The 72089-nt window shown below is 37.1% G+C and overlaps 2 protein-coding genes and 1 long non-coding RNA gene across 4 annotated transcripts; 1 reads left to right on the forward strand and 2 right to left on the reverse strand.

The window, feature by feature from the left end:
• The first annotated feature begins 30805 nt into the window (after positions 1-30805).
• On the forward strand, positions 30806-34115 carry LOC140882978 (4-diphosphocytidyl-2-C-methyl-D-erythritol kinase, chloroplastic/chromoplastic). Its single transcript, XM_073289253.1, has 11 exons — positions 30806-31176; positions 31333-31428; positions 31540-31608; positions 31729-31833; positions 31925-31981; positions 32085-32285; positions 32502-32594; positions 32675-32774; positions 33160-33259; positions 33479-33564; positions 33829-34115. The coding sequence occupies exons 1-11, from the start codon at positions 30961-30963 to the stop codon at positions 33927-33929; spliced, it is 1224 nt and encodes a 407-aa protein (XP_073145354.1). The 5' UTR covers positions 30806-30960; the 3' UTR covers positions 33930-34115.
• Positions 34116-34373: 258 nt separating this feature from the next.
• LOC140880892 (uncharacterized) lies at positions 34374-38616 on the reverse strand. Of its 2 annotated transcripts, none has more exons than XM_073285748.1 (2): positions 38463-38616; positions 34374-36489 (listed from the first exon to the last, which is right to left on the reverse strand). In XM_073285748.1, the coding sequence occupies exon 2, from the start codon at positions 36464-36466 to the stop codon at positions 34517-34519; it is 1950 nt and encodes a 649-aa protein (XP_073141849.1). In that variant the 5' UTR covers positions 36467-36489; positions 38463-38616; the 3' UTR covers positions 34374-34516. The 2 variants fall into 2 exon arrangements, with proteins under 2 accessions (XP_073141849.1, XP_073141847.1); XM_073285746.1 differs by having other exon boundaries at positions 34374-36497; positions 38463-38605.
• A 4082-nt stretch (positions 38617-42698) lies between these two features.
• Positions 42699-47965, reverse strand: LOC140877139 (uncharacterized). Its single transcript, XR_012149249.1, has 3 exons — positions 47853-47965; positions 43122-43199; positions 42699-42798 (listed from the first exon to the last, which is right to left on the reverse strand). It is a non-coding gene; the product is annotated as an uncharacterized lncRNA (long non-coding RNA).
• Positions 47966-72089: the final 24124 nt, after the last annotated feature.

Below are 72089 nucleotides of genomic sequence, written 5' to 3' on the forward strand. Positions count from 1 at the left end.
TTTGTATGTGCAGATAGAGTGGATACACACTCTTAAAATTTTAAAAAGATATTGAAATTTTTGCAAATGGTCTTTAATGGGTTAGCTAAACAAGAATTTCTCAACTCTTTTTAAAAACAATCGAACCATTGATAGTGCAGAAAAATAGTTCGAGAAGTTTTTGAGGCTTTGTACTCAATTCAAGTCTTATAACCAACAAAAATACACAAACACATAAACGAATGAATCCTTATATTCAAACTACTGAGAAACTACCTCAATGGTTAAACATGAACGGTAGAACGGTTGGCTCTATGTCCTTAATGATCTTTGATGATCTGATTGATTTTATGATAATAGTGAGCAATCTAAGCAAAATAGATGTGAAACTTTGATAGTACTATGAGAATGCAGTCTTGTGATTTTCAATGCGCAAGAGTTCTGTGTTTTGTGAAACATCACTTGACATCCTCTATTTATAGACAACTTGGCCAACGATCGATCGAATCTTTGATTTAATGCAATGATTAAAGATGTCTTAACTTACATTTAATTTTTTTTTTGTATCTCATCGTAAATTCTTAAAATGACTCTTTTCTAAAATGGATGAGAACAATTGCTGCCATAGTTAAAGTGGATGTCTCACAGGTGCTACTTTTAGTATGTTCCTTGCTAGAGCTGTCAGACGGGCCGGTACGCCCCGTCCCGCCCTGCCATTTCTCGCATCTCATTTGGCTTGGACCGTTTAGGCCCGCCTCCAAACGGGCCATAAAAAACCCCAACCCGCCCCGGCCCGCCCCGTCGCGGATTGCGGGTTAGGCAGGTCAACCCGCCAAAATTTTTAAAAAAATTAAAAATAAAAAAAACAAAAAGAGGAAATTGCATCTACTACCCCATTAATATCCCGAGTTATCTTAAATTCCCCCGTGAAAAAAGTATTACTAAACACCTCCCTGTGTTTTCTTATTCCCAGCTCACGCACCCCAACCATTATTTAGTCAAACAAAATTTTTTGTTGGCTAAAATACCCCTCTTAAATAACAAGCTCAATTATTTCATTTTCATTATGTTATAATCTGTTGTTTGCAAAAGTTTTTTCCCTAAGCTTCTCGAAACTTAGCATCGTAGCTGGTAAAGTGAATTTTGGGTTGCATGTTAACTGAATGCTCTTAGCGACCCGTGCTAGGTATTTTTTCGTATATTGTCTCAATAATTTATTGTTTCTCCTATAAAATTTGTGTTTTAATTTAAAAATTTTCACTCGATTAAGTTGGAAATGATCTTTTGCGACTGTTTATGGTAGGTCTCCTTTGTAAGCTGATATATTTTTTTTATTTTCTTTACAGTATAGAGATATCATGGATTCGACAGTTAGGATTGAGTTGTGGGATGGTGGGAGATTTGATGAGTAGAATAATAGCTCATATAGAGGTGGTAAGAACTTTGTGATTCCAAATGTTGATCTTGATAGGTTTTGCCTTGATGACTTGTTTGATATGTTAAAAGCGGCTGGAGGGCAACAAATGAATGTGGATTTTTTCTTTCGATTTCCCATAAAGGCATGTACTTATGAAATGGTGAAGATTATTGGTGATGCAAAGATTCGTATGATGTGTAATTGTTTTAGGAATCATGTTTCTATAACATTGTGGTCACAAGAGAATAATTGTGCCTCACTGAAAGATGCAATTAATGGTGTTGGATGTAATCCAAGTAATTATGCAGAGTCTGGACCACAAGTATAAAATGCAAGTGATAACAATGAAGAGTGGACAAGTGAGTCATTTGGGAGTGACCTGGTAGATGATGATTACATTAGACTTGATGATTTTTCCATTGGATATGAATAATATGATAACAAAACACCAAAATAAACTAGTCTACCCCCCATACTTATCCAATGCATTGCCCTCAATGCTCTAGAACAATGAACAAAATGAAAAACGAACAAATGCAAAACAAAAATAAACACAATGAAAACAAAATAACACTCCCCTGGTCAATCATCGTGGTGTATATCCATCTGCCACTGCTGCACCATATCTCTTAGGCCATAAATATTCCCATATATTCACCTTGCAAATCAAAAATTTTGAGGGATTAAACATGATCAACTCAATATAAAGCAACAACTAGATAAAAACTAACACTAAATAAAAAAATAAAATGAAGTAAAAATCTTGGGTTGCCTCCCAAGTAGCGCCTGATTTTTAGTCTTCGGCTCGACCCTTAGAATCACTCATCAAAGAGCGGTTGACTCCCAAAGTAAGTGTCATATGACACCACCAATGGGTCTTTGTTCCATGTGCCCTCAAGCTTGGCTAGATGTATGCAGTTTAAGCTCGCCACCTCAACAATATTCCATAGCATCTCTGTAGGTTCTCGGAGAACAAATTCTTGTGAAATTGGTGTTGGCGGTGTATATGCATATATTGTCTCCTTCAAAACTTCTTTCGGTTGAGGTTTAATGGGAAGAAAAGACTCAGACACCTCTAGATCTTCAGCATGAATTGATTCGCATTCCAAATCATGGTTCTGTAAGTCATCATCATCGAACCAAATTTGGGGGATCACTGTTTGAGTATCTTTCTTCACTTCAAGTTCTCGGTGTTCATGTAAAATTGATCTTTTCATATTCTCTATATGCTTGACAAGGTGACACCGAGAAGTGATTTGATCTTCTATAGCTGTCTTAGTCAGTGCCACGTACTTGCTCACCATATCTTCTAGTGAATGTAAGATCAATTGAGAACAACTACCTCCTCCTCTTGATGCTCAAATGGTTGGTCTATAAAATCTGGGTAATGCGTTTCTTGTGGGTATTGGTGGCTCCAAATCTGTGGTGAAAGATCCCAATACCGATGGTAGTCAAATTCTGCCATGTCATCCAACATGTGTCTCAAACTATCATCATCTTGGCAAAATAATGGACTACCGGTTGTCAATGCTCCATTGATTACCCATCTTCTTGTCACTGCATCCAAACCATTAAGAAAAAATTTAAGGAGAGAATAGTTAGAAAAATCATGATACCAGAAGGTGTTCTCTAAATTATTGAATCTCTCCCATGCTGCGTAGAATGGCTCTCCATGTTGCTAGGTAAAACTTGTGAATTCTTATCGATGGAACATCTCAAAGTATTACACAAGATGAATTCCTGCAAAAATAAAATAGAAAACGATAGATCACACAGGAATAAAATAGAATAAAGAAATAAAAATATTAACTAAAGATAACAAGAAGTAAAAATTATCAATTCAATCCCCGGCAACGGCGCCAAAAACTTGATCGGGCAAATACTAACACTGAAAATCAACTTAGATATATCTATCAATTAAGCTCGAATAAATTGCAAGTGCACGAGTCAAGTAATAATATAGTGTACATGAGTATGATTATCGTCCCACAGAGATTGATTTGTGACAAAATTACCTTAAGTATGATTCTTTAATTAATTATAACGAGAGATGGAGAATAAATTAATAAACTAAAATAAAAGGATGAAACAAAAGACAATAAAGAAAATAAGTTCATAAAATAAATAAACGATTGTTAGGATCTCGGTTCACCTACCCCTTTTCTTCTCTAATGATTGAATTTTAATTCTCAAGTCATGCTTTTGATGGAATTCCCTAATCTATCAATATACTCTCTCGAGCTATATTAATGTAATTAACGAATTGTAATAACCAAGTCTCCTTGTGCTATTTAACAACCGCAATTGCATTAACGATTTGTGGAATCCTCTAGCTTTCAACCTGGTGGGCTATGACTATCAACATGTATCCAACCTCGTATCTCTATGCAAGTTGTAGATCCATGGATTATATTACCCTATCATGTCATAAAATATCCTCTCGGTATCAATTATAACACATAAAATCAATAAAAAGTTGATCAGTCTCCAAAATTACAATAAACACAATAATATATCAAGAACGCTTAAAAACCAAATTCAATCTTCAAGAAAAAATCAAAACATAAGTTTTGAGGGTAGGATCCCCTAAATCCCAAAAAATAAAAGAAAAGAAAAAGAGAAAACTAGTTTGTGGTTCTTGAGTTTTTCAAGTTTTCTCCCTCTTTCCGTTCTTCTCCTTGATGGCGGCCCCTTTTTCCTTGCGTTTCTGATATGTGTAACCCTTAAAGCGTCGGATTTTTATCTATTTATAGTGCCCAAGAGTCCTTTCCATGTCAAACACCCGAAAAAAATAAAAATTTCCAAATCGCGAGAGCGCCCGAGCAGTAGAAAAGAGCAGCTCGGGCGCTGGAGTGCACTGCCTTGAGGTGAATTTTCAATAAAGGTGCGCCCGAGCTGCAAAATTTGGCGGCTCGGGCGCGGCTCTGTTTTTGTCTTGCGCGCAACATTTTTGCAAAATTCATAACTTGAGTTCTAACCGTCGGATCGAGCCAAAATTTGGACAACAACTTCAAAACATCTTTAAATTTAATGTGAAAGGTGAAGATCGGGTTTTAATCCTTCTAAAATTTAAAATTAATTTTTTACCAAGGCTGCTCTGTAATTCATTCTTCAAAAATCCACTTTCCTACAAAATTAACCCGGAGAGTGAAATACATGCATGAGATTAATTACAAATAAAACATATAAAAACACACATGAAACCATACGAATGCATGCCAAATAGACATAAAATAATGCACACAAAATGCACTTATCAGTTCATTAGTGAGTTGTTGGAGGACATTGGATTTGGAAGAGGGACATTCATCAGTGACAGAAAAAAGGGACTGTTAGATGCGCTTAATGAGCATGCACCAGTGTGTGAACATAGATTTTGTGCATGCCATTTGTACCAAAATTTTGCCAGAAAGCATCTTGATGTAGAATTGAAAGGAATGTTGTGGGCAACGACAAGCACATCAAACAAAAATGAGTTTTCTATGTGGATGAAAAAGAATAGAAACAGCTGATAGAAAGACTTCTTCGGATTACGAGACTGCAGCTGAATGGTTGAAAAAATCCTGTTACGCCTTAAACGCATACAAATATTGTGTTTTGAGATTAATGTTTTTAATGCATTAACATGTCCCATTTATTTTTTTGTTTTGATGACCACAAAACTAGGTTAAATATTTCTAACGATTTCAAGTGAGAAACTTGCAGGAATTAAAATTAATTTGTAGATATATTATGCAAGTCTTTGGATTTATTTTTCAAGATAAAAGAAGGAAATTAGAGTTGGCATTCTACAGCACAACGGAAGCTCCGTTGAACTGAAGAACGGAAGCACAACGAAAGCACGCAGAACGGAAGCTCCGATGCAAGAATGGAAGTTCCGATCACCTCCAAAAATTAAGTTATGTGTTCAAGATCTGTTGGCCGAAAAAATTTAATGAAGCAGCCGAACGGAATCTCCGATGCACTATCGGAATTTCCGATCGCACCTGGCACTAAGATTTTTGAATTTAAATTTGCTGAAGAATGGAAGCTCCTATAGCATATCAGAAGCTCCGATCGCAACTGAATTGCAACTATAAATAGAGGCATTCCGAGGCTATTTGAAGTATCCCATTCCATTCGAGTCTCTCATACTCTCTAAGCAATATTCAAAGCAATTCTTCAAGAATTCAAGCCTATTTCAAGTCCCACAATCTATATGGAGTTGTAATAAGTGCTTGAAAATTGTTGTTGTATTTTACTCGAGTGTAAAGCCGAGTTTGTTGTGCGATTGTTGAGGCTATCCTTGGAGCCCTTAAGACCAAGTGTATCGATTTGTATCGGCGCGGTGATCGTGTTGTTGTTGTACGGCTATCCTTGAAGCCATCAATGCCAAGACGTTTGAAGTGCTAGTGAATCCTTGGTTAATCAACCTTAACCAAGAAGGAGAGACGTAAAAGACTTATCGTCGAACTTCCATAAACATATCCTATCTCTTTTATCGCTTTATTTATTTTACGCATTTATTTACCGCATTTATTTTGATTGCTCTAAGTCTTCTGCTTGCGTACTTGCATAATCGCTTTAAATTGCTAAAGTTGCAAATAGAACCTAAATCCTCCCATTAGGTTCTAACAAGTGGTATCAAAGCCACAATTTTGAAAAAATTTCAAAAGGTTCTAATGGAAAATCTAGCAAGCGATTACGCTCAAGGGCAATCAAGAAACCGTCCTCCTCTTTTCAACGACATAAACTACGGATATTGAAAAAACCTAATGTTCCTATATATCCAATCCGTAGATTATGACATTTGAAAAGTAACAGTGAAAGGTCCCTATATACCTATGAAAGAGGTTTAAGGGGTTAACATTCCTAAGGGAATGAATGAATTTTCAAAGAAAGACATGCGATTAATTTCTCAAAATGCTAAAGCTATGAATATTTTGAATTGTTCCCTAGATATGAACGAGTACAACCAGATCTCGATGTGCTCCTCCGCAAAATAAATATGGGACAAATTGAAGATATGCCACGAGGGAACCAACCAAGTCAAAGAAACAAAGATTGACCTCCTACAACTCAAATATGAGACCTTTGAGATGGAAGCAAATGAAGACGTAGATACAATGTTTCGGAGGCTCACTCAAATTATTAATGAGCTAGCCCAACTTGAAGAACAGTATCCAACCAAGCAAGTGCGGAGGAGAGCTCTACGTGCCTTATCCAAGGAGTGGAATGCCAAGAGAACGGCCATCATAGAATCCAAAAAAGGCTACACCGCTTCCTATGATCTTGATCAACTCCATGTGACCCTAAAAACCCATGAGTTAGAAGTGTCTACAAGGAAAGAAGCAAAGAAGGAGGATGATAAGATCAAGGCAAAGGGGATTGCCTTATCCAACCAAATCGAAGAAGAAGAAGATGATGACATGACACTCTTTGCAAGGAAGTTCAAAAGATTCATGCGAGAAAAAAAATTCAAGAAAGAAAATAAGTCGGACAAAGAAGTATTGTGCTAGAAATGTCAACAGCAAGACCACTATGCAAATGAGTGTTCCTTCAAGAAGAAGGTTGACAAATCAAGAATAAAACCCTAATAGCAACATGAAGCGACAATGATGATGACGAGGAGGAAGCCAACATCTGCCTCATGGTTAGGGATGATGACATCGTCTCTGACGATGATGACGAGGTACCTTCCTACGATGAATTAATACATGCATATAAGCTTATGTTTGACATGACTAAATCACTTAGAAAAGAAAATAGAAACCTCAAAAATGAATTAGAATATAAGGAACATGAAAACCTAAGATTAAAGAATGACATAGCTCACTTAGAAAAAATCATTCGATCAATTCAATGTTAGTAGTAATAAATTGAATAATCTCATAAGCATGCAAAAATGTAGCTTCGATAAAGGTGGAATAGGGTATGGAAGGAAACCTATAGACTTTACTAGCCTTATTACTAAAGATAAAATGAGATCACCCCCTACATGCTCTTACTGTTGTAAAATAGTACATGCTAGAAATAAATGTAGATCTTTAAAATATCAATATGATAAAAAGAGCTATATGAAATGGAGACCTAAGAGTACTTAACAACTCATCAGTCGACATAATGAGAACATGATCTAAGAAAGTTCATCATAGTCTAGTTTAAACTTCCTTGACTTGCGATTGGTCTTCCCGATGAACGCTGCTTTTTCTAAAGAAATAAGTTTTTAAAGAGGCCTTAGCCCTACCAACTAATGGGAGCACTCTTAAAAAGTGTCGATGATGTCGCTATGAGAGCTGAACTCTTAGAAATCTATTTTAAATCTCTCTTTTCTAACAAGTGTGGACCCAAAAGAACTAAAGGGTACCAAAAACAATTTTGTAGGGAAATATGAAAAATTTTCTCCCTAGTATATGGTATCTAGACAGTGGATGTTCTAGACATATGACGGGGAACAAGGAGCTACTCCAATTATTCAAACCAAAGGAGAAGTGAACTGTCATTTTTGGAGACAACATCAAAGGAGTAATTGAAGGAATCAGCTCAATAGGTATATTTAAATCCTGCTTAATTGATGATGTACTCCTAGTGAAAGTACTTAAGCATAATCTATTAAGCATAAGTCAATTGTGCGATAGAGGGTATGAAGTCAAATTCACTCCCCAACACTGCACTATATCACTCACGACTGACAAATCCATAAATTTCAAAGGATATAGAAGTGAAAATGTTTACAAGGTTTCTTTAAATAATTTATCTGTGACAAATATTAAAAGCCTTGTATCCTTGAATGTTGATGACAACATTCTTTGGCATAGACGATCAAGTCATGTTGGTCTTAGTACCATAGAAATTTTTTTTAAACTTGATCTAGTTGTTGGTATGCCAAAACTCAATTTAAAATTAGATTCTGTTTGTGATGCATGTCAGCTTGGCAAACACACAAAAGAATCATTTAAAAGCAAAAATTTTGTATCAACTTCTATGACCCTTGAACTTTTCCACCTAGATCTATGTGATCTCTCGAGGAATGCTAGCCTAAGAGGAAAACTTTATGCATTTGTCATTGTGGATGATTTCTCATGTTTCACGCGGACATTGTTTTTAGCCCACAAAAATGATGCCTTTGATTATTTTAAAACTTTTTTCAAACGTGTTGAAAATGAGAAAAATCTTTCAATAAAACAGATCCGTAGTTACCACGGAACTGAATTTCAAAATGAAAATTTTACAAATTTTTGTGAAGAGAAAGACATCGGTCACAATTTTTCTTGTCCTAGGACTCCTCAACAAAACGAGGACGTTGAGAGGAAAAATAGAACTCTTGTAGAGATTGCAAAAACCATGATATGTGAGCATTCTCTACCAAAATATTTTTGGGCTGAAGCAATGAACACCGTCTGTTACATCATCAATCGTGTATCAATAAGGCCCATTCTCAAGAAAACCCCATATGAATTATGGAGAGGGAGAAAGCCTAACATTTCATATTTTTGAGCTTTTGGATCAAAATGTTGCATCCATAATAATGGTAAGGATAATCTCGATAAGTTTGATGCCAAGTTCGACAAAGACATCTTTCTCGGATATTCCACTTCATGTAAGGCTTATAGAGTATTCAATAAACACGCTTTGATTGTTGAAGAATCAATGCATGTTGTATTTGATGAATCTATGTCTATAGTTTCTCGTACTAACAATGATGACATAGATTTACTCGAAGAAGAGATGAATTTCTCAAGCTTAAATGACAAATATGACATAGTTGAGGGAACTCCACTACCAAAGGAATGAACATTTCACAAAGATCATCATATGCATTTTATCATTGAAAGTCCTTCAAAGGAAGTAACCACTCGATCTTCTCTTAATAATATTTGCAATCATCTTGCTTTTGTTTCTCATATTGAACCTAAGTGTATTGATGATGCTTTATTAGATGATGGATGGATTATTGCTATGCAAGATGAATTGAATGAGTTTAAACGTAATGATGTATGGTTTCTTGTTCCTAGGCCGCATGATGGATCGATTATTGTTACTAAATGGGTCTTTAGGAATAAAATTTATGAGCATGGTACTATTACTAGAAATAAAGCTAGACTTGCAGCAAAAGGATATAGTAAAAAAGAAGGCATAGATTATGATGAAACTTATGCGCCTGTTGCTAGATTAGAATTTAGAGTTATTTGCACCAACCACCCCTGTGAAATATTGAAAATGCACACTTCTCCCCTGTGAAATTTTAATAGGCATCTTCAACCCTAACCTTTTAAAAAATCAGCACACTCGCCCCTTCACATGAGTGCTTGTTGCGCACGCGCCCCTCATGCGACTGAGCAAAGATTTTGATACTTTTTTTTTGCACCAAATACCCCTGTTAAATATTAAAAATGCATATTTAACCCCTGTGAAAATAATTCTATTCGACCTATAATACACAATTTTTAATAAAATACAATTATAAATATTTAGAAAACATTTTTTGTTTTATTATTTATTATTTATTATTTTAAATGTATTATCATTAATTGATTATTTTCTAAAAAATATTATTAATTTATCCTGTTATCATTATTTTATTAAATTCATTTCGTATTTCTAATTTTTTCATTAAACATGCATTCATAAACAAGTATTTAAATAATTTCAAGTACCAAAATATTGAACTAAACTTATAAGTTCAAACATATTATTTTTTCGATTTAGAACTATATATTATTGAACCAAAATTTAAAATTTTCAAGAATATGCATTGCACAATTTGTAATAAATAATAAAAAAATAACATGCTAATATAATTCTAAATCGAAAAAGTAACATTCATGAACTTATCATTTGGTTCAATATTTTGGTATTTTTAGATATTTAAATCTTTATTTATGAATCATATTTAATGAAGAAGTTGAAAAAACAAAGTGATTTGATAAAATAATGATAACGAAATAAAGTAATAATTTTATTTAAAAATAAATTAATTAAAAATTAAAAATTAAAAAATAAAAATAAAAATAAATAAAATTAAAAATGTTTGATACTTATCATTCACTTATCATTTTGATTAATATTTTGGTACTTTTAGGTATTTAAATCTCGTTTATGAATGCATTTTTAATGGAGAAATTGGAAACAAAAAGAAAGTTTAATAAAATAATGATAACAAGATAAAATAATAATATTTTTTAGAAAACATTATATAATCATAATAAATTTAAATTTAAAAATAAATTAATAAAACGAAAAATTTTTGCTAAATATTTTATAATTAGATTTTAATAAAAATTATGTATTATGAGTTGAATAGATTTAAAAATTATTTTGACAGGGGTTAAATATGCATTTTTAATATTTCACAGGGGTATTTGGTGTAAAAAAAATATCAAAATCTTTGCCTAGTCGCATGAGGGGCGCGTGCGCAACAAACACTCATCTGAAGGGGCGAGTGTGCTAATTTTTTAAAAGGTTAGAGTTGAAGATGCCTATTAAAATTTCACAGGGGAGAAGTGTGCATTTTTAATATTTCATAGGGGTGGTTGGTTCAAATAACTCCTAGAACTTATTCACATATTACTTGCTTTTGCTTGCTCTAGAAATTTTAAGTTACTTAAAATGGATGTTAAAAGTGCCTTTCTTAATGGTGAATTAAAAGAAGAAGTTTATATTGAACAACCTGATGGCTTTGTTGATCTTTTATTGCCCAATCATGTTTATAGACTGAATAAAGTTTTGTATGGTTTGAAACAAGCTCCCAGAGCTTGGTATGATAAATTGTCTAATTTTCTTCTATCAAATGGTTTTTCGAGAGGAAAAGTTGATATTACTTTGTTTACCAAAAATGTTAAAGATGATCTCTTGATTGTGCAAATCTATGCCGATGATATAATTTTTGGTTTTACTAACGAAACTCTTTGTCAAGAATTCTCCAAACTTATGCAGGATCACTTTGAGATGAGCATGATGGGGGAACTTAACTATTTTCTCGGATTGCAAATGAAACCGTGCAAGGATGATTTCTTTATAAACCAAGGCAAATACATCAAAGAGATTCTAAAGAAGTTTGGAATGGAGAGCACAAAATTATCATCCACATCGATGATCACATCAATCAAACTCGAAAAAGATGAAAATGGTAAAAGAGTATATCAATCTTCTTTTCGTAGTATGATTGGCTCATTACTTTATGCAACTGCTAATAGAACAGACATTATGTTTAGTGTTTGTCTGTGTGCACGATTTCAATCATGTTCAAAGAAAACACATTTGTTCGCCTTAAAACGCATTTTTAAATATATTTCAAACACTCCAAATTTTGGCTTGTGGTATTCTAAAAATTCTTTCTTTGATTTAAAAGCTTACTGTGATGCCGAATTTGGTGGATACAAGGTGGACAGAAAGAGCACTAGTGGAACTTGTTTCTTTTTAGGAAACTGTTTAGTTTCTTGATTTTCAAAAAAATAAAATTGTGTTGCGTTGTCAACGACTGAAGCCGAATATATGGCTGCCAATAGTTGGTGTGCGCAAATTCTTTGGATGAAGCATCAATTGCTCGACTATGACGTCTCTTTTTCAAAAATCCCTATTTTCTCTGATAACACTAGCGCCATATACCTTACAAAGAATCCAATTCAGCATTCACACACCAAACATATTGACATTCGTCATCATTTTATTCATGACCACATCGAACGAAATGAATTTGAATTTCAATATGTTGACACTAAAAATTAAATTGCAGATATTTTTACAAAACCACTAGATGAAAATACTTTTATTCCTTTGCGCGGTGAACTTGGCATGATTGAGTTGTAATCATAATTAGACACAAATTAAAATTAATGTCATATTAAGGGGAAGCTTAACAATAAATTCGAGCAACTTAATTTTGGATAATATAAATTAATTATATATATTCAAAAATTATAAAGCTCACATTTTATGCGAATTATTTTTTTAGGGACTTAATTGAAATTTTTTATTTTTTAAGAGTCAAATTTTTTGCAAAATCCTCTAGAGCAGATTGGAACCTCCATTTGAGCAACGGAGCTTCTGTTATGCATTCCCGCCTTAATTTCAATTTTCCCGCCTGAGTGTGATCGGAGCTTCCGTTTATAAACGGAGCTACCAATCATATGGGAACTCAATCAAATCGCATTAATTACTGCCTCGTAAATCTCCATTCACTGCCAGAGTTCGGAGCTTCCGTTAGGTTAACGGAGCTTCCGTTAGCGCATCTTCTAACACTTGTCATCATCCTATCCGTCGGAACCAACGGAGCTTCCGATTGCCCATGTCTATAAGGACAAACAGAGCTTCTATTTTACTCGCTCATTACCTTTCTTTCTCTCTATAATTCGAAATTCTAAGCCTACCCAAATGCCTCCACGGCGTGTTAACGCTGACGAGGGTTCGAGACATCAAAATCGACGTCGTCTCGACACCGAACCTCTCGATCCCAACCTGCCCGCTATCTCTCGTCCTATCCCTTTAGACTATCACGATCGACCTATCTTACCCGGTCGCACTCTAGATATTTCTTATCTCACAACTTTCCGACTTCAATTGTTGAACTATATCAATAATCAACATTGGGGTTCCTTCTTCCAACCTTCAAACCCTGACTCCATTCTTCCCTCTCTGATATTTGAGTTCTACGCCAACCTTGAACTTGTACTGTGCAAAGATTCTTTTATCGCCACGGTAGTTCAAGATAGGCACATTCGTTTTTCTGTCTCTGATTTGTCTCAGTGGTTCGATCTACCCACGAACGGACCTAGTTTTTCTTTTCCCAGCGTTGTCCTGATGATGATGCTTCCTTTAGTCGTGAGACCATACTCACTACTATTCTTGGTCGACCTATCACTATAACCGATGACCGTCTTCACCTTAAGAGGCTTTCCCCTGATTATTAGTTAGTTCAAAATTAATCACTACCTCCATCATTCCTCGCAGTGCAGACCTCTCTACCTGAAAATATCTAGATTTATATGTTCTTTATCATATCATTTCCGGTCAACCTGTCAACCTTCCTCGTTTCATCATGCATGTTATGCATGATGTAGCGAAGTTGGCAAGAAAGGTTAGTCTTCCTTTTGCACGATTTATTAATCGTATCTTAGCTCATTTTGATATTGATTTTAGCGATGTAGAAGGTGAACCCGTCTCCACAAATCATATTTTTGATCATGCTTCTATTCTCAGGATGGATTTATCCTGGAATCCTGTTTTATCTCGTTGGGTTTCAGACCCAATTTGTATTTTCTCTAGGTTTACACCTGTCCGTGAGCCTTCTCTTCATTTCGATCAACTTCTTTTTGATGTCCAGACGAGGGGATTTCCTAATGGACCTTCTCATCAGGATGTTCCTTCCTCTTCTGATCAACCCCCTCCTACTTTTGATATGTCAGATATACCTTTCATTCCTCCTGAGGTTCCGCAAACACCTCAAAACCAATTTCCAACTGATCGTCTCCTCGAGGTTCTGCATCGCATCGAGGGCAACATTGCTGCAAACACCTCATCTTTAGATGCCTTGACTTCTCGCGTTGCGTCTTTGGGGACTCGTTTTGACTATTTCATGTCTCACTATCCTCCGCCGCAGCCGAATGACGATTCTTAGATTTTTATATTTTTGTTTTTAAATTGTAGTTTTTATTTTTGTACTATAATTTTTAGTTGTTTAATGAAATTATTATTGTCTTGTGTTCTATCTTTATTTATTTATATTTTTGATTATCGCAAAAAGGTGAAGAATTATATTGGTTAAATAATAAAAATTGGATAAATGAATGCATTAAAAACTCTTAATTGTTTAATTAAGGGGGAGTTTATTTTTTATTCATTTCTTATTTAATGCATATTTATTTATTTCATTTAACAAAGTTTTATGATCATCAAAAAGGGGGAGATTTTTATGCCTTAAACGCATACAAATCTCGTGTTTTGAGATTAATGTTTTTAATACATTAACATGTACCATTTATTTTTTTGTTTTGATGACCACAAAACTAGGTTAAATATTTCTAACGATTTCAAGTGAGAAACTTGCAGGAATTAAAATTAATTTGAAGATATATTATGCAAGTCTTTGGATTTATTTTTCAAGATAAAAGAAGGAAATTAGAGTTGGCATTCTGCAGCACAAAGGAAGCTCCGTTGTGGCAACGGAAACTCCGTTGAACTGAAGAACGGAAGCATGCATAATGAAAGCTCCGATGCGGGAACAAAAGTTCCGATCGCCTCCAAAAATTAAGGGATGTGTTCAAGATCTGTTGGCCGAAAAAAATTAATGAAGTAACCAAACAGAAGCTCCGATGCACTATCGGAAGTTCCGATCGCACCTGGCGCCAAAATTTTTGAATTTGAATTTGCTGAAGAACGGAAGCTCCTATAGCATACCAGAAGCTCCGATCGCAACCAAATTGCAACTATAAATAGAGGCATTCCGAGGCCATTTGAAGTATCCCATTCCATTCGAGTCTCTCATCCTCTCTAAGCAATATTCAAAGCAATTATTCAAGAATTCAAGCCTATTTCGAGTCCCACAATCTATATCAAGTTGTAATAAGTGGTTGAAAATTGTTGTTGTAATTTACTCGAGTGTGAAGCCAAGTTTGTTGTGCGATTGTTGAGGCTATCCTTGGAGCCCTTAAGGCCAAGTGTATCGAGTTGTATCGGCGCGGTGATCATGTTGTTGTTTTACGACTATCCTTGGGACCATCAAGACCAAGACGTTTGAAGTGCTAGTGGATCCTTGGTTAATCGACCTTAACCAAGAAGGAGAGACGTAGACGATTTATCGTCGAACTTCCATAAACATATTCTATCTTTTTTATCGCTTTATTTACTTTATGCATTTATTTACCGCATTTATTTGATTGCTTTAAGTCTTTCGCTTGCGTACTTTCATAATCGCTTTAAATTGCTAAAGTTGCCAATAGAACCTAAATCCCCCCATTAGGTTCTAACAAATCCCACCTACTCATTGGGCCAGGTCTCATTTTCTTATTTCTTAATTTTTTGATGTCATTGTTAATAACATGACTGAATCTTTTAATAGTTATATTTTAGAGGCAAAAGATATTCCCATAATCTCTATGTTAGAATGGATTAGAACAAAATTAATGTCAAGAATTCAGGTGAAGATGAAGGGTTAGAGAACTAAGCATGTGATATTTGTCCTAACATTGTGAAAATATTAAATGAGAATGAACAAATTAAAAAGGCAGAAATTGTGTTGTTGTCTACTATGAAATGATGGAGTAGCAAATTTAGACTCCAAATGGACAAAATGTTGTTGATTTAGCAAAAAAAATAATGCAGTTGTGGAAGGTTTCAACTATGTGGCTATCCATGTGCACATGTTTGTGCAACAATTAGGGAACATCGGATGCAGATTTTTTGAATTTGTTAACCAATACTACAAAATGAAGGCATATTTAAGGACATATTCTTACATGGTTCATGCAGTACCAGGTGAAGATGATTACTGTAATACAGAATATGAGCCTCTCGGGCCACCTGAGGTAAACAAAAGAGTTGGAAGGCCTAAGAAAAAAAAAGGAATAAATGAGGTACAAAAGACTTCTACAAGACAAGATTTGACACACACATGATCTAATTGCTTGGAAACAGGCCATAATAAAGCTAGTTGTACAAATCCAACACATGAAAGGTCTATGTGTAATCAGGTATAAGATTGTGCCTGTGTTTGTTGACACTTGAATAATGAATAGCTTGCTGATTTTTTCTTCATTTTTTTAAGGCTCATCAAGAATTCAAAGCAGGGGAAGAAAGAAAAATACATCCAAGCATCCCAGAAAAGTTTTTACGCAGGTATGTATATTGTAAATTACGGATTAACAAATCTCGTAACTCTCATTTTCCAAAATATTTTTAGGGCACAACTTCTACTGGGAGTCAGATAGGAGCAACTTCAACCCCAGTGTCAAGACATCAATCTCTGTCTTTAGATCCATTTCAGTCACGATCCAATTTAGTCTCACAACCACCTCCATCATCTCAACAAGAACAAGAACAGTCCTCTAGCATAGCACAACCATCGAATCATATTATTGCTCGTGCTAGTGCTAGTGCTAGTGCAAAGGAATATGAAAATTCAAGTGCAACCGCAAGTGCAAGAACACTAGGAAATGAAAGAGCAATTGCAACAGCAAGTGTAATGGGAAGTGCTAATGTGAGTGCAATGGAAAATGCATCATGTGGAGGAAACTTGCAAAATACAGCTGCAAAGAAAATAACAGTATCAAAAGTCTTGGAAAAGATAAAAAAAAGAGCAAAAGAAAGGGGTAGTGTAACGCCCCGTTTTATCTTAAATGAGTTTATTTGAGTTAATCGGAGATTTCAGAGTTCTCGAGCCGACTTGATTTTGATCAGGGTCCTTTTTGCAAAAATTGGATTTTTCAGGGACTAAAATGCAAATTGTGGATTTTATATATTATCTACACTTAGATTTTTATTTGGGAAGTCTCTTCTTCCTCCCCAAACCGTGAAGCACCATTGAAGCTTGGGGAAACGCCTTTCAAGCTTTTCCAATCTCGGTTTTCGATCGATCCGTCCGTTAGAAATTATTTCTGAAGACAGATTAGTGATCACTGCAGTGAGAGCTCCGTTATATCATAAGTTTTTCTACGATCGGATACATATAGTTTTTGGATGTTGTTAGAATCGTTCTAGATTCGAGTATGTTGTTCTAGACAGAGTTCTGATCGTTTATTATCTGACGGTTTTGAATTAGAGCGACGTTCGGATTTGTTATGATTTTTAGAAGCCATTTTCGAAAATGTGGATTTTGAGATTGATGGGTTTGCGTTGTTATTGTTGTTTTGGGCATTGATATGAGGTTATATCAGTATTGAACTGCTGTCTGCATTTTTGGTTTGTTCAGTTTATAGCCGTTATGCCGTCGGTTTGAGTTTTGGGTTTTCGAATCGTTTTTGTATTGATTGAAGCCTTGGCTTGTGAGTGATCGTGGTTGTTGATCAACTCTTGTATTCGTACAGATTCGTTGGAGTTTGTCGAGCCCTGTGTTAGCAGCATTGTTCGTCGAGAGTTGGACGAAGTACGGTAAAGAGATTTCCTTGAACCGTTGTTTGTTGTTTAGGTTGTATAGTTGTTGATACAATCTTTTGTTGTAGCTTGTCCGGAGTTGGATCTACGACGTTGAAAGGTAAAAGCAGTCATTGTAGCGGGATAGCATACTCGGGATAGTTGGTTCTCGAGTTTCCCTTAAAATCACATATTGCATTGATACTGGTTCTAGTTTATGGAACCTATATTTTGTTGATTATTTGAATGAATTATATGGCTAAGTTCCTTTTGTTTCCATATGCATTCATATTGAGCCAGCACTGTAGTGACCCTTACCCGGATCACCTACTAAACAGAACTTATGCATGCAATTAACTTAATTAAGCAGATATCAGAATAAAACTGCGGAAACCATAAACATTATACAATCCCAAGTAAAGGAATCTGTAATTTATCCAATTATATACAACCAAATCGAATAGCTGTATAAACCCAAACAACAGTAATAAAACCTAGACGAAGCTCCAGCTGGCCATCCACTGACTAGCCCCTCCTGGATCCACCCTCCTCGTCCAATCGCAAACCTGCCCCATGGAATAGGGTGTCCAGAAAATACAGAGTACGAGACGTGAGCATAAAACGCTCAGTACGAGAGTATGAGTATACATGCATGCAAAGTGAACTCCCTATAGACTCGAGGTCAAGGATCAGATAACAGAGACAGACCGGGCCCTGGTATGTAGCACGCTGTGCCATCACTTCAGGAGGTGGCTCTCATACCGAGATAACCGTGGATACGCCGGACCCAAATCGATGGAAGTCCATCCACTAACAGGATAGGGTACAACCCTACTAACAGACATCTCGAAAGAGATACAGCAAGATGCAAATGAATGCAGCATAATATCATGGCATATAAATCATGCAGTCACATAATACATGCATACTCAGTCAGGATATCTCGAACAGTACTTTCGTACCTCAAAACAGTGCAAGCTCTACCAACTCTATGTCCACGCCTATAGTCTGCTCTACACTGCCAAATGATACTTCTTATCATTAAAGTGCTCTAAAAGCCTTAACTAAGCTATTGCATACTCCTAAATATTTATAGGAAGCAAAAGCTATACCTTCGTCCGTCGTTAGCCCTTTGATGTCGATGCCTCCAGAACTTGGGCACAACTCCGCTACGACTACCGAATGCCTCGCCGACCTTCGGACCAAGCCTAAGAAGACTAGAACAGCTCTAAAAGGACTAGAATGGAAAGGAGAACTCGGAATTGGCAAATGAAAGTGAAGCCTTGGCCTTCTATTTATAGACAACGATCGGAACTTCCGATCCTTGATCGGAACGTCCGAACCTCGATCGGAACGTCCGATCCTGCCATCGGAGCTTCCGAAGATCCTGATCTGCCACGTGTCAAAATATCACTTGTTGACTCCGGATAGGGGTGATCGGAGCTTCCGGTCCTGATCGGAGCTTCCGGTCCTGATCAGAGCTTCTGATCTTGCCACACGTCATGCCTGACGTAATATCGATCGGAGCTTCCGATCCTGTTCGGAGCTTCCGAACTCTACCCAAGTAATTATGATTAATTCCTTAATTACTGATTTTGGTTACGGGCTACTACAAGCACTATTGTTTCGATGGGCAGAACAGCCTTTTGTTAGACGTTTGGGAGCTATATTCGAGTGGCCTAGGACGTAGTCGTTGCGCCTAGTGCTAGCATACTCATTATAGTTGCTCAAAGTCTATAGGAGTGGGATACGTGGCACCACCTCGATTGGGAGAGTCGGTGAGTCGTCACGTGATCTCATCCTCGGGATCCCAAAAGCACAGCAGCAATCCTTTGTTATCAGATTTGATATCCCGATTTAAAGACATGCATTTCATTACGTTGTTATTGATTTTGTTGTTGTCTTGGAAGCATGTTTATTGTTGTATTACTTGATATGTTGCTTCTACTGGGATTATCATTCTCACCGGTTATCCGGCTGTTGCTTTGTTTTGTATATGTACTTGGCAACAGGAAGGGCAGGATCAAGTCAGCATAGACCTGGTTAGCGTCCAGAGCAAGAGATAGAAGTGAGACTCGTTTAGAAGTCGAATCAGCATGTCAACCTAGTTATGTTTTGCGATCATGTTTAGTCATTCGAACTTCTCGTATTTGTTTTGTAAGCAAGAAACGATGTAGGTACTATCGAATTGAATGTTTCTCTCCCCTAAACCTTTCTTGTATTGTTATTGGCATGTCAAATACTCTTAATGCAAGTGTTTAGGTTTTGATTGAGTTTATTTCAAGTGCCTTAACTTCTCTGGGCGAGGGGACGGCGCGGGCGCGCGGCCTCTTTGCGAGGTATGGGCGCGGGCGCTCTTACTTAGAGCGCGGGCGCGCTAGTTTTTGCGCAGTATAAGCGCGAGTGCGCTTCCTTAGGCGCGGGCACGCTGGGTTTTGCGGGGCGTAGGCGCGGGCGCGCGAGCCTCCTTTTAAAAAAAAAAATATTTTGGGTTCTTGTTTACTTATCGCTAGTTGTCTGATATTAGTTGATTAGAAACGAGGTCTCACATTAAGTGGTATCAGAGCGTTAAGATTCTTGGTCGAACTAGAGTGAGCGGGTAGATCGAGTCTGCGTGTATTGACTCCTCGCATGTGTTTGAATTATTTTAACTGTGTACTTAATTCCATGCGAGCATGCTTTATTATTGAGAATTATTGAATTACATGGTTATGTGATTTAATTAATAAAGCATGATCTACTTGAGATATAACTGTTTTTGTTATCGACTGGTATCCGATATTCCAAGCGGTTGTAAGGGCACTGATTGTAGCAATTGAGATATCTCGTGTCCTAACCTTTGATTATCAGATGAGTCCTCGTCGAGTGATAAACAGAAACACACCGCCAGTTATCCCTGCGATTGAGCAAGCTAGCACTGAAGTTGATCAGTTGGATGGTTCAGCAACGCCTATGGAAACCTTGCTGAAGAGGTTTCAGTCGTTCAATCCGCCGTTATTGATGGGTTCAGAAAATCCAGTTGACTGCGAGAGTTGGTTAGATGATATTGATCAGCTACTCGATTCCATTGATTACACAGATGACCGCAGAATCAGGTTAGTCATTCATCAGCTACGTGGGGTTGCTAAGAGCTGGTGGATCATGACAAAGAAAGCAATGGAGAGTAGAGGTACGGAAGTTACTTGGACTCTTTTTAAATCTGAATTTTATAAGCGGTTTTTCCCTATCTCGTATCGTAAAGATAAGTGAGCAGAGTTTTCCAACCTGAGGCAAGGGAATCTGAACATTGAAGAGTACGTAGCTAAGTTCGATAGTCTGTTGCGTTTTGCCCCGCTAATTGCCGGAGATGAAGAAGCTAAGACAGATCAGTTCATAAATGGTTTGAACCCCGACGTATTCACGTTGGTAAACACCAACAGGCCTAACAACTTTGCGGATGCCATGAATTACGCAAAGGGAGCAGAAGCAGGCTTGTGGAGGCAAAGAGGTAACCAGGTAGCACCTCAGCAACAGAGGCAATATCAGAACCCACCATCTCAGTATCAGAATCAGCCACCGCAGCATCAGAACCAGCAGCAAAGGTATGAAGGTGGAAGCAGTGGGGGAAACAGAAAAGATCAGTACAAAGCAAGAGGTAAACAATTCAAGAGGCAGGGGAACAGTTCTTCTAGTTCCAGTGGTTCGAAGCAATTCGGTTCAGGACAGAGTTCTAGATCTTCATCCATGTACTACAGCAAGTGTGGGGGAAGACACTCACCGGATCAGTGTGTGGGAGTCTTCGGTAATTGTAACACCTGCCAGCAACCGGGACACTTCTCTAAGGTGTGCCCTCAGCGTAACAGAGATAGAGCTCAGAGTGGAAGTTTATCTCGACCTGCAGCTCAACCCAAGAGGCAGTCTTCTACAGTGCACTCTTTCCAGCCTCAGCAGCAGAACAGACAGGGAGGTAACTCTAGTGCGAACCAGCCTCCGAGACAGCAGGCACGAGTCTTTGCTTTGACAGAGGATCAGGCTCAGGAAGCACCTGACGATGTTATAGCAGGTAACTGTTCGATTTTCGGTTATTCTGCTCTTGTTTTGATAGATACAGGTGCTTCCCATTCCTTTATCTCTGAGAAATTTGTGTTATTGCATGCTTTGCCGACTAAATTGTTGCCTACAGTAGTAGCTGTTACTTCACCTTTGGGTGGAGGAATTGTTTCTGTCAGACTAGTCAGGAACTGTGAACTTTGTTTTGAGGGGAATTTGTTAGAATTCGACTGTATTGTGCTTGGGTTGTCAGATTTTGATTGTATTGTCGGTATAGATGCTTTAACCAAGTACAGGGCAACAGTCGATTGTTTTCTGAAAGTTGTCAGATTCAGACCTGAAATGGCAGACGAGTGGAAATTCTTTGGTAAGGGTTCTTGATCTAGAATTCCTTTGATTTCAGTGTTATCTATGACTCATTTGTTACAGAGAGGTGCAGAAGGATTTTTGGTTTATGCGGTTGATGTACTGAAATCTAGCCTAGCTTTGGTTGACTTACCAGTGGTTAGAGATTTTGCTGATGTGTTTCCGAAAGATGTTCCTGGATTGCCACCCATTCGAGAGGTTGAATTCAACATTGACTTAGTGCCAGGTACTCAACCTATTTCAAAAGCTCCTTATCGTATGACACTTGTTGAATTGAGAGAGTTGAAGGAGCAGCTTGAGGATTTAATTGCCAAGGGATACATCAGACCTAGTGTGTCGCCTTGGGGTGCTCCTGTGCTTTTTGTTCGGAAGAAGGATGGTTCTATGCGGCTCTGTATCGACTACTGCCAATTGAATCAAGCTACAGTTAAGAACAGGTATCCTTTACCCCGAATAGATGATCTTTTTGATCAACTGCAGGGTTCTTCTGTCTACTCTAAGATTGATCTGAGGTCAGGTTATCACCAGTTGAGAGTGCGAGAGGAAGACGTTCCTAAGACCGCATTCAGAACGAGGTATGGTCATTTTGAGTTTATAGTCATGCCGTTCGGTTTGACTAACGCTCCAGCGGTTTTTATGGGTTTGATGAACCGTATCTTTCAGCGTTATTTAGATGAGTTCGTCATTATCTTTATCGATGATATTCTTATCTACTCGAAGAACCGTACTGACCATGCAGAGCACTTGAGGACCGTACTGCAGATTTTGCGAGTTGAGCAGTTGTTTGCCAAGCTGTCTAAGTGTGAATTCTGGTTAGATCAAGTTGTCTTTCTCGGTCATATCATTTCTGGAGATGGGATTTCTGTCGATCCCAGCAAGATTGAAGCGGTTATGAATTGGCCTAGACCTACTTCAGTGCCGGAGATCCGAAGCTTCTTGGGTTTAGCTGGTTATTATCGTCGTTTCATCGAGGGTTTCTTGTCTATTGCCAAGCCTATTACCCAGCTGACTCAGAAGAATGCGCCTTTTGTTTGGACTCCAGATTGTGAGGCTAGCTTTGTTGATCTGAAGAGGAGACTGACCAGTGCTCCAATTCTTTCTATTCCGAAGGGTACTGGAGGTTTCACAGTCTATTGTGATGCTTCTAACCGAGGCTTGGGTTGTGTTCTTATGCAGCATAAGCATGTGATAGCGTATTCATCGAGGCAGCTGAAACCGCATGAGACTCGTTATCCGGTTCATGATCTTGAACTAGCTGCAATCGTCTTTGCTCTGAAGATCTGGCGTCACTATCTTTATGGTGAGTCTTTCGAGATCTTTTCTGACCATAAGAGCCTTAAGTACTTGTTTTCACAGGCAGAGCTGAATATGAGACAGAGAAGATGGTTAGATCTGTTGAAGGATTTCGACTGTGAAATCAAGTATTATCCGGGAAAGTCGAATGCAGTTGCAGATGCCTTGAGCCGAAAGCTATGTTCTTTATCTCTTTCTACTATTGGTGTTTCTCAGTTGATCGATGATTGTTGCACTTCTGGTTTAGAGTTTGAAACAGATAGGGAGACTATCAGAGTGTTTGCTATTCAAGCCGAACCGGAGTTGTTTGTTGCAATCAGAGAAGCACAGAAGTCTGAGCCGAGCATTCAGGTTTCAGTAGAGAAAGTCAGATCTGGGCATCAGTCTGAATTCCAGGTTAGAGATGATGTACTTTATGTGAATAATCGTATTGTTATGCCTGATATTTCGGAGTTGAGGCAGCGTATTCTTCGAGAGGCTTATTGCAGTCGGTTTAGTATTCATCCTGGAGGTCGTAAGATGTACAACGATCTGAAGATTCAGTTTTGGTGGAAGAGAATGAAGAGAGACGTAGCGAGATTTGTATCTCGGTGTTTGAATTGTCAGCAGGTGAAAGCAGAACGGAAACGACCAGGAGATCTGTTGCACAGTCTATCTGTTTCTGAATGGAAGTGGGATCACATTTCCATGGATTTCGTCACGAAGCTACCACGATCCGTTCAAGGATGCGATGCCATTTGGGTAGTGATCGACCGATTGACGAAGTCTGCGTGTTTTATTCCGTACAGGATGACGTATCGTCATGATCAGATGGCTGAGTTGTATGTTAGCAATGTTGTGAGACTGCATGGTGAGCCGAAGTCGATTGTTTCAGACAGAGATCCTAGATTCACTTCTCACTTCTGGCACAGTCTTCAGGGGGCACTTGGTACTCGATTGCATCTGAGTAAAACTTATCATCCTCAGACCGATGGACAATCATAGCGGACTATCCAGACGTTAGAGGATATGCTGCGAGCGGTAGTGCTAGACTTTGGCACTAATTGGCAGGATTCTTTGCCTCTTGTCGAGTTTTCTTACAACAACAGCTTCCAAGCGAGTATCGGTATGGCGCCTTTTGAGGCTTTGTATGGTAAAAAGTGCCGATCTCCGTTGTTTGGGATGAATTGTCCGAGTCACCAGATTTGGGACCGAAGATGCTTAGAGATATGGCAGAGCAGGTTAAGATCATTCATACCAGAATGAAGTCAGCTCAAGATAGACAGGCGAAGTATGCGAATGTCAGACGTAGACCTCTGAGTTTTGATCAGGGAGACCGAGTCTTTCTGAATATTTCACCTTTCAGAGGCACTGTTAGATTTGGAAAGAGAGAAAAGTTATCTTCGAGATTCATCGGTGCGTACGAGATTCTCGAGAAGATAGGCGATCTTGCCTACAAACTTGCACTTCCTCCGTTTTTATCTGGTATTCATGACGTTTTTCACGTCTCTATGCTGTGAAAGTATCAACCAGATATTTCTCATATCCTTCAGCCTGACGAAGCCGAGTTAGACGAGACTCTGAGCTACTTTGAGCGACCGATTCAGATCCTTGATCGGAAGGAGAAACAACTCAGAACCAAGTCGATCCCGTTAGTGAAAGTACAGTGGAGTCGTCACGGCGTCGAGAAAGCGACTTGGGAGACAGAATCTGACATGAGACAGCGATTTCCGGAGTTATTCGGATGACGTGAGTTCTTCTTACTATCTTTAGTTCTTTATTCTATCTTATGAGTTATGGTTCTTGTTGATTTCGAGGACGAAATCTCTTCTTAGTGGGGGAGAATTGTAACGCCCCGTTTTTATCTTAAATGAGTTTATTTGAGTTAATTGGAGATTTCAGAGTTCTCGAGCCGACTTGATTTTGATCAGGGTCCTTTTTGCAAAAATTGGATTTTTCAGGGACTAAAACGCAAATTGTGGATTTTATATATTATCTACACTTAGATTTTTATTTGGGAAGTCTCTTCTTCCTCCCCAAACCGTGAAGCACCATTGAAGCTTGGGGAAACGCCTTTCAAGCTTTTCCAATCTCGGTTTCCGGTCGATCCGTCCGTTAGAAATTATTTCTGAAGACAGATTAGTGATCATTGCAGTGAGAGCTCCGTTATATCGTAAGTTTTTCTACGATCGGATACATTCTAGTTTTTGGATGTTGTTAGAATCGTTCTAGATTCGAGTATGTTGTTCTAGACAGAGTTTTGATCGTTTATTATCTGTCGGTTTTGAATTAGAGCGACGTTCGGATTTGTTATGATTTTTAGAAGCCATTTTCGAAAATGTGGATTTTGAGATTGATGGATTTGCGTTGTTATTGTTGTTTTGGGCATTGATATGAGGTTATATCAGTATTGAACTGCTGTCTGCGTTTCCGATTTGTTCAGTTTATAGCCGTTATGCCGTCGGTTTGAGTTTTGGGTTTTCGAATCGTTTTTGTATTGATTGAAGCCTTGGCTTGTGAGTGATCGTGGTTGTTGATCAACTCTTGTATTCGTACAGATTCGTTGGAGTTTGTTGAGCCCTGTGTTAGCAGCATTGTTCGTCGAGAGTTGGACGAAGTACGGTAAAGAGATTTCCTTGAACCGTTGTTTGTTGTTTAGGTTGTATAGTTGTTGATACAATCTTTTGTTGTAGCTTGTTTGGAGTTGGATCTACGACGTTGAAAGGTAAAAGCAGTCATTGTAGCGGGATAGCATACTCGGGACAGTTGGTTCTCGAGTTTCCCTTAAAATCACATATTGCATTGATACTGGTTCTAGTTTATGGAACCTGTATTTTGTTGATTATTTGAACGAATTATATGGCTAAGTTCCTTTTGTTTCCATATGCATTCATATTGAGCCAGCACTATTGTTTCGATGGGCAGAACAACCTTTTGTTAGACGTTTGGGAGCTATATTCGAGTGGCCTAGGACGTAGTCGTTGCGCCTAGTGCTAGCATACTCATTATAGTTGCTCAAAGTCTAGAGGAGTGGGATACGTGGCACCACCTCGATTGGGAGAGTCGGTGAGTCGTCACGTGATCTCATCCTCGGGATCCCAAAAGCACAGCAGCAATCCTTTGTTATCAGATTTGATATCCCGGTTTAAAGACATGCATTTCATTACGTTGTTATTGATTTTGTTGTTGTCTTGGAAGCATGTTTATTGTTGTATTACTTGATATGTTGCTTCTACTGGGATTATCATTCTCACCGGTTATCCGGCTGTTGCTTTGTTTTGTATGTGTACTTGGCAACAGGAAGGGCAGGATCAAGTCAGCATAGACCTGGTTAGCGTCCAGAGCAAGAGATAGAAGTGAGACTCATTTAGAAGTCGAATCAGCATGTCAACCTAGTTATGTTTTGCGATCATGTTTAGTCATTCGAACTTCTCGTATTTGTTTTGTAAGCAAGAAACGATGTAGGTACTATCGAATTGAATGTTTCTCTCCCCTAAACCTTTCTTGTATTTTTATTGGCATGTCAAATACTCTTAATGCAAGTGTTTAGGTTTTGATTGAGTTTATTTCAAGTGCCTTAACTTCTCTGGGCGAGGGGACGGCGCGGGCGCGCGGCCTCTTTGCGAGGTATGGGCGCGGGCGCTCTTACTTAGAGCACGGGTGCGCTAGTTTTTGCGTAGTATAAGCACGAGCGCGCTTCCTTAGGCGCGGGCGCGCTGGGTTTTGCGGGGCGTAGGCGCGGGCGCCCTGATGTCAGCGCGGGCGCGCGAGCCTCCTTTTAAAAAAAAAAAAATATTTTGGGTTCTTGTTTACTTATCGCTTGTTGTCTGATATTAGTTGATTAGAAACGAGGTCTCACAGGTAGGCATTTCATTTTCAGAAAGGATTGAATCGGTATACAAAATGGAGTTTGCAATTCATTTTCTCGTTGCTTGTAATGAACACTTTAATGTCAAAACTTGCAAGTTAATTCATTGTGTATTTTGTGATGATGAACCAAACAAAGTGTATTGTGTTATTTTGTGATAATGAACCAGTGCACCTTTTATTTCATTCCAGATTATGTTATTTTGTGATAATGAACCAGTACACCTTTTATTGCATTCCAGATTATTATGTTATTTTGTGATAATGAACTAGTGAACCTTCAATGGAGTAGTTTATTTCATTTCATGTTTCATTCCAAATTGCATTATAGTCATAAGGAAAAAAGACTAAACTAAAGCACAAAATACTAAGTTGCATTTCAAATTGAGAATACTAAAAAAAGATGCAAATTACTAAACTAAAAAGGAAATAACATACAAATACTTAGGTTCCTGATTACATCAGATTCGTATGGAACAAATCTTCCATAAAAAAATACATAACTTTCGAGATCATTTACCCCAAATCACAGCAACCTAACACAAGGTACAATAAACGCAAATTACAAACAAGCTACCACAAGGAACCTTAATAGTAAATAAGTCGCATCCATTACACAAATTCATCAACGATTGCATTTGCATTCGGTATTAGATCGGACTTTTAAAATCTTGAATTGAAGTATCAATTCTTCATTTCCATTATCGAGTGAGCGACCAGTTTCTAGCGCTGGCGTCGAGGTCGATGTATTCCCACTTTCCATATCAGAATTGACCTAGGTTGTTGGCTTTGACGTTGAGGTCGATGCATTCCCACTGTCCATCCTAGACCTCACTTCGGAGGAAGCTTCAACACCAACACTTCGAACACTTTCAGGAAAACACCAGTGAAAATAGCCACATTTTTAAAAGAACAACAATAATATAGGCGTCCCATGGATGGTTTGATTTCGGTTTGACAATTCTTATCTCTGAACATTGCACCTACAAGGTGGAGTTTCGAGGATATCTTACATCAACATCTGGATTCATAGTTTTTGGATTTAATTTAGGCTTTTTCATAGCGGGAATTCGAGAGATGCAGAATGAAGAAGAAGAATTCTTCTATTTGTATACTGAACGAGGGGGCATTTTAGACAAAATACACATAAAAAACCATGACAATTCACAAGTTTTTGCGCGCGGTGTACAAAGCATACTGGCGAGGGTGCGTGAGATGGGAACAAGAAACACAGGGAGATGTTTAGTAATATTTTTTTCACGGGGGGATTTAAGTTAACTCGGGATATCATGGGGTAGTTGATGCAATTTCCCCTAAACAAAATTAGTATTTGAGATTGAACAATATATATCAACAATGTTACATAATAACAAATAATAAATGTCACAATCAAACAAATCATGTAAAATTTTGATGTTAACTATTATATTTTGGATAAAATTAAAGTCGCATTTTCAAATAATATGAATAATATAAATAAATATTTAACCATAAAAAATAATAATATAAGATATTAAAATATATTAAATATTAGTTTTAAAATTTTAAAATCACTATATTTTAAAATAAGTGTTTTTATGCCCATAATTTAAAAAAAGTTAGAAATTTTATTTTTTTTTAAAAAAAAACAGGCGGCTCGTTCCGCCTAAACCCGCTGCCCGTTTGGGTAGTAAAACCCCAACCCAACCCGCCAATTTTTCATGGCGGGGCGGGTTGGTCAGACGAGCTCGACCCGTTTTGACGGCTCTTTTTCCTGCTCATTGATGGTCAACGATTTGTTTGCACTTTTGAAGTACGTAGCTTTCACGAATATTGAAGTAGATTTATCAATTCAACGACAATATTTCCAACGATCGATAATTTGAACTGTTATAGTCAGTTGACTGATTGTCAACGATTGAGACCTTCTGATATACCTTGAGCGTTGATATGTTCGAATAATTTGTTCCTTCTAAACGGTTGACAAACTTGAACTGTTATAGAACCGGTCTTAAATTACTTGAACGATTCTGAACTGTCTTGAACGATATACATGTGAAAATGCAAGTAAATACAATTTGATTCTAAAACAATAAGCTATTGTTTGCTATCCAAAAAATTAAGAGATCTAGTATCCAAAGAAAAAAAAAAAACTTAGAGATCTTACAAGTTGAGATGATACTATATGGATAAATAATATTATGATTAATAAAATATTTGAGCAGGATGTGGAAAATATTATTGAATACATAATAATATGTTCGGTTTGAGTTAATAAATTTGGGAGAAGATCATTACTTACAATTTTTTATTTTTAAGAATGAAGTAATATATGTAAAATAAATAAATAAAAATATAATAGTGTAATATTAATTAAATGATTTGATTAATATTGGATAAATAATTAATACAAAAAATTGCAACCGAACATTTGATTGAATTGAGATATTAAGCGAAGCCACCCAAACCACCCAAACGCAACCTAACTTTAGAATTATCAAATTTCTCCGGCCAACTTTGTAAATAGTCCAATAACATCTTAATTATAATGTTTGGTATCATGAATTTGTTTCTTTATTATGATTTCGATATTTCATATTATTATATTTTAGTTTCAACGAGTTGTATTTATTTTCTACAGAAATAGTTATTTAGTTGACATGACGTCTATGTAGTGTCATCGTATTAGGTTATTAGCATTATAGTAAAATAAAAACAATTTTATTTAAAATATACGTGAGTAAGATTAAATTTTGATAATATAAAAAATCAAACTCGGAAAGAGAGAAACATATATCATCAAATTTTAATTTTTATTAATTATGATAAAGATTCTAAATTATAATAATGTAATTGTATTAGCAATAAATTTTTTAATTAAAATATTTAATAGAATAGTCGGTGCCATTTCACCAAGGACAAGAGAGAACATAAAGATCCATGAAAGAACCGATTCTTTCATGTTTGCCTTTCAATGATCATAATACACAATCTTGGACAACAATAGCTATATAACCAAGAGTCTTTATTATTTTTTTTTAAATGACCAAGAACTTGATATATAAAAATAATATATTATCCTCTAAGATTATAAAAATTTATTTTAAATAATCAAATTACATACAATACTTTATTTATTATATTTATCCATACTATACTATTAAACTTGATCTTTTAATACCATGATCCACCATTTTATTTATTTAACGTCAAATTTACCATGATTTTATTTAACATTCATTATTAATCAAGAAAAAAATATATTATCACAAATTTAAGTTGCCATAGAAAACTACATCATATAAAAATAATATATATATATATATATATATATATATATATATTTGTTTTAAATAATTTTGAAACTTTTTAAAAAAATTTCGTATACACATTGCGAGCTTAAGATACTAATTTGCACCATGTATTAAGTCACAGCCCCTTATTGATTTCACCAGATCACAATAAAGTAGTGTTTTTTTGTATTACAAAAATGAAATTTATGTAAAATACAAACAAAAAATTTAAATTTATAATTATTATTTTTAACAAAAGTACTTTAAAATCGACTATACCATCACGTAAATCATAAAAATGACACCGATACCAAATTATCCCACAATTCATATTTCCACTGTAGATATTTTGACATCTTAATTAAAAATAAATATTCAAAGTTCTCCAAAAATTGAATCATTTACTATATTTTACTTTTTTTAAACCACTATATTTTACTTTTTTTTAAACTAACTATATTTTACTTAAAAGATTATAAAATTTATATTCTCTAAAAAAAATTAGAGTATAAATATAAAATACACCCACTAGCAGCACATTGCCACTCCCCTATGATGTCTGCACACAGGGAAAATGAATTATTTCTTTCTTAAAACCAGACATTCAACACATTTCAGCGGTCAAATTTGATCCAATTTTCATTTCATTAATTTACTTTGGCTCAAGAATTCAAATTAATACAACATCAGACCAACCCACCACTGTTCAATTCGATGGCTTCCTTCCATTCCCTCTGCAGTCACCAGCTCTATGCTGCTCCCTGCAATGGAAAAACCCAGTTCAATTCTTGCAAGAAAGGATTTTTTTCTACGCCCTCTCCGTGCAAGCCAAATGGGACGCCGTATTTCAATAGGAAGTATCGGGTTTCGAGGTCCCCGGCAATCAAGGCCATGGTTTCTGATTCAAAAAATGACAGTAGACAAGTAGAGGTATTGTTTTCTTTCCCCTGTTTATGGTTGAAGGAGCAACTGTTAAATTTTATGCTCTTTCAGCATTTTGGGGGTTGAATTTTTATGTTTAAAAAAATTATGGGTGAGATATTTTAAAGATTGACAGTGTCTGGGAATTTTCATTTTGGTTCTTAGTTGGTGTATGATCTTGAGGATAAGTTCAATAAGTTAGCAGATGAAGTGGATAAGGAGACTGGGATGACAAGGCTCACTCTTTTCTCTCCATGTAAAGTAAGTTAATTTATTTAAATTTGTAACCATCTTAAAGCTCAAAGGATTGATTGATTGTCTTCTTCATGGGATTTATTCAACTTTGCTAAATATTTGGTATTCCGATGGCAGATTAATGTTTTCTTGAGAATGACCGGTAAAAGGGCAGACGGATATCATGATTTGGCATCCCTTTTTCATGTATGTACCTATTTTTTTAGTCCTTGTCATATTTATGCTTAGAGTTCTTGTTCAATGATAAGCTTTGCCCATTTTCGTAATGCTGACATGCTGACATTGGATAATCCTTCTGTTGTTCAGGTAATCAGTCTAGGAGATAAAATAAAGTTTTCTTTGTCCCCTTCAAAGTCGAAGGATCGGTTGACGACCAATGTTCCTGGAGTTCCCCTTGATGATAGAAATTTGGTAAAAAAGGGCCTTTTTCTTTCTTCATATCCTTTTTTTTTTTTTGGATGATTTGAGTAATGGAAATCGATGATTTTGCCCCATTTTGCAGATAATAAAGGCACTTAATCTGTTTAGAAAAAAGACGGGGAGTGACAATTACTTTTGGGTAAGTTCCAATTTTTTATAGATGAATCGTAGTTGGGGCATCGTTATTGACATAATCATGAAGTAGACTTGGCTCAAGTTTGTTTTTGATTCTTTATTGCTAGATTCATCTTGATAAGAAGGTGCCCACGGGGGCAGGGCTCGGAGGTGGCAGCAGCAATGCTGCTACTGCTTTGTGGGCAGCAAATCAGTTTAATGGTCTGGTTGCCACTGAAAAGGAGCTCCAAGAGTGGTCTGGTGAGATTGGCTCAGATATCCCTTTCTTTTTCTCGCATGGAGCTGCGTATTGTACTGGTAGAGGTGAGGTATGTCTTGAGCACAAACATGAGCACCGTGGTTCTTGTCTTTGGCCTTTTTCTATATACCTCTGTACATTTCCCTATGGGCTATTATTATTGTAAATTTACATCAATCTCGTTAATAAATATGTCCCTGTTTGCATTTCAAGAGTTTTTTTTAATCATTATTATTTCTATGCTGGATAAGAGCTATCAGTAATTTTTATTTCCCCACTCATCCAGGTGGTTGAAGATATTCCTACACCTATTCCTTTAGACATTCCGATGGTTCTCATTAAACCGCCAGAGGCATGCTCAACTGCTGAAGTTTATAAGGTATTAAAGTTGACGTGATAGTTAAGGTTAAATTGAAACATTATTGCAGTCTGAATCTTATGACGATGTCTGTTTCTCAGCACCTCCGTCTTGATCAAACCAGCAAGATCGATCCTTTGACCTTGCTAGAGAAGATTTCGAGGAATGGGATATCTCAGGATGTTTGTGTCAATGATCTTGGTATGAATTCAAGAACGTCTTATATTGTCATCTTAGTTTTTCTCAAGTTTTGCCATCCCATGTTTAGTCAAGCTCCGTTGTGAGTTACAACCACTCGGTAAGTGAGTAGATGCAGTTGTCCCCTCAAATGCATTATTTTAAAATATCAGGTGATTAGTTTTATTTAAAAAAAATTGTGTTTTGAAATTGAAACATCCTCTGAATAAATTTTTTATTTTGCCACGGGTCTCAACTCCTTTTTTCTGTTAATAATTAATAATAGATTAGAAGTGTTTGTAATGACCAGCATCATTTAAAACGTTCTGGACAAGAGTTTCATGCTAAAATTGGGTATTATGCTTCACTGTCTTTTTGGTGTTTGACATCTCGTAGTGGCATCGCCCAGAATCTCCAGCTTTTGAAGTACTTCCATCACTAAAAAGATTAAAACAGCGGATAATTACAGCCGGTCGAGGACAGTATGATGCTGTTTTTATGTCTGGCAGGTATATTTTCAGTCAACTTTTGGCATCTGAAAATTCAAGATTCCTAGCTTTAGATGCAAAGTTTTTCACTGTACTAGTCAATAAGCTACCGCTTGATACTTGCGTTATCAGATTTGTTTTGCCACATTTAGGATGGCGAAATTATCAGATTTTGTGCTGTGACAACACAAGATTTTGAGAAAACAATTTGGCAACTAAAATTTTCATTTTGTGATGCAGTGGAAGCACTATAGTGGGGGTTGGTTCTCCGGACCCTCCTCAGTTTGTGTATGACGACGAGGAGTATAAGGATGTCTTCTTATCAGGTAAATGGGTAGTCCATTTATCAACTACAAAACACCATTCGAATCATGTCAGGTTGGTAAATTCAAAGTTAACTTTTCACATGGAAACTTGGGAGAACTCAAGACTTCTAAACAACATGAACTAGCTGGAATCCGCGACATAGATCTTTTGTTTCATAGCGTGGATCATAATTTACCTCGAAAATATATGAAATCTTGTGGCATCGATGTTCTTATGAGTATTTTTATGTTTTCTTTACTTTGATGACCATGCCATGAATGCAGAAGCTAGCTTCATCACCCGATCCACGAATCAGTGGTACACAGAAACTTTTTCCACCGATGCTAGTCCCTCACCAACGTTGTCGTCTCGGTCCGTTGAATAAAAAGCGAGAAAAATGGGGACACTATGATGTATGCCTTGTTTTAGATTTTAGTCTTTCATTTTCTGTATTAGTGGAATAAAAAGCTTCAGTTAATGAAGGTGCCTGTTGCACATTTTTTATAAAATGTACTTTTGTTATCATTGAATGGTAACAGTAGAAAATAACCATTTCTTTATCAAATTATAATCTAAAGATGTTACAGACTTATACGTCATAGAAACAAATAAATGGAGAAATGTTCAACTTGCGACGAACACCGAACATTCTTAATTACCATCAATCGACAAAAGCTAGTTTGGTCCCTTGTCGAGATTATAATAAAAATTTCATTCATTAATATTATACCAAAAATTTGATTTTTTTTTCATGTGAAATTGTATGATGACAAGTTAAAACGAGATGCACTTGCAAGTTGCAATTTTGGAAAAACACAGAGAAGCAAAATAAGCGGAATTAAAAAGCTTTTTCACTAGGATTGACTATTAAGGAACATCAACGAGATGAAATGCACACAAACACCAAATTGAAAACACGTTTATAGTCTTCCTTTCTTTCTTCTTTATTCATCAAACTCCTCGACATTCAACTTAATGAGAAGGGGAAGAAACAAACTGTCGGGGTAAACTAAAAATATCTTTCTCTTCAAAAGGAGATGCCCACTCCCGAGAGCCGCCGTTGTTTGGTTCAGAGGAAGATACCCTCTCCTGCAGCCCCAGATGTGACACGCCGTTCTCATTGGGTAGGACTGGTCTAGTTGCAGAATTGAGACCCACACTATAAGGAAATGAATCATATTTACGAGGAGTATTGTTTTGTATGGCATAGTTTGGAGCAGTCCATAACCCGTTGGGCCTTGAAGACGACAATAACCCGCGATCCAAACTCCAGTCTATGTTTGAGTAATCAAACTGTGGTATGGAGTTTCCGGTTGTCCAGTCCACAGAGGATGAAGATCCAGACGAGCCATTGATGCCAAGCCCAGAGAAGAGTCCGAGGGACGAGGCAGGAACAATTGTTGGTGATGCCCCTCTCCACGAGCCATTGCCTCTTGTAATCCCTTGAGAATCCATTGAGCTACTGCCCGGCATGAATTGCTGCTGAGATTGGTAATGGAGTGGGTTGTACAACAGATTTGAACTACCATCGTTGGAGCTCAGGCTTCTGGTGACAGCAACAGGTGGCACTAACCCAATAGCCTTCCCTGTTTCGACACTCTTAGGATACCAACCCATAGCTGTACTCGGAGGAGATGAGCTAACACTGGAGATAGGAGGCTGCTTCAGATTAATGGACTGTGGTCGTTGCATCACAATGACCGGCTCTCTCACTGATCCAAGCTGTAAATTCTTTATCTCATTTCCAACAGCCATATAACGGGTTTCTGTCTTTGCTGGAGGAGGTGAAGCCTGTAATGATGATGCTAATGAATAGGAGACAGAAGGATTAGATCCTGGTGTAGCCCACCTTTTATCTGATGGGATAGCAATCTGCTGCGGTTTAGCCCACTCCAGGTTCGGTGGTATTTTTTTCAATGGCTGCGTGCTTTTTCCAGGATCAACTGATGAGCCAGCTCCTACTGCAACTTTGGTATAGTTGAAATCCTTTTCATCCCTTTGTTGCATGCCAGATGAAGTTGGTCTCACTTGCGCTCTGACTGCATTCTGTATAAGAGTCATTGGCACTTTACCATTGGCTACAGTAGGGGGATCTCCCATTGCTTCAGGCTTGGGAGGGGTAGCTGGAGGCTCCTGTTTATGTGTTTTTAATGTTTCTTCAGCCATATCAAGGTCACCCTCAGAGGAAACTACAGCTCTTTCAACCTCCTGCTTGGATGCCTTGTACCTTATTTCCATGTCTGAAATACGAGCAAGCTCTTCTGATATGTCAATTTTCAAGTTACCCCCACCATCCAAATTATGTTCCCTGTGTTTGTCTTCATCACCTCCTTCAAAAAGCCAAGCTACAGATTCCTCTACTCTACCATCATTAAGTATAAGAGCCATCGTCGCCCGTTCTTGAGAGAAACCCATGGCAACAAGCTGCTGAGCAAGTGCTTCTAGCTTTCTCGACATAAGATAGCCACTGCAACGCTCATGCAGTTCTTGAGCTCGTCTCTCCTTCTGTCGCTGATGTTTTTTTTCATTCTTCTGGCGTATTTTTTCTCTTTTGTCATTTTCAGCTCCAGGTACTGACTCCTGACGGGGTACAGGTTGAGGTGCTTTTTCTTTCTGGTCTTCTGACTCACCAGACCAGCTGCCATTATTGGAAACAGAATCATATTCGGTGCCAATCCCAAATGAATTCCCAATATGATCATCCATATCATCTATGTTTCGGAACCGACCATTCACATGAAACGGACTGGCAGAAGTCCCTGGTGTTGTCTCAAATGTTTGGAATGTTCCCAAAAGAGGATTGTATCTAGTTGCCGCTATCCCGCCACTGGTGTTAACATGACCAGCAGGCTTAGAAGAACTCTTTGGAGGTTCCTTCCCGGCCTTTTTGTCTTTAGATTTGGATTTCGATGCTGGAGACATGACCTCGACTTCGAATTCTAGTTCTGCCACACTAGAGATAGTGTTGCATTAGCCATGAGCCATCAACAGAAAATATTATAATCTCAGCAATCAATTACATATTTTGTAAATATCATGCATATTTCAATTACATATTTTGTAAATATCATGCATATTTCAATAAGTGTCAGAAAATTAAAATCAAATTTCCACATGCAAAATACACATTATCCATCCAAAACTCTAAGTACAGAAATAAATTTTAATATCTTGTGAATATCTTCAGCAAAAACATGAAAAAAGAAAAGGATATAAATAGAATGAGAGCAAGGCATATCTTTAGAGTTCTGGTAAGAAGACTGAAAATGAAAAAAAGGTGATGCCACCGTGCATGCCTTAACGGATGTTTGTGCCTCGCCATTACAGAGGTGCCATACACCTTGCTGTACCTAGAAGGGCTTTGAAACTTGTCTTTACCAACAACAAAATTATTATTGCTTTAGAAACAGAATTCAACCTTCATCATACAGCATTAACCAACTTAGCAAGCCCAATTTGCAATCGTAATAACCTAATTTGGACTACAAAACTCTGTTATGAAAAAAAATGTTTCGTGGTTCATTATGCATCCAAATGCTTCCACTCAGTCTGGTGTTCTAACGAATTTTAAAAAACTAAGAGAAAAATAAGATAAAGGCCAGATTCACACTTTAAGTTATATCATTTAACTTTGAACATACCTAATTAATACAGTATACACATTTCATCAGTTTGTGTGATACCTGGGTTACAAACAATTTTTCCATATTGTAAAATAAATAGAAATTTGAATATCCATGTATTTTTTCATTTCAACTCAGACTTGAAAAAAAATCATCTCGACAGTCTTTCGTAAGCTTTCTCCAAATTGTCCAGAACAACACCCTGGCCATTACTTTGATAGCTTCATGCATCATAACATGCAAGTCCAAAATGTTTTACTTCAAATGTTTTCTCACATTAAACACTCATTAGAAATCTGGCATCATGATATACTCCGTGTCTTATCATTGCATGAATGAAAATAAATCAAAACTTGAAGCCTTGAATGTTCGTATAATATCCACCGCACATGGAAGCAAATACATCAAAACTCGATAATAGAAAATGGTTTTACTAATAAGACCAGTTTTGTTATGTCAAGGTTTTCGAGCTCATTAAACCGTTGCACTGAAGGAATTATTGTTTTACTGATACTGGATCATAGTAATTCCAAAATAGATTACTCACACTATCTTTATCAACATAACCTAACAAGTCTTCCTTTTGTTTAATAACTCAACATTGATTTTGTGCTGTGTTTACAACTCACTACATATCATACTTAAAAGCCACATTCATAATTTTCTCTTCACCCCACCTCATTTATCTTGGTTAAAATATTTATCACACAAGAAGAATATAAATCTGCCTCCACAATCGTCATGCTGTGAAAGAGTATCAAACTGCTGGCTCGATACACATGTAATAAATGATCACGACTATAATTCCGCAGAGAGGTCGAAATCAAAAATGAAAATAAAGACCCCTACGCAAAAATCTAAATTCAAATTTGTATTCCTTAAAAATCCAGAAAACACATCAAATTTCACCAAACACCACAAAAAAAGAGTATCATCCACTGATAAAACACAACAATTCAATGCATGAGCAAATTCATCAAATTAATTTGATCAAAAGCGAGCAAACGCACGCCAAACACAGGTACACGAGCGCCAATCCACGTAAAGCAATGGGCAATGCCCACGCAGATCAGTCAATCCAACAAACAATTAATCAATCAATAAAATCACCGGACTGCAATCAACAGCCGAGCGCAGGGAGGGAAAACACTGTATTCTTCCAATCGAACGGCCCTTAACTAGCATCAATTCTTCAAATTCAAACGAAAAAAAGCATGAAATGGATACATGCCCCTCCCAACCCTAGGCATTCCCGATCGATCACAAAATTAGATAGCTAAGAGTGGGGGCGTCACCTGAAACGAATCGATCGATGGAGAAATCGAGCGACGCGTGCTCGATCGTTGTAGAAGAATGGAGGATTTGTTATGGAGAAAATCAACGAGAGAGGTATATAGAGAAATGTGCGTAGCAAAGGATATTGAAATAAAGAGGAGAGTGATAGGCAATGCGAGGCTGATAAAGGAAACTCACCAGACCGGATTAGGGTTTTTTTTTCCCTTTCATTTCATCCGGTTTGCTTTGGACTTTTTCATTTCTTTTTTAATCGTCACAACATTCTTACGAGATCTTCAATCAAATTCAACTTATTTAAAAATATTTTTTTATATTTACAATATTTTCTTATCATAAAATATGAATCAGATCAATCTGTCTTAATATTAATCTACAATATGCATTTATATATGTATACTAACATTTACTAAATAATTTTGATATTAAGATAATAATATCAACACGGACAAATGATTTTGGAAGATAAAAATGATTTTTTTATAACGAATTATCAAAAAAATATAAATGTGCAATGTTTAAATTTTTTTGTTTGGCATGATGATAAAACATTGATTAATTAGTTATATTTGTTTTGTTTAATGTTTAATGTTTAAATTTTTTATTTTTTTTGGTAAAGATTGTTCAACGTTTAGTTAAATTCTATATATGATTATTGTGATATACCATTATTTTATCTAAATATGTCGATTTTATTATCCTAATATTATGCATCATGCGTCATCGTTTCTACGAGTTAATCGAGACAAGAGGAACAAAATCTGTTAAGTTATTGGTGACTTTCGAAATAATTTTCTAAATATTCTTATACAACATATTAAGAAACAAATCGACATTTGGGTTTGGAAGAATTAAATTTGTTGAAATTTGGTGGGATTTGAATTAAAATATCGTTTTAGTATTTGGGAAAAAAAAATAAAATTGGTACTTGATAATATTTGATGAAATTTAACGAGATTTCGTTTAAGTAATTAAAATCCTTACAAGTTTTATAGGATTTCATAGGATCTAATATATGAAAACAATAAAAATATTTTTATTAATAAATTTACTATATAAATAACTTACTCATAAAATTGAAATCTTCTTTACAACTTACAAAATACCATTTATCCAACATATATATTATAAATTCATACGATTATATTATAGATATATACATATTGGTGGATAGGCACACACTTTGAATGAATATTAAAACATAGTTAAATGAAAATAAAAACACAATTATTTAGGTAGTGTTTGAGAGAGCTTTTAAAAAGAATTTCTAAGTTTTTTTTAACAAAATTTTAATTATTAAGGAAAAGCTGAGAAGTGTTCTTAAAAATTCTCCCAAACACTACTTAGTAATGCATCATACAAATAAATTAAATTTGAAAATTATTAAGATGATTGATTTTTAATTGATTGCAAGTGGCAACCGAGAAGAGAACGCTGGAAGGTGAATTATTAGTTTTCGCTCTTTGCCATTACAAATATGCGAAAGATGATGAAAGTGGAAAGATTAAATGAAAATATCAATTTTATCCTTTGAATAATTTTATTTTTATTGAAAAAAACAATGATAATTCAGGATTTTCATTTAAAAACATTAACTGTTTGGACACGCACTTTAAAAATGTTTTTAGTATTTTATACGTAAAAAAAAATTAAGTATGTGTTTGGAAAAAAATTGTCAAAATTTGAAAATTATTTTTTAAAAAGTGTTCTCCAAAATAGTTTTTAAAAAATACTAGATGGTGTTTTTAGATGTTTTATATGGAAGACAAATATGAACATTACTTTTGCAATGTTAAAATATTTTTATAGAATAGTTATCCAAACACATATTTATTTTTAAAAAACTTTTAAATATTTTACAAAAAGTTTTTAAAAAATAATTTTATAAAAACGTTTTATAAATACATGCTAAAAGAATTTCTAACCTCTTCTTCCTTAATAATAGCATATTATATATGTGTAGAGAGAAAATCAAATTAATAATAATAATAATATATATATATATATATATATATATATATATATATATATATATATAAATTCTTTTAAAAAAACTTCAATCCAATTTATCATAATGTGGTGGCTTAATTTAAATTTTATATGGATAAATTTTATATATTTTTTCATTTCTTTAGGGTATGTTTATTTGGTTTGATAAACATAGCCCTGATTTCATGGGATTTCTCATCTTTAATTAAATAAAATATAATATATCCTGAACAATATTTGTGAAATAAATCCACAGAAATCCTAATATACCCTATTTTAATTTCTTTGTTTTCCTCCCAATTTCTCATATTTTTATAACTCAGTTTATCAATTTTATCTATATTAAAAAAAAATACATATTTGTTGTGGTGCAATAATTGTTTCTACTGGGTAGGGCGATCAAACTATGACACTTGGGATACTGTGTGATTTAAAAAATTTGAGTTATACAATTACCACCAGCTATATCTTTTGATAAATATAAATTTTTACTACACACAAAAAAATTCTCTCTGATGAACGAGAGAAACCCTACGACGAACCCTACCATCTACGGTGGCTCGTCGGCGCCGGATCCAGAACCGTCGGATGGTGGAAAGAGATCATAAGTGACTGCTTTCATGTCTTCATCTCCTAGGACACTTCGGAAAAGTTTCTTGGACGTAAGAGAGGGGTCGCTGACATGTAAGCCGATGGTTATGTATAAGAATAAACCAAGGATCTTCTTCTTGGAGGAGGAAACGAGCGACATGGGGAGGGCTCATCCAAATGCGTTGATCGAAAAATTCTCTGGTGGCTGACCTTCGAGGTAGCAGACGATCCAGGGGTTTGCTGCAGTGGGGTTTTCGAGCCATTATGTGGTGAAATTTCTTCGTCCAAGCTCTTTATTCACCGATTTCCAACTGGAAGAAGACATGGCCAGATTTTGGGGGAAGAGACGATGGTTGGAGTTTCAAAATGTGCTACTATTATTGAATCTTTGTCACAGGACACTCAAGAATCACAAAGGGAGACATCTCAAAGGAGAGGGCCTGAGAGACCACGTAAGAGAACGAGATCGGTTCCTGTGATGGGAACTCGAGGTAATCTAAATAAGATTGCAGTTACTCCATCTGAATTTCCTCAATGAATGAGATCATATGGAATATTAGGGGGATCGGAAATAAGCCAGCTGAGAGACAGATTAAGTTTCTGAAGAATATTCATCATCTTCTTTTTTTGGCTGTTATCGAACTTAAGAGACAACTTGATCAAGAATGGCGAGTAAGCTTTTTGGGTTTTTTTTTTCCAGTTCTGACTAATTCTAGCAATAAAATTTGGTTTTATCATTCTTTGGATGTTTCGATATCAGTGGTGACAAATCATGATAAGTTTTTGCATCTGAAGCTTTCTTCTGGTTTTTTCCCGACGGATATATTTTTGTCTTGTTTCTATGCCAAATGTGACAGAAGTGAAAGACGAATTCTTTGGGAGAGCTTATTGGACTATAAATTACAATATGGATGTCCTTGGGTGGTTGGTGGTGACTTTAATTTTATTGCAGAGCCCAGTGAACATTCTTTTGGCACTGTTAGTCGGCCAGGGGATATGCATGAATTCTCAGATTTTATTATTGATTCTGGTCTGATTGATGCGGGTTATGTTAGTTCCAAGTTTACCTGGAAAAACTCAAGAATATGGAAGCGGTTGGACAGAGTGCTTTTATCTTTCTCTTGGGCAAACCATTTTAATTCTTTCAAGGTTGAGCATCTTCATTGGGGTTCTTCAGATCACTGCCCCTATTGGTTTCGGCCCCCACTTTGTCACGGCCATATGGATCTTTTAGGTTTCAAAATATGTGGCGCCTACACCCGAAGTTTTTACAGACTGTTCGGTTGAATTGGAATAACCCCTGTCTGTCAGGGGTCTGACCCGTTTGGTGATTAAATTGAAACGAATGAAGGGTCATTTTAAATGGTGGAATAAAGAAGTTTTTGGTAACATTAATGAAACAACCCAAAACTCGAGGGATTTTTTTTTTATTCCAGATAATATAATACATGATAAATTGATTGAACTCTAGCAAATTTTAAATGTCTGAATAATTTAAAGGAAACGCAAGCGCGCAAAATACGATATCGCAAAATGCGAAAATACAAAGTTTAAAATATCTAAACATAGTCAAATCATAGCATGAGTAGTAAAAAGACAAGCATGCACTGTAAATAGTTTAATACAGTCCTCAGTCAAATCTAAGAAAAATGCGGAAGTAAATACTGCAATGGTCACGGGCAAGCAAGCTAGCAGTGGATGCTCAGAGGTCCTTGCCGCCAGTCGGGACCACATCATCAGCTAGTGAATCAAACTCACCTGCACCATTTAGATCTAGTGAGCCTAGAGGCCCAGCATGCCCTATAATATACATAGCGAGTACTACTAAGTAAAACCACATGCAAGCATACATCATATATGAAAATATCCTGAGGGTTCTAATGCATGCATGATCATAAAATCGAATGCATCATACTAAAACGTAAACATAATCATAACATAACTAAATACATAACATAAATTATGGCATGCAATGAATCATAAAATCTTTACTGTGTGGGTTCTATCAGTGAAATGTGACCATAAACATAAGCGATTAATCAATCTATAACCATCGTACGTGGCAGCGAGATTCACCCAACCTTAACACGGGGATTCCCTACGCCTCTTATGCCACTTCACCCAACCTTAACACGGAAATCCGTAGGCTCCTTAACATACTTGCCACAATTCACATCAATTTCCCAAAATATTTTCTACGCATGCCATTATCTTAATGTGAAACGTATGCATGAACCGTGAATTAAAAATATTATTTTTTCCTTAAAATTTTGCCCGTAAATATATATTTAATTCTTATTTTTATAAAAATCATATTTATTTATTATATTGAAATATACATATACATCTATTAAATATATATTTACGGACTTTTTGATTTGTTACGGTTGGTTCGAGTTGATGCTCCCTTAACTAAATCCTAAAACTAATGCTGGCCCATTAAACTTAGGGTAATCCAAAATATACTTAAATTCATTCTTTTGGACTCATAGTAACTCAATTAAACATAAGGATAAATAATCACTTAAGCCCACATAATCATCTTAGGCCCAATTAATTATTTAACCCAATAACTCTTTTAAACCTGAAAGACACATGAATCCTAAATTAATTTAACCGACCCAATATGACCTATTTTAAAAGATTTGAGTCCAAATAACATAATGGGCCCAATTATCTTAATTAATTTACTTAGTCCTACAAAATTGATTCAAGCCCAAAATGAATATATAAGCCTAATAACCATTAAGCCCAAAATACAAACTTGGCCCTAAATACTTTGACCCGACCCGAACCACTAACTCGACCCGGACCACTAACCCATGACCCAAGACTTGACCCGACCCAGAACTCAACCCGGAACCAACCCACTAGAACCGAGCCCAAAGTCCCAGCCCAACAGAAACCCAACGCCATCACCAGTGTTTTAAAAAACGTAGCGTTGGCCTTTAGCATTTTTGTGCTGTGATAGCGTAGCGTAAATAGCGCAGCGCATAACGTAAGCTATTCGTGCAAACCAATTAATTAATTAAAAAATTAAAAATATACTTATATAAGTAAGAATTATACTTAAATTGATAAATAGTGACATAATTAGTTATAAAACCATAATAATTTAGAAAGTTTTACAACTTGAACGACATAATCTAAAAATAATCGGTATCATCCAACTCTACATCACTATCATCATCAAGACTATCTATGGTTCTACTATAAAAGTTTGTTGAAGCTACTCCACAATGAATTTCAGCTTACATGTCGTTCTCTTCCTCATCAATAAGACTCAATCTTGCTTGTTTGTCTTTGCCTTTAGCACCACCTATTATATAAGAGAGGAGATTTAAAAATAAATAGTAGATGACTAAAATAAATTAGTTGCATATATTTACTTGAACTTTCACCAACTCTCATTTTTGAAACCATGGGATGAGGCTCAATTGCATTCTCAACATCTTCAACTCGTTTATCGGAGTCTATAAGACTATTAAAGGCGACTGGAGGCACACTCACAATAGGATCACTTTCAAATATATCATCTTCAAGCCATGTAGTATCTACTGGGAGGACAAGATCTTCTTTCTCAGTTATCCATTCGTCATCCGAGTCAATTTCATCAACTACAATGGGATCAATTGTATCTCTCCTCCTAATGCTTCTCTCTCGTAGCTTGAAGTTATACTTCACAAACACCAACGCATTCAACTTGGCATGTTCAAGCCTATTCCTCTTTTTTGTATGAATCTAATATTACAAAGAATTATACATATATATAAAGTAAAAAGTGTAATATAAAAAAGTATTAAACAATTTAAATTCAAATCTAGTTAGAATAACTACCGACTCAAAAGTGCTCCAATTTCTTTCACATCCCGAAGCACTACAAGTGAGACTAAGCACTCGAATGGCAAAGTTAGTTAGCTCGGGTGTCTTACTTCCAAAGCGCTCCCACCACTTGGCTAATTGTAACATAAATCATAAGAATGTAAGTATAAAATAGAAATATAATTTGATTAACTAAATGTCTAAGTATAATAATAAAATTTTAAAAAGCAAAGGATTTTACCCGGAGTCCGCAACATTCTTGTTTTTATTGCCATTGGACTTCCGAATTCTCCTCCCGTTTTGTTATAGATATCCAATTGGATGTCCGCTTTAAGACGAGCATCAGACGTCAACATCTTATCCATGCAAGCATACAATCCATCTCTAACTTCATCACAATCAGAGAACCTTTCTACATAACGCAATTGAGGGTTCAAATAATACCCAGCCGTATGTAGAGGATGATGAAGTTGTGAAGTCCATCGTGCATCAATTTTTTTCCAAATTGGCTTGTACTTTCTGTCAACCCCCCCACAATTAAATTTAATTGTCTCTTTTGCCTTATCCATAAGCTCATATATATATCCCATGGCTGATCGCTCTTCAGAATCAACTTCCCTTAACACACTTACAAGAGGAACAACACTCTTAACACAAAATGCAACATATGGCCAAAAGTTGGCATCATTAACTACAATTCTTTTTACTATTTTCCCTTGGGTTATTTGAGATAGTGACAAACTAACCCAATCTTCAGAAGCAAACATTTTTTCAAGTGGTCTTTTCACCTTATACATACTTTGAAGAGTGAGAAATGATGTAGCAAAGCGAGTAATAGCTGGACGGAGAATTTCTTTCCCTTTCGTATACTTCCTCATCAAAGAAAGTATAGTTCCATGACCATAAATGAACTTCACAACCGTCTTAGCATGCTCAATTGTATCCGTAAAAATCTTTAACTTTGCAATATCCTTCAGCATTAGATCAATGCAATGCGCTGCACAAGGTGTCCACCAAATCCTCTTTCTAGTCTCCATAATTTTTTTTCCAGCCTTGATGCAATTCGAAGCATTGTCTGTGATGATTTGAATCACATTTTCCTCTCCCACCTCTTTAACAACATCATCAAGATAGTTAAAAATCAATTCACCATTTTTAATAGAAGCTGATGCATCAATAGATTTTAAAAAAAAAGTTCCAGCAGGACTTCACCAAAAAATTGATCAAACTTCTACTCTTACCATCTGTCCAACCATCCAACATAATAGTGCATCCATATGTTTTCCATACCTTTTTATGCTCGTCATAAATAATATTGATATCATCAATCTCGGCCTTAAGTATCCAAGTTCTTAATTCATGCATCGAGGGAGGCTTGAACCCTTTTCCATATTCCGCAAACCCCTCAAACATAGGCAACCAATAGGGATCATTCACAACATTAAAAGAAAGTGCAGCAGAGTAAATAAAACGACCAACTCTACGCTTCACATCAACAAGCAATTCTTTTTTGTAAGCTGAATTTAGAGTTGCTTGTCTAGGTTCTGAACTAACAAAGCCTTCAAGAGTACCTTTTGATTGGGTGCTAGTAATACCACTCAATCCAATTGAGTTGCCCCCTTCACTTACATGTTTCGATGATTTCATATGACCTCGGGGACCCTCACCAATCTCTCGCAACAATTCACTTTGTTTGCTTTTAAATTTTCTAACTTTCTCAAGTGATTCTAAAATTTCCTGCTTAACATCATCTGGAACACTAACACAAGGTGAAACACCTTTATGAGTTTGAGCTAAATGCTGCTTTAGGCGAGTAATACCCCCATTCGATACATGGTGACAAAATTTACACCGCATGGCCTTTTCTCCCTCATTTTGATAACAATACTTCCAACCAATATTTTTTTTTGTAGAATTCGTAGACATTACACCACGTTTCAGCCTAACAATCTGCCCAATATTCAAACAAAGATTCAACCAATAATTCCAACAAAATCTACCCAGAAATTAAACCCAACGTTGTACCTGAAAGGCTGAAATCTTCTTTGGATTCTATTGCTCAGATTTTCAAACAAAACCACTCACCTCAAAAAAACCCCAAAACCAGAACAAAATCGCACCTGCTGCGGCTGCAATCTGCCTTGAAATCGGATCTAGGGTTCATCTTCTTCACCTCTTAAATCAACTCTGGAAATTTCGATTCGCAGCTGTAAGTTTCTTTGGCCTTCGCTGATTTCTGAATCGCCTTGGACGTAGGGAACGAGCAGAGCAAGACTCGCCTTTCAACTGGACGTGAGAAACGGCCTGTGGGTTCTACCTTTTACGTCAAATAAAATCATTAATGGGCCTCTAATTATTTTTGCCCAAATAGCGTGGGCTTTTTGCGCCATAGCCCAATGGCGCACGCTATTTGCGCTAAAGCGCTCAAGGCTGGAAAAAAGCGTGCGCTATTTGAGCTTTTCGCTACAGGCTGAGCGCTACGTAGCGCTCAGCCCAAAAATTGCGCTATAGCGCGCTTTTAAAAACACTGGCCATCACCCCTGCTCCGCATACTTTCTTCCCACATCAACCCAGCTCCGGCCGCCCATGGCCGGAGCCACGTCGGCAGGACCTCCCCAGGGATCTGCCGAGTCCGCCTCACCCAGCCACGGCTCGAGCCATGGCTCACAGGGATGAGCTGTGGCCCCTAAAACACCCCCTGTACATTCCCCTCTTCACCGCAACACACCATAATCCCAAACAAATCATCCGCTTCTGCACCCCAGCCACTACCAGACCATTTCTTCAAACAACCAGCACCAAGACAGAGCCAGGACACTCCCACTCGAAACCAACCTAAAAAAAATCTTTGAGAAATCAAGATCCCAACCAAAATCATGCGTGAAGCTTAAAATCAACCACAGACAAATGACAACACAGATTTAAACCTCAAAAGCACATATAACAATCTAAATAGCGACAACAAAGGAAATCGAACATGCCTTAAACACAAAAACAAGAGTATGGAAACGAAGCTTGCGACGAGCCGAACAATAATCCGTAAAAATCTTGAAATTTAATCAAGATTTGCGTGTAGTGTGTGCAAGTGAAAGAGGCGGCACAAAGGAAACTTTCTCCCAGAAGAAGCCGATGAAGAAGATAAAGGATTGGGTAGGGCTTCCTCGGTTTCTTTAAATTTTTGGGTTGGATCATAGGCCCAAATAAATTGTTTGTTCAGGGGCTAAGAAAGGAAGAGAACAAATACAAGAAATCCTAGCCCACAATCAAATCTTTAGGCCGAAAGATTGTTAATTCTCGGTTTTACTAAAAATCCCAAATTAAAAGTGCCCTAAACGTCCATAAAATGGCCCATTATGGTGAAAAACGAACTTCTAAAATATTTATATATATAAAACCTAAATTTTCCTATAAAACAAATCTCAAAATAATTATTTTAGGCTCTTAAAATTATAGGACAAAAATTTAAATAAAACTTTTATCACGGCCAACCACTGCCCAGTCTACGCACTCAGGATAATAATAATAATATTTTATTTCAAAAATTCATAACTCTTAAAATACCCAGATTAAAATTCTAAATAAATTTAAAACACCTAATAATGATAAATAAAAATCATTTAAACCTTTGATTTATCTTATAATTATTTTATTCTATTTAAAATATTAATAATCCTAATTATGCATACGGTCAAAGTACGAGAAAATTCTATGCGTTAAAATTAATGATAACATCAAGGTCCTTGATGCGGCAGCTACACTGGAAGAGGAGTACTTTGATCGATTGTCTTCGGAACAACACAAAGTGTTGCTCTCTTTAGCTCAATCGAAGTTGTCTCTTGTATTATCTATGGAGGAAGCTTTCTGGAAACAAAAAGCGTCTTCCAAGTGGATTTTTGAAGGGGAAAAAATACTAGTCCTTTCCATAATATGGTCAACAGACGCGGAGCTAAAAATAAAATTTACAAAGTGTGGGAGAATGAAGTAGCGTTGGAGAATCAGTCTGATATTCAGGAGTCAAGGGCTCGATTCTTTGAGAACTTATTGACAGAGGAACACTCACCATTGAATAGAGCAGAGTTCGACCACATTCCTTTGTTAGTCACTGTAGAGGAAAAAAATACTCTTATGAATCCTATTTCTGAGAAAGAGGTTCGGGATTGTGTTTTTTCTATCCATGAGGACAGCGCTACATGTCCAGATGGGTTTTCAGCTGGGTTTTATAGAGGTTGTTGGGAGATCATTAAGGCATATGTTATCGATGCAGTTCAGGAGTTTTGGAATGGTTCTCAACTTCCCAAAAGTATCGCTGCTACTACTATTATTTTCATTCCCACGAGTGTGGATGCGCAACAGTGGTCAGAGTTTAGACCGATTAGTCTCTGCAATGTCAGTAATAAAACCATCACCAAAATTATTACTTTGAGGATGCGACCTATCTTTTCCAGGATCATATCACCATCTCAGAGTGGATTTATTGCTGGTGGAGTGATTCCTGACAACATTTTGATGGCTCAGGAGATGGTGAATCACCTTAATTACAAGTCGAAGGGGGGGGGGGTTATCATTATTCTCAAGATTGACATGGCTAAAGCGTATGACATAGTTCAATGGGACTTTTTTATGCAGGTGATGGAGGCTTTGGGTTTTTTGAGGTGAATATGTAACCAAATTCAGCGGTGCATCATTAATTGTTGGTTCTCTGTTAATATAAACGACAGTCTGTTAAGTTTCTTCGCTTCTAAGAGAGGAATCAGACAGGGTGATTCATTTTATCCATTATTATTTGTGATTGCGGCAGAGTATTTGTCTCGTGGGCTGGATAATCTCTTCCAACGTAACAAGATGCTAGTATACCACACGGGCCGCCCTTTTATTTTATCTCACCTGTATTATGCAGATGATCTTATCATCTTCTCGAATGGTGCTGTCCTGAGCGTGAAACTGATACGTAACTTTCTTTATCATTATGAGAAATTCTCGAGCCAACTCATCAACAATTCAAAGAGCACCATTATCACTTCTAAAAATTGAACAACGGAGAGGAGGGGTTGTTATTATTCTATTAAAGGATTTAATGAAGGCAATATACCGTTGCGGTATCTTGGGGCACTTTTTTTCGGGCCTTATGAAGAGCTCATACTTTGATAATCTGATTGCCAACGCCAACATGAAACTTCAGGGATAGGAATCGAAACTTCTGTCCTTTGGGAGCAGGTTGGTTTTGATTAAAAGTGTTTTGTGTTCAATGCCGATTTATTTATTTCAGGTGCTACAACCTCCCGAAATTGTTCTCCGTCTATTGGAAATGGTGTGCGCAAAATTATTTTGGGGTCGAAAGAAGTGTAGTGACCCGCACTGTGAAACCCCTATCCCACATGGGAAAAATCAAGGATTTAAAATGGGCTACAATGGACTTCTATAGCAACTTGGGTTAATCATTTTCGTAAAGCGAGGACGAATACGAAGTAGTTGCTATAGGGGTCCATTGTGCATTCGCGCAGGCGCGGGCCTGGACCCGGGGCGTGACAGAATGGTATCAGAGCCAGGTCACTGTTGTGAAATTTCCTCGCAAGTGTACGAGTGTCAAGTTTTAATATAGTGAATAATTCAGATATCGATCCCACAGGGAGTAAAATGAAAATATTTAGTACTTGTAATTAAAATAGTCTAAACTTTATCTAAAAAATCAATAATCAAGAATTTTTCAATAAAAATAAAATAATTAAGATGATTTTAGATAGCACGCACACAACTTTCAGGAATAATCAATCAGAGAAAAACGGTCTAGATGTATAGATTTCACCTGGTTTCAACAACAATCAATCCTAATTAATTAATCTTCATGAATTCCAATCAATTAATAGCCAAGAACACTTACGTATATTATTTCCCTCTCCCGAGCAACAAATAATTTTTATCAACTACAATTAAATTCCAATATCCCTATTAAGAATTTATTGTAGTGATCTATCACAAACCAATGTTCTTTTTAAAAGCTCTGTTAAAATCATACACTCTCCCGAGCTGTATAAATAATTAACAGTGTAGTTTCTAATGTCTTATTCAAAATCCCCTCTCCCGAGCAATGATTTCAAATAAATATAACAAATCAATTATTGATCAGATAATTGAAAAGACAATCAATTCTAGAAAAAACAATTAATCTAGAAGAAATCCAATTCAATAAAATCAAAAATTCATGAAAGCGTCTACACCAAGTTCCATCCGACCTCTAGACTATAAAAATTAGTTCATAATAAAATTCTGAAAACAATAAATAATAAATCCAAACATGTTCAGAATTAAATAAAAGATAAGAAACAAATCCGTCGTCGACGCCGTGTCCGGACTATCAAACTCCGTCTTCGTTCTTCAGTTAAGCTCCAGAAAAATCCTTAGCCAATCACACGATCAAACCCTCTGATTTCTGTGTAAAATATTGTGGCGGCTCCTCCCTCTTATTTTCAGATAAAAATCCTTTTATACTTCTCATCAAAAGCCCTTCAAAAAAGCCCATACAATTAATTGCCCGAAATAATAAAACTTTCCAATCCAGCAACGGGGCGGACGCTCAATAGACGGCGCGGGCGCGCCTTCAACTCGAAATCTCAATTCTCCCAGAAACATAGCATTGCGCGTTAGCTCTTGAAGAAGCGCTAACAAGGAGCGCTGAACCTTGGCCCAAATAAGAAAGGCCCAACACTATTCCTTCTCTTCTTTTGTCTGATCGTTCTTTTCTTTTCCTTTTTCTTCTTCCCTTTTATTCTTTTAATTCTTTTCTCTCAAATCTCATTTTTCTCATTTTTCTTCTCTTTTTCACAATAATTCAATAATTCTCTGCAAGCACAAAAAAAACACAACACAGCATAAATCTGCTCGAAACAAGTAATTAACAATTAAAATCATATATAAATTAAGTGTATAAAATACACTTATCAAATACCCCCAAACTTAAACTTTTGCTAGTCCCGAGCAAAACTATTAAATTCCAAAAACTCATTCTCTCAAAAACCAACAAGAATAGTCAAGAAATATTATGGAACAATGGCCTCAGCAATGATTTCAAAAAAATATCAAATCCAATCATATCCAACCTACTAACACTTGAAAGTTTCAGCCAGAACAAAATAACCGCATAAACTCACAATCTCCGCAACTCACGTTTCAAAACACCTTCATCCGAATTCAATTTAAACATTCATAGATCATGAGAACTTTTCAAAGATAGCATAGGATCAAAAATAGGATATAAATAAAAAACACTCACAAATAGGTAAATGCAACGAATAACAGTGTGTGCGTGTTTAGATCAAAATTCATAATCATTAAAAGCATCAATCAACGGTCCATAGGCTAAATTCTTGCAACTCTTCTCCACTAGTATATTGGGCAACTGAGACTCGGTCAATAGGACTTATTCAGCTTATAATGTAAGGCCTGGCTCATGGCTTCAAATAAAGGATAAGAATTCAAAAATAAGGAGTAATTCACATTCATGCTCTAATTCTAATTTCAACTCCTTTTCTTTCACAATTCACTTCTATTTCAATTCACTTCATTTATCAACTTTTTCACAACTTTTTTTTCTTTTTCCCAACAATTTCAATTATTTTTTTTTTCTACTACCTCTTTGCATCTTTTCAATTCATCATCACACCATTCCATTTTTTTCACAAATAAAACTAGGAGCATATCACAATTTAGCATTCAAATTACTCCATTAAAGGTAGGAATTAGTGTATAAGCTAATTAGGTAGTCAATGTAGGACCTTGAAATAATGACGAATGGGGGTTTAATCACATGTTTACACGCATGCCATTCAATTTTTAATAAAGTTCAAACAAGGTACTAGGGATAAAATTCATCAGAAGGTATCTTGAAAGGCTCAAACTCAATCAGAAAAATTGCCTAAATCATCCCTAATCTTAGTTTTGCCCGTATTTTGCCTCGAAGAGTGTTCGAACTAGTTCTAGACAAGTCTCAATCCACAATTAAATCATACAAATCTCAATCAGTGCAGAAAAAATAATCATCAGCAGTTAACGATGATTTTCACAAAAAATTTAGATTTTCTCGTACCTCAATGTACTAATATACAAGTGTAGCTCAAATGGGCAACTAAGGATAAATTCAATGAAAAGTAGGCCCAAAAATTTCAAACAATGCCTCAATCATATCTATGTCTGTATGTCTCAAAAATCAGATTCAAGTATTAATCACAGAGTATATAGGAAATTGTTAATCTAATTGGTTCCATATTTTCAAAAATATTTGTCACATAGGTAGACAATCATGGATTTCAGTTACAGCCCAAAAATATTTTTCATCGGTCATGCATCCATTTCTTTCTTGACTCCTTTTAAATTCAACTCAACTCAACTAAAAACAACTAAACTCAACAAAAATTTTATCTATGAAATTCAAAACTCAACTTTCAACCAAAAAACCAAATCAAACATTGATTCACCCCCCCAAACTTAATGTAATCATTGTCCCTAATGATTAAAAACAATAAAAAAGAACAAGGGACTCATACCTTCGACACCGAGCATCAGGACTCGATGTTATCAAAATTTCTAGTAAAATAATTCGCAACCGCAACCGCAACCAACCGCAACCATTGGAGATATGATAAGCGCAACATTGGCATCCATTAACCTGAAAAGAAGACAAGCACACTATAAAGATACAAACATAAAGCCCAAAGAAATCAAGAAAATAACAAACTCTTAATGGCTAAGTAAAAAAGAACAAGTGCTAGGTATAGTAGCCATGAAAGTAGATGGTGCATGGAAGAATGGCCATGAAGATGAGGCTGTTTGCACGCTTCTGGGAAACACGATCGCACATGGGACTTGTTGGCGCATGACGATGAGAAGGTGATGTAGCAACTGCTTTGCGTATGTGATCTCTAGGTCTTCCTGCTGAAATTTCTTGTTAGCTGTCATGCAAGGAATGTGAACACAGCTAATACGCTCGCTTGTGATGAGTCCTTAGGAAAATGCGTGGTGCATGTGAGTGAGCAGTTGGATTTCCCGTTGTCTCATGGTGAAGCGCAGATGGGAGCTGGAGGTGTTGGGGAAGATGGGATGCGCGATAGCGTGGAAGTAGGCGCATATGAAGAGGCCAGGAGCGCGATTGCGCTGTGGTGTGGCTCTGATGGAGAAGGAGGGATTGCGCCAATGGAAGCGCTGATGGAGAGCGCTATCGCGCATGAGGGGTAGCGCAGATGTAGATTTGTTAGCGCAAGGTGTAGGAGGGTGAATAGAGCGTTGGCGCAAGGATTAGTGCTAATGGAGAGCGCGATAGCGCTAATGGAAACGCTGTTCTTGCATGAGTGAAACAAGGAGGATGCGCGGGCGCTCGAGAATAGTGGCGCGGGCGCGCCTTTAGTTCGCAAATCAACCCAAAATTTCTCCCAGACAAAGGGAGGGCGCGCGATTGATAGGGCGGGCGCACCGTCTGCTCGAATTTGAGATTTCTGGAGCCTGCAAATTTTTTGAAAATTAAGAAAAATTAAGGTCAAAAATTTAAAATAAAAAAAATACTTAAACAATTAAATAACAAAAATTAAATAAGCTAAAAATAAAATAAAATTCTTGGGTTGCCTCCCAAGTAGCGCTTGGTTTATAGTCGTCAACCCGACTTTCACCGTTGTTAGATCTTCCCTTTCTCTTTGACACGCCAAATAATTTCCACGAACCGCCTTTTAAATTTTTCTCTCTTTGTTGTGGCCTTCTTTGGTGGTAAATTTGGCGCTTTCTTCTTTGAAGATTCAACCGCAATATTAGCTCTTTGACAGCTCTCCAACTTCACAACTGGTTCAATTAAGCATAATTCTTCGATGGGTGGATTAGGTGCTTTCATAAATAGATTAAAAATCACTCGTTCGCACTCCACACCCATCGACAATTCACCCTTTTTCACTTCAATTTTTGCATCCGTCGTGGCCAAAAATGGTCTCCCAAAGATCAATGGAGCACCATGATCTGCGTCAATATCCAAAATTACAAAATTCGCTGGGAATATGAATTTATCCACCTTGACTAGAACATCTTCAATAATACCAAGGGGATTTGTAATGCTCCGATCCGCCAATTGCAATGAAATCTTAGTCGATTTCATGTCTCCCAACTCCAAGGCCCTGTAAATAGATAATGGCATTAAATTAATACTGGCCCCTAAATCACAAAGTGCATTATTAAAATAAGAACCACCAATAGAACAAGGAATAATAAAACTCCCTGGATCCTTAAGCTTTTGTGGCATTTTCTTTTGAAGCACCGCACTGCACTCTTCAGTTAGCTTGACCACCTCGTTTTCTAGCAGTCTCCTCTTCTTTGACATCATCTCCTTGATGAATTTTGCATAGTTCGGCATTTGTTCTAAAGCATCAGCAAAGGGGATGTTTATGTGAATTTTCTTGAAAATCTCCAAGAATTTGGAGAACTGCTCGTCCAATGCTTTCTTCTTGAATCTCTGCGGGTAGGGAAGTGGAGGCTTGTACATCGGTTTCGGCTCCAGTTCAGGCTCCTTCTTCTCGACTTCCTTCTCTTCAACCGCAGGTTCTTGGACTTCAACTTCTTTTCCACTCCACAACTCTATGGAATTGCACTGCTCCTTAGGATTTACCTCAGTATTGCTAGGGAACTGGCCGCGGTTTTTGTCCTTCAGTGCGTTCGCCAACTGCCCTATGCTGGTTTCCATGGATTGCAACACAGTACCCATGTTGGCCATGTGCGTCTCCAAGCTGTCAAGGCGAGACTCAGTTCTCGCCATCCTCTTACCTGATTCCTGCACAAAAGTACTAACCACATCCTCCAACGACTGCTTAACCTCATCCTTGTTTGTATTGAATCCCGAAGGATTCAGCACATTTTTATTGTTAGCATACGAAAAATTTTCATGATTACGCAAGCTAGGATGATAAGTATTTGGGACAGGGTTACCTCTGAAAGCTCCATAACCTCTTTGATTGATGTACTGGTCTTGTTCATGATAGTGAGATTCATCCATAGCACTCCGCACACCTGCTGGTTCTGCAACACTCACTTTATTCAATGCAGCTACCTGTGTAGTCAGTGCCGATAATTGAGCAGTGATGGACGTGAGAGGATCCACTGCATACACTCCACCTGGCTTTTTGACTCCCATACGCTCAGATGGCCATTGAAAGCTATTGACCGTCATATGCTCTAACATATCATAAGCCTGAACATGATCATTTGCAAATATAGTACCTCTAGCAGCAGAATCGACATTCATCCTTGTAGGCGCATTCAGTCCGTTGTAAAACCACTCGATCTGTTCCCAATCTGCAAAATTGTGGTTAGGACAACGTCTTAATAATTCTTTATACCTTTCCTACGCCTCGTATAACTGTTCAGTGTCCATCTGCTGGAAGGTGCTGATCTCGATCTTCAGTTGGGTGGTTTTGGCAGGAGGAAAATATTTTGCAAGAAATTTTTCTGCCATCCCCTCCCAAGTAGTGATGCTTCCAAGCAGCAGTGATTGCAACCAACTTCTGGCTTGATCCCTGAGAGAAAATGAAAACAAGCGTAAGCGTATAATATCCTCAGACACACCATTAATTTTTACCGTATCGGTTATCTCCAAAAAGGTGCATAGGTGTAGATGAGGATCGGCAGTGGCGCTCCCATTAAATTGGTTCTGTTGAACCATGTTGATCAAGGCCGGCTTCAGCTCAAAATTGTTTGCATTGATAGTTCCTCGAGCGATTCCAGAATAGTGAGCCTGGATCGTCGGTCTGAAGTGATCTCTAATTGGCACTAGGGGAGCTTGATTTGCTTCTTGTTCAGCCATTCTTTCAATTTCTTCTCTTCTAGCTCGTCTTAAAGCATGTGCAGTGCGCTCGATCTCCGGATCAAACAGTAGAGAATTAGAACTTTGAGATCGTCGCATAGACTGCAATTAAAAGATAAGAAAAAATTAATTAGTAACTTAAAATAAAATAAAAACTCTAAATTAAAATCTAGACTAATTGGTAACAAGACTAAAAACTAATCAAAATTTACTCCCCGGCAACGGCGCCAAAAACTTGTTGTGAAATTTCCTCGCAAGTGTACGAGTGTCAAGTTTTAATATAGTGAATAATTCAGATATCGATCCCACAGGGAGTAAAATAAAAATATTTAGTACTTGTAATTAAAATAGTATAAACTTTATCTAATAAATCAATAATCAAGAATTTTGCAATAAAAATAAAATAATTAAGATGATTTTAGATAGCACGCACACAACTTTCAGGAATAATCAATCAGAGAAAAACGGTCTAGAGGTATAGATTTCACCTGGTTTCAACAACAATCAATCCTAATTAATTAATCTTCATGAATTCCAATCAATTAATAGTCAAGAACACTTACGTATATTATTTCCCTCTCCCGAGTAACAAATAATGTTTATTAACTACAATTAAATTCCAATATCCCTATTAAGAATTTATCGTAGTGATCTATCACAAACCAATGTTCTTTCTAAAAGCTCTGTTAAAATCATACACTATCCCGAGCTGTATAAATAATTAACAGTGTAGTTTCTAATGTCTTATTCAAAATCCCCTCTCCCGAGCAATGATATCAAATAAATATAACAAATCAATTATTGATCAGATAATTGAAAAGACAATCAATTCTAGAAAAAAATAATTAATCTAGAAGAAATCCAATTCAATAAAATCAAAAATTCATGAAAGCGTCTACACCAAGTTCCATCCAACCTCTAGACTATAAAAATTAGTTCATAATAAAATTCTGAAAACAATAAATAATAAATCCAAACATGTTCAGAATTAAATAAAAGATAAGAAACAAATCTGTCGTCGACGCCGTGTCCGGACTATCAAACTCCGTCTTCGTTCTTCAGTTAAGCTCCAGAAAAATCCTTAGCCAATCACACGATCAAACCCTCTGATTTCTGTGTAAAATATTGTGGCGGCTCCTCCCTCTTATTTTCAGATAAAAATCCTTTTATACTTCTCATCAAAAGCCCTTCAAAAAAGCCCATACAATTAATTGCCCGAAATAATAAAACTTTCCAATCCAGCAACGGGGCGGACGCTCAATAGACGGTGCGGGCGCGCCTTCAACTCGAAATCTCAATTCTCCCAGAAACATAGCATTGCGCGTTAGCTCTTGAAGAAGCTCTAACAAGGAGCGCTGAACCTTGGCCCAAATAAGAAAGGCCCAACACTATTCCTTCTCTTCTTTTTTCTGATCGTTCTTTTCTTTTTCTTTTTATTCTTCCCTTTTATTCTTTTAATTCTTTTCTCTCAAATCTCATTTTTCTCATTTTTCTTCTCTTTTTCACAATAATTCAATAATTCTCTGCAAGCACAAAAACAACACAACACAGCATAAATCTGCTCGAAACAAGTAATTAACAATTAAAATCATATATAAATTAAGTGTATAAAATACACTTATCAGTCACCAGCCGGCAGACCCCGGGAAATAAGTGCTATGCGGGACAAAGTGCTACGTGCGTGGGAGCCACCTCTTGAACCTGCGGGGCAAAGTGCTACATGACGGGAGCCACCTCTTGAACCCGTAGGAGCCACCTCTATATTCCCGGTGCTGGTGGATCTCGGGAGTTCAGGTCGCGACGAGGACGTCGCGTTCTGAAGGAGGGGTGATTGTGAAACCCCTATTCCACATGGGAAAAATCAAGGATTTAAAATGGGCTATAATGGACTTTTATAGCAACTTGGGTTAATCATTTTCGTAAAGCGATGACGAATACGAAGTAGTTGCTATAGGGGTCCATTGTGCATTCGCGCAGGCGCGGGCCTGGACCCGGGGCGTGACACGCATCGTGACCACCTACTAATCAGAAGCTTAAGCATGCAAATAAATAATAAATAAACTTAATACCAGAAAATTATAACCTAGTGGTCAACCCTACAATCCTATCTTGATTACCACCTAACCTCCCAATCCTCAGGAGAACTACCTGCAATCTGCCCCGTCGAATGGGGTGTCCAGACAACAGAAAAACAATCGGATGTGAGCATAAAATGCTCAGTATGAGAGTATGAGTATACAATTTTATATGTGAATGTATGCAAGTGTACTGGTTACGAAGACTCAAGGTCAAAAATATCTGATCAAGAATAGACTTGGGCCCTGGGTATATAGCACGATGTGCCATCGCTTCAGGAGGTGACCTACATACCCAACTGATGGTGACCTGACACAAGTCCATGTGTTCAACCATCCACTGACAGGATAGAATAAACCCTGCTACATGATATCACAAGGATACAATTTCAAGATGATCATGCATGCAACATAATATCATGTCATAATATAAGCAGGTAAAATCATGTCATATAATCAAATAAATCATGCAAACACATAATATATGCATACTCAGTTTGGATATCTTGAACAGTAATTCCGTACCTTTCTAAGGCAGATCCTAAAAGCTCCCATCTAGGTTCCAAGCCTACCATGCAGCACTACAAATACATAATAACCATGTATTATCTAAAATACCAAACATCATATATCAAGCTCTAAAAGCTTTAATTAAACTATAGCATACTCTCTATTTTCATTAAGGAGCTAGAGCTATACCTTCGTCTGTCATCAGCCCGCTGATGTCGAATGCCCTAGAGCTTGGGCACAGCCCTGCTACGATCCCTGGACACCTCGTCAAAGCTCTGTTGCTTGGAAACTACTACGGGCACTATTCGTTATCTATAAAAATACTACTACCTACTCCAACTCTTAAATAAAGAGTCCCAAAACCCTTAAAATAGAGCCATTACGGGAGAGGAGAGGTTTCTGAGCGATTTTCAAATGAGCCTGTAGTGTCCTGTATCCGAAATTAACGATTAATGCGTAATTAATCATGTAATCATGTTTAGATTAAGTAAAACATGATTAAGGAAATTTCAAATGGATTAATGGAGTCCAGAAATGGATTCAGGACACTCGAAAATGGTGGGTAAGGTTCGAAGGGTTTGGACGCTCCGAACATGGACGGAGCCAGGCTTCGGAGGCTCTGAAGGCTTTGGACGATCCGAAGAGTAGCCCAGCCAGCTGTCCTGAAATATTATGTCATTGATGACATCATAGGGGTGACTTCGGACGATCCGAAGAGGCAGTTCGGACCATCCGAACAGTGTTCGGGACAGGTGCATGGTTGCATGCGATTGGATTGACACGTGGCGGAGATCGAACGATCCGATGAGACGATCGGATGGCCCTTCGCCCACGTGGCTCTATTTTAGGGCTTTGGGTACTCTTATTTTAGAGTTGGAGTAGGGAAAATATTTTAGTATAATCAGACAGTGTCTGACATAGTAGCGGAGCAGTGCTCGTGTAGTGGAGCCGTGCTCGAGGCTGTGGAGCTGCAGCAGGGGTGTGCCCCTAGTTGCAGGATAGTCTCCATCAGAGGGCTGACGACGGACGCAGGTATAGCTATGGTCTCCTTAAAATATTTAGCTTAGTTAAGGATTTTAGAGCTTAATTAATGATGCATGGATATTTGCATTGTAGAGTTGATGATAGGCTGGGAACCTAGAGAGGGACTGCTAGGACTGCCTGTAGTAAGGTACATAAGTACTGACTGAGATAGCCAACATGATATATATTGTATGTGTTGCATGAGTATGTGCTACTTGTTTTACCATGTTTTACGGCTTTAGCACATGCATGTTTTTACGGTTGACTGCATCTGGTATGATGTGAGTCATTGACAGTTTCTGTCAGTGAGGCGTTACCTCCTGCGGATTCGTGTCTGGGGACACTCAGCCCCTGGTTTTGCTATCACTAAGAGCGACCACGACGGTGGAGTAGACGCTATAGTTGATAGGTGAATATAGGAGCGACACCATGGACTTGCTATCCGATATTGCCCTGTATATTCATGGCGCCTCTGAGTACTGTTTTACTCTCGTTTTAAATAAACTTATGTGTTGCATATATTTTATATATAATTGCTTTCGTATTGAGCTTAGAGCTCACGTCCAGTCTTTCTGTGTATCTGGACACCCCATTCGACGGGGAAGGTGTAGGTGCAGGATTGAGCACCAGGAGCTTGGAGTAGCCAGTGACCAGTGAAGACAGCAGGATTAGCTGTAGGTTTTTCCCTTTAGGCTTATTCATTCGATTGGGTTGTATAATCGAATTTGTTTAACCGGTTGTATTCTGCCGGTCTGCTTTTATTTAAGTCTTCCGCAGCGATTTATTTTAATGCATGCTTAATTATGCTCTTAACTCTGATTAGATAGTGGATCCGGGTTGGGTCGCTACAGAGCCTCTCGACCCCTATTTATAAAGCACGATCGGATGCTCCGATCTGCGCATGCATGACACGTTCTGATTGGTACAGTTCCGACGCTCTGATCCCCACTTCGGAGGCTCCGGTCTCATGCATGCAGCTACGTGTTCAAATCTTATTGCCACGTGCATGGCACTACGATTGAATGCTCCGATCTCTGTTCGGACGCTCCGATTTGCCCTGTAGCTTCCGAACTCTTTCGCTGGCTTCGATCCTGTTCGAACCCTCCGAAATCAGTTCAGATCCTCCGAACTTCTCAAGCCCAATTGAGCCCATTTCCTACTTTTGGATGTTCTGTGTCCGATTTCTTGGTTCGTTTAATCATATATAAAAATCCCTTAACCATGTTTTATTAAATCTAAATATGATTAGCAAATTAATCTTGTAAAATGAAATCGGACTACTACATTCTCCCCCACTTAAGAGATATCGTCCTCGAAATCATATCTTAAGTACCAAATGAACTTGAATAAGAACAACAAATTCTTATTTTCTCATATCATTTTACAAGATCTCTCTATAATCCAAATAATCGCCAATAGTGTCTCAATATTAAAATTGGACAAAAAAAATTCTTATTTCTCAACACTTTTTTTTATAATTCAGTAATCAATATGGTCTCTCCACACATGTCGAATATGTATACACTGTACCTTGAATGATTGCAAGATATAAGACTCATCTACCACAAATCATCACAACAGTGATACATAGAACACATCGTGGATACTGGATCCATATACTGGCAATGCTAGTCTGTAATATATCTCATTTATTGTCCAATATCTCATGTGCATATATTGAGAGAAATGAGGGGCAAATAAGTCAATTTCTTGATGTAGGAAGTGCAGAAAAATTATATTTTGCGTTAGGGAGTTGCAACAAAAATTTTCTTACATGGGGACTGAACACTCATTCAAGTTTGGACATGGGGATTTTGCAGCAATTTACCCTTAAATATACTGTAAATTATATCTCAGTCAGCAGTTGTGAGGTGAGATTGATATGGATGATTTTGGTTTTCTTTAAATTTTTTTTAGCCCGAATAGATTTAAAATTCTGGTTCCGCCATTGCTCGTACCATTGCCGCCAACGCCACTACCTGCCTGAAACAAACCTCAATTTTCACCTTGTATATAATCCTATGTTACATTCATACAATTCCGTTTAAGGCATATGGCGGATCCAAAATCTCAAGACACTGTAGAGTCTCAAAATGTGGAGGTAATTACTCCTTCTCAGATTCAAGTGGACATGTGTTTGACAGATGTGAGCGAGGAATTCAATACTTTGACAAGATCATACGAAGATATGGCATCAAAAGTTGATTCCCACCATAGATTGATTCTGGATCTCGCAAACTACTATTTTGCCTTCATAGGGATTCTTTTAGCAACTGTTTCAGGAAGCTCCTACTTCAATTGCAGAACACTCTAGCAATTGTTTCAAGAAGATCCTACTTCAAATGCAGAACAGCCTGGTTCCTATATGTTCTATGTGGCTTAGGTGCTATACCAACCATAACCACTCTGGGTTTTCTAGCCCATGGGTTGCTAAATATGATGAGAAAATTGGATGCTATTTTGAGAGCGCTGGGTGAATTCCCACCACCTATGAACGAGGAGCTTTCACGAAGATTTCTACCCTTGGACAAAGAGCGAGTCAGCATTTTCCCTATGTTGAAGAATCGGTATTCCATCGTCATCGGTAAAAATTACTCCCAAGGAGCACGATGTTTTCTTGTCATTTCCGATGGAGTATTAATTGTGATTTTTACTGTTGTCGTGGCAACACTACCTTACCACTTCATATGCAATAGCGTTTCCCACTCTAATGTTGCAGTGACCGGTGTGGGAAGCCGACTGCCTCTGGATTTCTCGGTGTCGGCTACTTCCGAGCAGGCCTTTGGTAGGAAGAAACCATTAAATATCTATTTTTTTACTTTGTTTTATTTATTATGGTAACTTGTAACTTTTGTGTTTGTTGAGCTGCGCTCGTCTTTGATTCCTTTTATTTCTTGACATTTATGTTTTTGAGTTGTTAAATTGATACGATTTAAAATTGTGTGGCAGTGATTGCTCTAGATTTTTATCTTCAAATGGAGTGTCCTCGAATCTTCAGCCAATTGGCAACTATATTTTGATTTATTCGGCATATTTAGTTCTAAATGATTTGCATTTGCATAAAATTCGATTCTCGAGTTCTTTACTACCCAATACTATTTGGTGAATTGGGAGGTTGGTATTTTGGCAACGAATTAGTTCTGTGTGAGGTCATTGAAGAAGTAGTTCTCTTGGCACTGTTATCTCACGGAGACAACATTCGGGTGAACAGAAGTTTGGAATTTTTGTATCTGAACCAGAGTTTCAATAAAAGAATTTTTATGTGTCCAACTTCAAGGACTCACATAACAAATAGAAATCAACATTTCCAAAAAAAAAAAATGGAAATATGAAAATCTTAATATTTAATTAAGAGCATAATAAAATAAGAAAGAAAATCAGCAACATAAGAGCATAACCCAAAAGATGACCGTTTAAAAAATAAATAAACGAGGGATAAATGCTTTTCGAAATGTAGGATTTTCATGGAATAATTTGAATAATAAATAAAAGGTAGAGAAATAAATTAATAGAGAAAAAATTAAAGTGGAAGAAAGCGGAGGAAGAAAGGCTGGGAAAATGAGATTTCATGTGCATATATTGAGAGAAATGAGGGGCAAATAAGTCAATTTCTTGATGTAGGAAGTGCAGAAAAATTATATTTTGCGTTAGGGAGTTGCAACAAAAATTTTCTTACATGGGGACTGAACACTCATTCAAGTTTGGACATGGGGATTTTGCAGCAATTTACCCTTAAATATACTGTAAATTATATATCAGTCAGCAGTTGTGAGGTGAGATTGATATGAATGATTTTGGTTTTCTTTAAAAATTTTTTAGCCCGAATAGATTTAAAATCCTGGTTCCACCATTGCTCGTACCATTGCCGCCAACGCCACTACCTGCCTGAAACAAACCTCAATTTTCACCTTGTATATAATCCTATGTTACATTCATACAATTCCGTTTATGGCAGATGGCGGATCCGAAATCTCAAGACACTGTAGAGTCTCAAAATGTGGAGGTAATTACTCTTTCTCAGATTCAATTCGATGTGAGTTTGACAGATGTGAGCGAGGAATTCAATACTTTGACAAGATCATACGAAGATATGACATCAAAAGTTGATTCCCACCATAGATTGATTCTGGATCTCGCAAACTACTATTTTGCCTTTATATGGATTCTTCTTGCAACTGTTTCAGGAATCTCCTACTTCAATTGCAGAACAGTCTAGCAACTGTTTCAGGAAGCTCCTACTTCAATTGCAGAACGGCCTGGTTCCTATATGTTCTATGTGGCTTAGGTGATATACCAACCATAACCACCCTGGGTTTTCTCGCCCATGGGTGGCTAAATATGATGGGGAAATTGGATGCTATTTTGAGAGCTCTGGGTGAATTCCCACCACCTATGAACGAGGAGCTTTCATGAAGATTTCTACCCTTGGACCAAGAGCGAGTCAGCATTTTCCCTCTGTTGAAGAATCGGTATTCCATCGTCATCGGTAGAAATTACTCCCAAGGAGCACGATGTTTTCTTGTCATTCCGGTGGAGTATTAATTGTGATTTTTACTGTTGTCGTGGCAACACTGTCTTACCACTTCATATGCAATAGCGTTGCCCACTCTAATATTGCGGCGACCGGTGGGGGAAGCCTGCTGCCTTCGGATTTCTCGGTGTCGGCAACTTCCGAGCAGGCCTTTGGTAGGAAGAAACCATTAAATATCTATTTTTTTACTTTGTTTTATTTATTATGGTAACTTGTAACTTTTGTGTTTGTTGAGCAGCGCTCGTCTTTGATTCCTTTTATTTCTTGACATTTATGTTTTTAAGTTGTTAAATTGATACGATTTAAAATTGTGTGGCAGTGATTGCTCTAGATTTTTATCTTCAAATGTAGTGATCTCGAATCATCAGCCAATTGGCAACTATATTTTGATTTATTCGACATATTTAGCCCTAAATGCTTTGCATTTGCATAAAATTTTCCCAAAATCGTGAAATACGATATTATTGTCCGTACAACGCCTCAAATGGTCTCATACCAATACTGTGATGGTAACTGTTGTTGTACGTGAACTCAATCAATGGCAACTGATTTTGCCAAGCTGGACCAAGCTCTTCACATATCCTCAAGAGTACGGATAGTGCGTTCCGACTGATCATCAGTCTTCGGGTGATAAGCAGTACTCAAGCCAAGAGTAGTACCCTTACCACATTGAAAACTCCCCCAGAATCTGGAAACATATTTGGAATCTATTTCTCTGACAATGCTTACTGTTATGCTATGAAAATTCACAATTTCTTGAATGTGTAATAATTCACTACTGCCAAAAATTGAAGTCTTGATTACACAAAAATAAATGCGTTGTCTTGGTGAGTCGATACATCACAACCCTGATAGTATCATAATTCCTCGAGAATACTAAAAAGTGGGTCAAAAAGTCCATCGTGATAACTCTCATTTCCACTCAAGAATCGATAACTTATGATACAAACTTTCAGTTTGTCGATATTCAGTCTAAATCTGTTGACACACCATCAAGAAACATACTGATACATAATGCGCTTAATACCTTTCCAACAGAATCGAGTACTCAAGTCTTTAATTTGTTCAACAAGAGAATTTTCGTAATAATGACAAATAATTTGTCATAACTCATGTGACAAAGTTGTTGTTCACAATTCTTGATTTCTTGAACCCTTCAGGTTCTCTCCTTGAAAATATCAATATTTATTATGTTGACTCAAAAATCGATTAATAAAATTCTTGGTACTAATAATCTGAGTCAGATATTGACATCTATCTCATAACCTTAGATAATTCTCAAAACAATAATACTAATTATCCTGTCACGAATAATAATAATTTCTTACTTAATTCTGACTTGCGCTATTAGATAAACAAAACCGTTTCATCCCTCCCTAGCGAAGTCCTCCAATCAAAACAATCTAGCTAACTCTTTGGACTAAATCTGCCAAAACAGTTATATCAATGGTCTAGCACATCCAAAAGAAATCCTGGAAAATTAATGACAACAATCCCGCCAGACCCAAAAAATTATGGATCTCAGCTGTTGTCCTTTTCCCTCGTTTAAACACTTGATGTTATCCAGCTAGTACCCATTGAAATCCAAATACTTTCTAGATCAAATTCTGACAATGAAATCCCAAAAATACTGCAGAAACATTTTCGAGGACTGAATACCAAAGTACTATACTCATCCTATCAGTTTTTTCTCAAAGATTAACATCTGTTCAGTTCAGTTTCTAATCACCAAGCAATGAACCATCCAAAAAGAATATTCACCTCCCCCGATACTGGGTTACAACATCTATATCAGCCACAGATAAATTTAGAAGTAAAACTTCTTATCAACTCTTCTTAAGCAGAAGGAAACCCAAAAGGTGAACTAGCATATTTATGGAGATTCCCCAAACACTTGAGAAATTGTGAATATATCTCACAGACCATGTTCTTAAGCATACGAGCTTACAGAAATGTTTCAAATATTTTCTATTCAACAACTCAAATCAGCACCGATTTAGACTAAACGACTGCATCACACATTCTTGATAACTTGATTCACTGTGTAGCTCACACTTAACCCAGAAGAATCATTCAATATAATTACCACTTACTAACTTCTCGCTTACTAGAACCTTACACTGATGATCAACCACTATGATATCTTTGGTTCTGTTTAATGAGAAATTATCTAAACTCAAACCACTTGGAATAGCAGAATTCCTATGCTGAGTTTACTACTTTATCTCTGACGGTATCAGACAATAATCAAGAGTAGTCACTGGAATTAATTCTGTATCAATCACGAAGACATTAAAATTTCTCAATAATCCTTGAACTAATCCCAATTCAAATGATCATCTTCTATCTTGGACAATCTCTGTTATCATGGAAATCTAACTCCATATCTCTGACGAAGTCAGACGACAATCTAATTATTACTGATAATTTACATGGCTCGATCAACAACTCTGCTCTCGTTGCCATAAATCCACTAATTCCTAACACTTGGAATTACAAAGTTCACGTCGAACTCAAAATTCCTATTTCTGACAGAATCAGACAATATCAATTCAAATCCTTTGGCACTATCCTAGTACCCAAACCAAATCCAAAGGATTTCCAACTATCGTTGAACATCCTTCTGATGGTTATATTCTTTGCTAATACTGCGCAATTAAGACTGAAGTAGCCTTTCCCAATAGCCTATCTGAAACAATCCTTCCAGAAAACACTTGCATAGGTTGCGCTTCCCTTCCCGTCTCGAATAATCCAACACAGTTCTCAGTACCTGATATAATTTACCTCTGAGTCTCTAATGAAATCTATCATTACAGAGCAACACCCTTATCCGATTCAAAGTCCCATTACTGGTCTAGGAAAACTCTTATAATTAATCCATCTGAAAAGAAGCATAACTCAAATCCCGAGTCTGCAAACATCTGACAAATCAACCCAGTGAATACCGATTCACAATTGGAATTAAATCCCGAAATCCCAAATCGAAGGCCAAAACTTATCTGCTCAAAACGATCACTTGTCAATAAAATCCCTTTCAAGACTGTTCTGACAACATAAATTCTCAATATTTATCTCTGACAAAGTCAGACGATAACTAATTCTTTATGATACTAACTTCGGTATCAAACTATACTAATACAAATGTCGAATCACTATATCCCTTTACTGTGACTGTTGCCAATATTACCAGACCAAGGTAACCTCCCCTTGAATAACCATTTGAAGCAAGAAAAGCTCTCAAAAACCCTCTGAAGCATGAAAAGCTCCAAGAGTAATACAAACATAGGGTTGTACGTCCTCTCCGTTTAGTCTTATATTCACACAGTCCACAACACCTGGTATAACTTATCATTGTGCCCCTGATGAAAAACATCATCCTTGGCAAACATTATGCCTCGATAGAATATTCTAGGAAAATACATCTAGAACTATTCAATTGAAAACATGCATAATTTAACCCTAATTATACACATGTTTAAACAAATATCTGATCATTTATTCAATATAATCAAGATAATCCCAAAGATTACAATTACAATACTTGAACCGTTAGTCCAGGTTCTATACAATCTTTATTACAATCTCATGTAATAAACAATTACATCCTATTACATCAAAAAAAATGTACAATGAAATGCTAACTGATATATAAAATGTCTAGAATCATTATGCATCTGATTCAAATGCTTACAACTGAAATACTGTTTACAACAAAACTTAATACAATATTTAAATCCCAATACAACGGAAATCTTACAGTCTAACTATATGCGTAAATCTTTCATTCCGCCTACTGATCTTGAACATTAGGTTTCCCGTCTGCCACACACAAAAACATCAATGCAGGCATGTCAGCAGACCTTCTTCCTCGTAAGATCTAAAAGATTTAATCTCACTATCGGAAACTACCAATTAAATGGTCTATTCTCCGGTAGGATCTTCTGACAATCTCTCCAACTACTAGTGGAGCGTCTTCAGTGGTGGATTCCTTGGTCGAAGACGAATGGATGACTACATGTCACACATTCCATTCAACCCTGAGAAGTGTCTGGAGTTGAAAACTGGATCTTCTCTTCCAACTCTATCCTGGTGGGATCCACAAAAAGCAAAAATCTGATGTCAATCTTGGCAATGACGATCTTGGAAAATAATAGGTTTCCTGCCATTCCAATTCTTTCTACTTCTATCATCATTGAATCCAACTCGTAACCTACAAGGATAACCCGAGTATCAATACTATGTCCCAAAGAATCTTATTGCATGCTCTGATACCATAAATAGAGTGACCCGCACCGTGATCCCCTACTAATAAAAAGCTTAAGCATGCAAATAAATAATAAATAAACTTAATCAGAGTAAATGCAGAACTGAAAATAAACTAATACCTGAAAAGTATAACCTAGTGGTCAACCAGGAAATCCTGCCTTGGTTACCACCTAACCTCCCAATCCTCAAAAGAACTACCTGCAATTTGTCCCATCGAATTGGGTGTCCAAACAACAGAAAACAACCGAACGTGAGCATAAAATGCTTAGTACGAGAGTATGATTATACAATATTATATGTGCATGTATGCAAATGTACAAGTTACCAAGACACAAGGTAAAAAAATATCTGATCAAGAGCAGACTTGGGCTCTGGGTATATAGCAAGTTGTGTCGTCGCTTCAGGGGGTGACCTACATGCCCCACTGATGGTGACCTGACTCAAGTTCATGTGTCCAACCATCCATTAACAGGATAGGGTAAACACCCTGCTACAGGATATCACAAATATACAAGCTCAAGATGATCATGCATGCAACATAATATCATGCCATAATATATGCAGGTAAAATCATGTCATATAATCAAATAAATCATGCAAACGCATAATATATGCATATTCAGTCTGGATATCTCTAACATTACTTCCGTACCTTTCTAAGGCAGATCCTAGAAGCTCTCATCTAGGTTCCAAGCCTACCATGCAACACTACAAATACATAATAACCATGTATTATCTAACATGCCAAACATCATCTATCAAGCTCTAAAAGCCTTAATTAAACTATAGCATACTCTTTATTTTTTTAAGGAGCTAGAGATATACCTTCGTCCGTTGTCATCCCGCTGATGTCGAATGCCCTAGAGCTTGGGCATAGCCTTGCTACGACCCCTTGACACCTCGCCAAAGCTCTGCTGCTTGGAAACTACTACGAACATTGTCTGTTATCTATGAAAATACTACTACCTACTCCAACTCTTAAATAAAGAGTCCCGAAGCCCTTAAAATAGAGCCATTACGGGAGAGGAGAGGTTTCTCAGTGATTTTCAAATGAGCCTCTCGACCCCTATTTATAGAGCAGGAGACGCTCCGATCTCCAGATCGGACACTCCGATCTGCGTATGCATGCCACGTTCCGATCGGTCCAGATGGGACGCTCAGATCCCCACTTTGGAGGCTCCAATCTCATGCACGCAGCTACATGTTCAAATCTCATTGCCATGTGCATGACTCTACAATTGGACGCTCTGATATCTGTTCGGACGCTCCGATTTGCCCCGTAGCTTCCGAATTCCTTCGTTGGATCCGATCCTGTTCGGACCCTTCAAACTCAGTTTGGATCCTCCGAACTTCCCGAACCCAATTGTTAGAACCTAATGTGGGAATTTAGGTTATATTGGCTCATTTAGCAATTTAAAGCGATTTTGCAAATACGCAAGTGAAAGACTTAAATCAATCAAAATAATAAAGGCAATAATAAGTAAATAAATGCGATAAGTAAATAAAGCGGTAAATGAGAGAGGATATGTTTATTAAAGTTCGACGATAAATCGTCTACGTCTCCCCTTCTTGGTTAAGGTCGATTAACCAAGGTATCACTAGCACTTTGTCTTGGCCTTGTTGGCTCCAAGTATAGCCAATACAATAACACCATCACCGTGTCTCTTGGCCTTGATGACTCCAAGGATAGCCGATACAACTCACAACACTTGCCTTAAGGGATCCAAGCATAGCCTCACAACAACTCAAAATAAACTCGGCTTCACACTCGAGTATTTACAACAATGATATTTTTCAAGCACTATACAACTCGATATCTAAATATATTTGAGGGACTTGAAATAGGCTTCAAATGCTTGAAATATTGCTCGAATAATGCTTGAAATAATGAGAGATTCGAAGGTGAGTTGGTTGATGTAAATGGTCTCGGAATGCCTCTATTTATAGTGCTGAATCGGGTGAGATCGGACCGTCCGATCTGGGCTTCGGAGCCTCCGAGCTGTGCTGATTCAAATTCAAAATTATGCGGATGTGGCACTGTTTGGACCGTCCGAGCTGGGGATCAGATCGTCCGATCGGTTGCATTAAATTCCCGGTCTGGAAAATTTCTTCCGACAAAATCTATCAATGCCGTAAAGAGATACCGTCCGATCATGACTTCGGATCCTCCAAACTCCAATCTTCGTGGCCTCCGAACTTGACTCCGAAAAATATAAAAATGCTGGAAATACTTCAGACCGTCCGAACTCTTGAACTTCGTAGCCTCTGAACCATCCTCCGAAGAATAACAAATTTTGGGAAATACTTCGGACTGTCGATCCTAGATCGGATCGTCGGAACTCAGCCTTCGCAGCATCCGAACTAACTTCCGAACTATTATAAAATTCCGGGGAAATCATCGGATGGTCCGAACCCTCTTTGGACCCTCTGAAGTCTGCAATTCCGAACACTTAAAAATTTTTATTCAATTTTTGGCTATTGGTACTTGCTTTTAATATTTTTATTTGACAAGAATTTTTAATATCTGCAAATTTTTTACTTTAAAATATTAGTAACAATTAACCTAGTTTTGTAATCATCAAAACATAATATTTTGAGACTTGTTAATGCATTAAAAACATTAATCTCACAACACTAGATTTGTATGCGTTTAAGGTGTAACACCAATTAAACCCATTTCCTACTTTTGGATGTTCTAGGTCCGATTTCTTGGTTCGTTTAATCATATACAAAAATTTCTTAACCATGTTTTATTAAATCTAAACATGATTAGAAAATTATTCTTGTAAAATAGAACCGGGGTACTATAAGCAGGGGATCAAAAAATTCACTAGATTTATTGGGAGAGGATATGTCTTCCTGTTTCGGAAGGTGGGCAGGGTATTCAGAGACTAAAGGATTCAGTGGCGGCCTTTTATATTAATCTTGGATAAGATTCAGAACAGTTGACTCTATCTGGAGTAGATTTTTATACAGCAGATACTGCAAGAGGTCGCCT

This window comes from Henckelia pumila, chromosome 2, assembly GCF_033568475.1.
Source record: "Henckelia pumila isolate YLH828 chromosome 2, ASM3356847v2, whole genome shotgun sequence".
Taxonomy (NCBI): domain Eukaryota; kingdom Viridiplantae; phylum Streptophyta; class Magnoliopsida; order Lamiales; family Gesneriaceae; genus Henckelia; species Henckelia pumila.

Bases quoted from the DNA above. Each gene is read 5' to 3' on its own strand.
- LOC140882978 (XM_073289253.1), top strand. From the start codon at position 30,961: ATGGCTTCCTTCCATTCCCTCTGCAGTCACCAGCTCTATGCTGCTCCC. The intron at 31,609-31,728 runs GTATGTACCTAT...TCTGTTGTTCAG, and splicing joins ATTTGGCATCCCTTTTTCAT to GTAATCAGTCTAGGAGATAA. The intron at 32,775-33,159 runs GTATGAATTCAA...GGCATCGCCCAG, and splicing joins TGTTTGTGTCAATGATCTTG to AATCTCCAGCTTTTGAAGTA.
- LOC140880892 (XM_073285748.1), bottom strand. From the start codon at position 36,466: ATGTCTCCAGCATCGAAATCCAAATCTAAAGACAAAAAGGCCGGGAAG.